Below are 72,089 nucleotides of genomic sequence, written 5' to 3' on the forward strand. Positions count from 1 at the left end.
GAAAATCAAAGATAAGAGGCATATCAACACCAAATGTACAAAATCACAATAGACCTAAAGCAAGCCACACTGTAATGAAAATGCCTACCATACAGAATAAGGATGAAATTTTAAAGGCCACAAGAAAAAAGAATCAAATTACATATAGGGGTAAACCAAATTGGATCTCAGCATATTTCTCAATACAGATGCTCAAAGTAGGAGATCCTGGAACAACATACACCAAGCTCTGAAAGAAAATGGATAACAACCAAAAATCTTATATCCAGCAAAATTAAGCTTTAGATTTGATGATGAAATAAAAACTTTTCATGATAACAAAGAGAAGAAGAGTAAAGACTTAAATTATTAACATATGTGATGAAAAATGAAATATCTTAAGACACGATTGAAACACAGAAGATAATTAGAAATTATTTTGAAAATTTTTACTCTAATAAACTAGAAAATTTTGAATACATCAACAAATTTCTAGGGTCATATGATTTACCTGAACTGAATCATGAGAATGTACATAATTTAAACAGATAAATTTCAACCAAAGAAATAGAAGAGGCCATCAAAAGCCTATCAACTCAGAACAGCCCAGGACCAGATGGACTCACAGCTGAGTCCTACAAGATCTTCAAATAAGAACTAATACCAATACCCTTTAAATTATTCCATAAAATAAAAAAGAGGGAACATTTCCAAATTTATGTTATGAGGCCAATATCACCTTGATACCTAACCCAGATAAAGACACATCAAGGAAAGAAAACTTCAGACCAATATCTCTAATAAACACAGATGCAAAAAATCTCAACAAAATTCCGGCAAATCAAATACAAAAACAAATTAAAAGATTCTGCACCAAAATTAAGTGGGGGTGCATCTCAGGGAAGCAAGGTTAATTCAACATACAGAAATCAATAAATGTAATTCATCACACCAATAGACTTAATGATAAGAATCATATGATCATCTCAATAGTTACAGAAAAGCATTTGACAAAATACAGCACCCCTTAATGTTCAAAACGCCAGAAAACCTAGGGATAATAAGAACATAGCTCAACACTGTAAAAGCTATATATGCTAAGCCCAAAGCCAACATCATTATAAATGAAGAATAATTGAAAGCATTTGCCCTAAAAACTGAAACAAGACAGGGATGGTTTCTTTCACAACTTCTATTTAACGTAGTCCTTGAAAAATCTAGCCAGAGCAAATAGACAGATGAAAGAAATTAAAGGGATAAGAATAGAAAAAGAAGAACTCAACTATCACTGTTTGCTAATAATATGAATCTAATATTTAATAGGATTAAAAAATTCCACCAGAAACCTTCTAGATCTAAAAATGAATTTAGCAAAGTAAAAGGATATTAAATCAATACCCAAAAATCAAATGGATTTCTGTACATCAGTGATGAATCTTCTGAAAGGAAAATTAGAAAAACTACCTAATATACAATAGCTTAAAAAAAATAGTTGGAAATCAACCTAACAAAAGAGTTGAAAGACCTATACAATGAAAACTACAAAACTCTAATGAAAAAAAGTAAAGAAGACCTTAAAAGATGAAAATATCTCCATTGTTCTTGGATAAGCAGAATTAATAATGTCACAACGACCATACTACCAAAAACATTATACAGATTTAATTTAATTCTAATCAATATCCCAGTGACATTCCTCATAGAAAAGTCAGTCATTAAGTTCATTTGGAAAAATAAGAGATCCTGAATAGAAAAAAAAAAAAAAACAATCTATAGCAAGAAGAGTGAAGCAGATGGTATCACAATACCAGAACTTAAACTATACTACAGAGCTATAGTAAGAAAAAGAGCATGGTATTTGCATTAAAATAAACATGTAGACCAATGGTACAAAATACAGGACACAGAGAAAAACCTGCATAAATACAGCTAACTCATACTAGACAAAGGCACCAAAAACATACATTGGAGAAGATAGCCTCTTTAACAACTGGTGATGGGAAAACTGGAAATCCATATGCAGCAAAATGAAATATTCTCCTATCTGTCACGCTGCATAAAACTCAACTTAAAGTGGATTAAGGACCTAGGAATTAGACCACAGAGGCTGCACCTAATAGAAGAAAAAGCAGGTCCAAATCTTCATGATGTCAGCTTAAGACCTAATTTCCATAATAATACTCCTAAAGCACAAGAAATAAAATCAAGACTCAATAAATGGGAAAGATTCAAACTAAAAAGCTTCTTCTCAGCAAAAGAAACAGTCAATTAGATGAAGAGAGAGTCCACAGAAGGGGAGCTAATTTTTCCTACATACACCTCAGATAGAGCATTAATCCCCAGGATATATAAAGAACTCAAAAAATACCATCAAAATAAATAACCCAGTCTCTAAATGGGCAAAGGAACTGAAAAAACACTTTATAGAAGAATAAATATGGTCAGTCAACATCTCTAGCAATTAGAAATATACACATCAAAACTATTCTAAGATTTTATCTCATTCCAGTCAGAATGGCAATTATCAAGAATTCAAGAAACCATGAATGCTGGCAAGGATGTGGAGTGAAAAAGCTACACCGATTCATTACTGTTGGGATTGCAAAATGGTGCAACCACTTTAGAAAGTAGTATGGAGATTCCTCAGAAAACTTGAAATAGAACCATCATTTGACCCAACTATCCCACTCTTTGATCTACACCTAAAGGACTTAAAGTCAGCATGCTACAGTGACACAGCCACATCAATGTTTATAGCAGCTCAACTCACAAGAGTTAAACCATGGAAACAACCAAGATGTCTTTCAATAAATGAATGAATTTAAAAAGTGTGGGATATATATATATATATCCCATACTTTTATATTTTTTATAGTATATATATATATATATATATAATGTAACATATATTATATATAATGTAATATTATTCAGTATGAAAGAAGAATGAAATTAGGTCATTTTCAGGTAAATTGTCAGAGTTGGAGAATATCATGCTAAGCTACATAAGCCAATTCCAAAATCCAAAGGCCAAATATTTTCTCTAATAAGTTGATGCTGATCCATAATGAAGAGACGGGCAAGGGAAAAATGCAGGAAATTTGGATTGAACAGAGGGGAGGGAGAGAAGGGGAGGGTGTGTATGTGGAGGGGATGGTGGAATGAGACAGACATTATTACCCTATGTACAGGTTTGATTGTACTAACAGTGTGACTCTACATCATGTACAACCAGAGAAACGAAAAGTTGTGCTTTATTTGTATAAAATATAAAAATATAAAATAAAATAAATTAAAATTTTAAAAAATAAAGAAGAAATATATAAATATAATTTTATATATATATATATATATATATATATATATATTACAGGAAATAGTTTAATGTGTAAAAGGAATAATTTATAGAAGTCATACAATTCAATTTTGCCTTTTTATTTTTATTGAAGTAAAATTCAATCTAATAACTTTAAATGAAATATAATAGGTATAATAAGTCACTATTTTAAAGACTTTATCTTCATCTAAAGGCCTATCTTTGCATTTCTTTGTCTTTAATATATGAAATGAGTGAAATAAAAAAAATGCCCGAAATATTGTTTTTGTAATAACAGTGATTATTTCTGGTTGAGAGGACTTGAGGGAGGTTTCTTTTCTTCTCTAAACTGCTTGAATTTTTAATAATGAACACAGATTATACTTATAATAAAAGGCATGAAAATTATAGATATTAAAACAAAATTTTGAAAAATGTTCTACTCATAAATGTGAAATTTATGTAAATTGGTAGAAACGATATCAATGGTAATGTCAAAATGAATTAAACTATCTTTGTCCTTAATTCAGCAATCCCACTTGTAGAAATTTAGGCTATAGATTTTAACAGCAGTGTATTCAAAAAAATTCAAAATTACATTCACAAATCTCATGGTTCATAAAAGAAAACTATTGGAAAAACTGTTCATGTCATTTAATCAGAGAACAAATGTATTGCATATGGTTATTTCCGACTCTGGTATACTTTCCAGCCACTAAAATAATGAGGTAGATCAGTGTGTTTTGACATGGAAGACTATGATAGAATAGGAAAGGAGTAAAAAGAAGAGAATGTATTGAATATTTAAAATGTGCTAGAAATTGTTTTACTACTTTTCAGGCAAGAACTCGGATACATCTTCATAGCACTATGGTATATTTGGTTGATTTGTAACCATCAGTTTACACATGAACATATGGAGTCACTGAGCATGTCTGTAATCCATTTGACAGAGGATACTAGAGCACCCTGATTCCATTGCTTTTCCTTATGACCACTTTGATGTATCACCTTTAATATTAGGGATAACGTGCATGGCAAAATTACATGTTTGTGTGTACGCAAGGAGTGTGTACATATGGAGACACAGAAGGAGTATGAGAAGTCAAGTGCAAGACTTTTGTACATATAAAGCTATTGTGCCATGTTGTCCTAAGAACTTTAATTTTTTCGTATGATAATTTATAATTACTTTATTTTCATGTTTTTTGCAAAGTTTAAATGATAATAAATCAATCAACAGATATTTAAATTATTCTTTCATGGAGTGTAATATCTACCTATAGTGAAACTGCTTGGGTTAGTGTTACTGAAGCTTCTGGCAGGCTGACACCTGAGAAGGCATGTGTCAAATTTGGCAGTTTGTGCCTCGCTAATCCTTTAACAACACTGAGCAAGCAACAAAGCATGATTCTGTTAGATTTCATTCCCAGTTTTCCAATCTTAGCCCTGGGCATGTTCTGTCTCACTTAGATAAGACCCCAGTGCATAATACTGAACTATCTTAACCTTTGCTAGTGTGAAATGAACCTCAGAAGAAAAGTGTAAGTGTATTTATCATCCTGAAAAAGAAGACCCAACATTTCCAGAAATACTTCTGGATATTTTAAAAATTATTGGGAGCAATGTATCCTGAATACTATAAAGCCTTTGAAATTATGACTTTTAATCCACCCTAATGTATTGACCAAAATCAAAAGTTCTCCAAAAAATATTGTGTTTATTGATAATATATTTTAAGCTCTTTAGTCATAGATTATTCTAATTATATAAGCTTTTATTTATGTTACTAGTTTAAAATCTCTTTAGAGTAATTACTTATTCTAATACTAAGGCAGCGAATGAAGAAAATGAGTGTGAGGCATCAAATAGTGCCCAAAGAAGGAAATGCTCAACAGGTACATACTCTCAGATTATGTCAAAGGGGGACAGAATCAGATCAAAGGGTTCATATGGCCATATTTGGAACAATTTGAGGAATAAATAAGTAGCATAGTACTGGATTATAACCCAAAGTATAAACTAAATGTCCACTCATCTATGCTGATAGAAATTCTAACTAAATGAACCGACTGAAGTGGCTCACACCTGAAATCCCAGTGGCTGAGGCAGGAGGATTGCAGTTCAAAATTGGGCTGTGGATATGGCTCAGTATATGAGTAACCCTGTGTTCAATCCCTCATACCCACCACCTCCAAAAAATAAATACTAACTAAATGGGTAATTGAGAGAGCAAATATAAATCTCTTCTAAAGGAGAAATCAAAACAATTTATGTAGGTACTCTGTTCTCATGGAGATAGAACATAACTGCAAGCCCTTAAATGTAGACTGGGCATAGGGACTGCTTCCAATTAGTACAGTATTACAAAAGAGAACAGTTAACTAGAGTTTAAACCTGATAAACTCTATCACAGCCAGGTGATCAAGGTCAACACCAACAGTGGTAAGCCATCTTCAGTACATGTGCCCTTTAGGTGACATGGTGAGAATAGAAGTTTACATTCGTGTTTTTTTTCAAAAAACAAAATAAAACAAAACCTAATGATTCTGTTCTTATCATAAAGAAAACATCAGAAAAATTCTGCTTAAGCTACATTCCAAATTATATAACCAGTTTTGTTCCAAATTGTCCAAGTCATAAAAAATTATGAAAAACTATTAAAACTAAGGAGATTCTAAGAAGGTGTGACAATGAAATGTAAAGTGGTATTGTGGATAAAACCCTGGAAGAGTAAAAGGGATTAAAAAAACCGAAAGATACTGAAATAAAATAAGGACTTCAGTTAATGACAATGTAGTATTGATGTTGAATACAATGCATCATATTAAGGCAAGGTGTTATTGATAGGAGAAAATGGGTGTGTGGTACATGTGACCTCTACCGAGTTGCTTCTTTAAGGTAAGTATAAATAAATCCTAAGCTATAATTAGGGAAACATGCTATTCTAGTATATAATAGGGTGACTTAAGACAATGATAATGTGCTATATATTTCAGAAAAGCCAGAAAAAAAGGATTTTGAATGTTTCTACCAGAGAGATTATAAATGTTTGAAGAGATCAATGTATTTACCCTGATTTGAACACTGACCCAAGTATGCATGTATTGAAAACATCTAATGGTACCTGATAATAGTTCTAATTTTAATGTACCATTTAAAGAATTAAAAAATATTAAAAATTCTATACTGAAAATGTATTAAGTAATAAAAAGTTTTAAAGTATTGGTAGTTTTTAAAAGGAGATTTTATTATCCCATTTTTCTTTCCTCATTTCATGATAACCTTCAGTCAAGCAACCAACTGGCAAGCAGCCCGGCAAGAGATTCTGCTAAAAAAAAAAAAAAAAAAAAAAAAAAATTACAGCTCAAGGAGCCAGAAAAAGAAAGCCGCCTCTGGTTGTATGAGTGTAGTTTTTCTTTCTAGCTCTTTGGATACAGTCTTGCAGATGATCATTTGAACAGCAAGGGATACTGTCATTCTCTGGTGCATTCTAAATCATAGCATGCAATGACACAACAGATTGTGTGACTCTCATTCTGAACGCCCAAACAGCTTTTGAATTGATGACTCCTGATCATCTCATAGTGATGATCTCTGTGTACAAAATATTGGCAAATTGATATGGGAAGGTAATAAGTCACTGCCACCTTCTTAATTTGACTTTAATTACTTATAATCTACTTTCTAAAATCTTTAAACAGTGTTTTCCTACTTTTAGTCAATCAATACTTAATAAAATTATTTAGCCAAGGTAAAAAATACAAGAGCAGCAGCTTTAAGAGAATGAACTAAAAGAAGGAACACTGTCATACTGTTGCTGACCTTATGGACTTTGGTGATGGCTTGGAAGCCAGCCCCAACTCTGTTCTCAATATTTCAGTTGACTCTGGGCAACCTACATAACATTCCTAAGTCTCAGTTTCCTCATCCTTAAATAGGACAAAATAATAACATCAATTATGTGTTTGTTGTGCAGATCAAAAGAAACTGTTAACACATCTCAATGAAGTCAGTTCCTATTACAAAATAAAGATAGTAGCTAGATTTATTGGTGCATGTTTATACAAAGATAGGGATGCACAAATCTTTCATGTATGAATGCACACACACACACACACACACACACACACACACAAATGTGTGATTGAGAGAAGAGAATGAAAAGAAGGTAGAGTAAGGCAAGATGCTTTTTCATTCATTCAATGCTCCTGCTAGACATTAGAAAATCCTCAGTCTTGTGAGTGGCCAAAACAATAAAAAGATTTATATATAATGCAATGCTATAAGTATCATAATAGAGTTATAGACACTTACAGGAGAACCAAGGGAAGGATGAAAGCTAGACTGGAGTAATTAGAAAAGGCAGGTTGGTGCTGCTGGGTGAAATTTGCTGGAATCATGAGGAGAGACAGAAAGAGAACAAAAATTTTAAAGACAAGAAAGAGCATAGATGCTCAGGGAACTGTATATAACTTGGTGTGTTGAGAAAGTAGGAATACTGATGGCAGTATACATCAGAGGAGGTGTAAAAGGTAGACTTAGGCCAGAAGGTATAGAGCATTGTATAAAAATAAATTGCACTGCACTCATTAGGCTTTGGGGTTTAAATTAACAAAAGCAAAGCACTTAGACATTTTAAAGAAGTAACCGATTAGATATATTTTGATTAGATATATTTTGATTAGATATATTTTGGAAGGCTTACTCCCAGATATAATTCTTGAAATGAAAACTACAATGTGAAAAAAAAAAGTAGATTCAGAGGAGTAAGGAACGCATCTTCTAGTCTTGTTTTTGAAAGCTTCATCAAAATCACAATGAGGCTTTCTATTTTACATTCCAGTGTTTGTGGCTAATGTCAGATGGCTGTCATAAAGAAACAAATCAGTGATTTCGAAGTCAGATCTTTGCATACTAACTAGTTGCATGAACTTAATCAATTTTTCTTTTTCATTTCTCAGTCTCCATGGAACTATGGAAGAATACAATTTACAAAACATTATCAAGTATCAATGTTCTTTATCTATCATTATAAAACACAAAATTATCACTTTTATTGGAAAATTTTCCTTCATCTAACATTTTCTTGGTTATCAGTGTATTAGTATTGTTATTCATTTATCATTTTTTGATGTTGAATAGTATAAAATCCCTTCTGTGAGTTAAAATATCTACATGATAAAAAAATGATAGCATGAAATTAATCAATGAATCCAGTTTCAGTTTAAATAACTAGAAACATTTAAATAATGAATTGAGAATAATCAGAGGACTCAAAATGTCACCCATAGGTTACATTCATTTTAAAGTCCTTTTTCAAAAGTGGAGGAAAGAAATACTTCCTTTTATGTCACATTGAATTATAAAATATAGAACTCTAAGTGAATATATTTCCACTAGTTTTCATCTATTACCATAGACATGATTTTTTCTTTCCTTTAAATATCTAAATCTTAAAAAAACTCATCCCAGGTGTGATGGAACATGTCTATGAGCCCTGCAACTCTGGAGGCTGAGGCAGGAGGTTGCAAGTCCTAGGCCAGCCTCAGCAATTTAACAAGTCCTGAAAATTACTTAGTGAGATTTTGTTTCAAAATAAAAACAAAAAACAAAAAGGAACTGGGATTGGGGATGCAGCTCAGTAAAGGATCCCTGAGTTTAATGCCTAGTACCAAAAAAAAAAAAAAAAAAAAAAACCATCCAAAGTTTATGACTTGTTTCTTTCTATCAAGTATTGAAATAATGTATGTCCACTTAAGGATAATGATTATAAGCTGAATTAAAATTCATCTGTTTAAGTTGTCAGCATTTTTTTTATTCTCTTGTAGCCCAGTTCTACATGGCCCCACTGTAATAAATGGACAATATTTATATAGTTTAACTCCAAAAGAAATATTTTTGACATCAATGAATGATCTTTATTTTACTAATGTGTTAATAAAAAGTTTAGCACATGGTTTTTTAAAAATTTTTGTTCTTTTTATATGTACATGACAGTAAAATGTATTTTGACATATCATATATACATAGATTATAACTTATTCTAATTAGGATTCCATTCTGGTGGTTGTACATGATGTGCAGTTACACTGGTTATATATTCATAGATACACACAGGAAAATTATATCTGATTTATTATACTATGTTTTCTATTCTCGTAACTCCTCCCTTCCTTTCATTCTTCTTTGTCTAATCCAGTGAACTTCTATTCTTCCCTCCTCCACCCTTATTATGTGTTAGCATTCACATATCAGAGAGAACATTTGGCCTTTGGGTTTTTGGGATTGGCTTATTTCACTTGGCATAGCACATGAAATTTTAATACATGAAATTCTGCATTGCATTATTCAAAACCAAAAGTATGCATAGTGAATTTGCTTATTATTTGAATCCCCTCACTCCCACAGAGAAAGACAAAATCCATAGGCTTGTTATTTTGTACTCAAATGTATGTGGATAAAATAAGATGGTTGGCATGAAAAAAGGGATTCCCTAATTTTGGAGCTAAACCTTTGTCTTGGTGTATCTATCTTACTTCTTTACAAACAATGTCTATCAAAGCATTACATTTCTTAGATCCCAATCTTTTCCCTGAGTAAAATAGGAATTGAAGGGAGTTTTTTCCCAATCATATAAGATTTATTGTAAGGACTAAATGAAATAACATGTATAAAATATTTAGAAAGTAAAAAAAAAATCACTCTTTAGATGCAGATACTTATTTTTTTCTGAGTTATTTATTTCTAAATGATATATTATGATTTTGTATTATGGCATATTAATATTGGAGTAGAATTGGTAGCAAATATTAAATATTTGAAATATTTGAAAAGGTAGGAAATGTCCTGGTCATGCAAGAATATAGTCTTTAATTTTACTCGTTTATATTTACATCAATTACACATTTAAATTCTATAGAACACATAGTAGGTAGCAATACACTGGTAAGTTTATTTTTATGATGCCAATACATGTCAAAGTTATCAGAAGAATATGAATTTGAGATTATAAAAAGTACAATAGCAACATACTTTACATATATACTCATATATATTCAATTTTAAAGAGTCTTCCATTAAAAATTGTGTGATATTGGTTTAGTTCAAACAGTATTTTATACTTGTGACTTGCCTTTTAGTTTTTATTTTTTAGAATGTATATGTGGGAAGCATTTAATGACAACCTAAAAATGAATTGAAGATATATAATGAGTCTATATATACATAGATCATGACCACTTTACATCTTCACTTACAAACTTATATTTAATCACATACTAAAATTACAGTAATTATATAATGACAGCCTTATGATGATTTGAGAAATACAGCATTATTCTTAAAGGAAAAATAATTGATATGGCTAAGGTATTCCTTTGAAAGATTCCCCAAATTAACGTTGGTATAACTGACATTAAATTATAGGCTATATACATGTAGTGCTACATTGATGATCAGAAGTATTATGCAGAATTTGATTTACTGAATTTGACTGAATGCTTATGATTAAATGATTTTAATAGAAATAAAGTATTTATCTGTATGCAGTTGCAATGACCAGATTGCATATATTGGTCAATTTATGTTGGTGTTGGTAATAAATGTGAAATCTATCATTTTAAATGTAAAATCAATCTAAAGTAGTATATAGGCAATTTTACTATTCAATAATTGAGATTCTGGAAAATCAGCTTGCTATTTGGATAGCAATAGATACAACAGCATGGAGTTTATGTTTTAATTACTTCAATATCTCACTGACATTAAAATGTGCCTGTTGGCAAAGGATAGGGTTATACAATGCTTATGTACTCAGTAATACACCAATTCCACAGCCAGTGTTTGGATTGTGTCTAGTATACAGGAATGAATGCTTTGGCCCTTTTCATGAAGGAACAAAGATATTTTTACTTACTTTTCCAATTGACTCATAGCCTGCTAGGATCTTGTCAAAACTGAAATATATATTTCTTGATAAAGAGAACATGCTCTTTAGAGATTTTATTATTTAAATGATAAGGTTGATATTGGGGGACATGTACCTGTTGTTCAGTTTCTTGGAGAAAACATTGATGATTACAGATGATCAGTAAAGTTCTCTCATACCTCAGACTCACCAAAGCCTCTTGCTTATATCTATGAGCACTTACTGTAATATGTTTTATTTGACAAAAATTAACTCAGTTTTGCATATCTTGGGTTAAGAATCTCTGTTGAGCATGACTATTTTTGCTGTTAGTTGGTGATTTCTCATAGTTTTTCAAGTCCCCTAAGAATTTTCTCTCTTTTAAAAAAATAATTATGTTTTACATATTTAACATATTTTCATATTTTCACTAATTTTGAATTTCAATTTGAAGGTTATGAGTGCACCAGTTCCATTTTCAAGTCAAATGCAGAGTTGCATATTTCCTTTAAAACTTTTTCAGATGAGTCATGCTGACTGATTCCTTAATATCACTGAAGACCAGGAGAAGCATTGATCTCCTTACTTCTCTGCATGATGATTTTATTTCTAGGTCGTCACATGTGCCTACCCAGAACTTTCCTATCTCATTCTCAGTCCTCTTTTTTTTTTCTCCTCCTTCTCTTCCTCCTCCCCCTTCTTCTTCTTTATTTCCTGTTTGTTATGTTTCACTATGTATAGCTAGATCTAACCATTCTGATATATTTGCCTCTATATTTAATCCATCAAAGCAAGCTACTATTAATAAACAATTAGAAATGTGCTGTTTCTTTAGGCAAATCTCTAACCTTTCCCAGAACTGAGACAGCATGTCAATCTCTCTCATTTTCATTATTGATTGCTACCAGATTTAGAGAATGCAGTTTTCTACATTTATACATTTGTGATTTGTGGATTGCTCTTTCCTTTTTTTCAACAATGTTTCTTTATTATTTTTACTTGTTTTGATGATTTTTAATATTTTCAGTGATTATAAGAGCGTGGAGGAGAGTCAAATGGTCTTTATTCTCACATCTTTAAAGAAAAGCATTCATCTATCTTTTGAAGGATCGTGCATTTATTTTGGCTTAGAAATTTCTCTTTCAGGAATTTAATTATATGGGAATGGTTGCAAAAGTATGCAAAGATTTTTCACCAAAGATGTTTATAAGAATATTGTTTGTACTAGTGATTAATAGAAAACCAGTGTCATTGGCCATATGTCATTAATTGGTTAATGACTATAGAATAAACATAAGATGAAATACTTTCCCACCTTATAAATCATATTGGAGAAAGTATACATAATGAAATGCTATGATATCATAAAATATTTCCTTGGTAGAATCTCATCTCATTTATACAAATTTTGATAATATGAATATAAATTTAGGATATTAATTTATAGGTAACATACAGATGTGAGCAGTGGAAACATGAGGTTAAGGGAATACTTCTGTAAACTGAGATTACTATGTTGACATGCTTTCTCTGAAAAAACAATCTAATCTACCTATAGCCCTGTGTGACGTAATTCAATAGGATTTGTTACATTTCTCAACAAACAACACAGTATCTACTGGAGAAATGCAGGCCCAAAATGCTGATAAAGAAAACTCAAGTTACCTTGGAGGAGAGGGTGATTTCTGTGACACTTAAACTGACCAGATTCCAGAACTCAGAGAGATAGTCTAATTCCCCTTAATCATGAAATATATAAAAACAAGCCCTAATTATAACTGGTTGGCATGGGCTACAGTGACTTAGCATAGTCTTGAATCTTTATCATGCACAGTAGGGACTTGAAAGTCTGCTATCATCTAGCTGTCAGTCAAAAGTCAAGAGGTGGTTGTAGACAGGATTCTCAGGAAATTTTCCTGCCCCACAAATAAATAAATAAATAAACTTAATTAGAAGGCAGCAGGGACATGTTCTCCTTCTCTCTGAGAAGGCCTACTTTATCCCTTGAGACTGTCACCTTTTTTCCTTTGCGTATCCCTTCTAATAAACTCATGTCTGATACTCTAATCAACAGTCTAAAATCTTTCTGAAGTGATTGCGGGAACCCCTTAGAGAGGACCACTGTACCTTCCTCAGCTCTGTGGCAGCCCCCTTGTCTTAGAATATTAATTATCAGACACTATTTTCAGTGATCAGATACAGGATGTAAATAATAATTTAAATGAGAATAAAAATCTTATAACTATCCATCCCATGTATTTCTTACATTTTTTAGAGGGTTGATAAAATAATCTAAATAAGATTTCTATAAACAGACTCTGTATATATAAGGAACAAAATTAAGTTATTCTCGTAATAATAAATTCTTCAGCAAGGACCTTCAGAAATTCATATTTTTCAGCCATACATAAAGCAGTGTGATCTGTTCAACTGAATGATTTGTGAAGACTCTTCATAACCTTCAGGGTGAAGTTCAGACATTCCCTCATTTCTCTCTCTCTCTTTTCCTTTCCACATCCCATTTGGCTAAAATACCAACATAGCAGGGTGACCTCTTTAGTAACACACATATAAGAGGAATGTCCTAGGAATTAAAGAAATACAGGCTAAAACATCTTTGGTTAGAACCTGGTTTAAATATCCAGTCCCTATACTTCAACTGCTCAATGAGGAAAACATCCTTTTAATTTTCTTTATGTCCTGTCATCTCTGGTTTCCATTAAGCAGGCAAACATCTGTGTTACCATATATAGCAGGTAGAAATAGAACACCCTCTAGTTGAGACACCAAAAGGTCAATCTGACAAAGACCAAAGTTAAATTCTAAGAAAGGAGGCTAATGTGTTAAAAAGAAAACAGAAGTATTTGTTCTTTCTCTTCATATGTTCATTTGTTCAATATTTTATTTACACCAATACAGAATCATGAACATGTATTTTGGCATGCTTCAAATTTTGGTCTTCAGAAACTCATCCAAGTTGTCTCTTTTGCCCGTTTTTAACACTTGCCTGTTATTAACTAATTATTTAATTATGTCCTAATATTTTGGTACCACAAAATGTTTCAGTCTTTCCTGTTTCTTGCCCCAACTCCAAATTCAACCATTTTTTCCTTGGAACCCTTATTATTAAAATGAAATTTTATCTGTGATTTATTCTAGGAGTTGTATAGCTATATGTTTACATTTAAGTATAAGATCCATTTTGAATTCCTTTTAGTATAAAGTAAGACACATTTTGAAGTTAATTTTGTACTTGTTTTTTGTTCATTTGTTTGGTTTGGACTAGTTGTCTTTGGCAAACATAATAACATTTCCTTTTGTTTGTAATTTGCTGTTTAAAAAGAAAAAAGAAACAGAACAAACATTGGATTTTGTCAGATGCTTTTTTGCATCAATTGAAATGATTGCATGATCACTCAATCTGTTAAAATGGTGAATGAAACTGACTGATTTTTACATGTTGAAAAAGACTTGTCTCCAGGTAATGAAACCCACTTGGTTGTAGTGTATTATTCAGTATTTTGCTGGATTTGCTTGTTAATATTTTGTTGAAGATTTTTTTGTTGTTCTTAAAAATGTATGAATGTTCACTTACATAATTGCTTAGTTCCATTTGCATTCTTTCTTCTTTCTTGAACATCATTTTAATGGTGTATCTATTCCAAATATTTGATTCAGGTTCTTAGATTTGTGAACATGGAGTTGTTCATTATATTCCCTTATCATATTCTTGAGTGTTTGGATTCAAGAGAGCTGTCCCTTCTTTCAAAACTGATATTGTGAAATATTTATGTGAGGGTGGGCAAGTATTTGGTATCACTGGTTCTATAAGGAAAGTCTGTAAGAGGGTGTCAATTTCATACAAATACAGCCTCAGGAACTTCACACTCTCATGCTAATCCATATTTAATGCTTAGTTTCTTGTGAATCATCTCTGACTGAATGCTCTAATCAATTTACATGGTATTTAGTGGCATTTGTCCTAGGTCATCATAGGGTCTTATCTCATTACTCCCTTTGGGTACCTATCTCACCACAAATTTTAATTAATTAATTAATTAGTCAATTTATTTATTTATATTTTTGGGTATAGGGATTAAACTTAGGGCCTTCTAACCACTGAGCCACATCCTCAACCATTTTTATCTTGAGACAGGATCTCACTAAGTTGGGTAAGGCCTCTCTAAGATGCTGTGACTGATCTCAACCTTGTGAACTGCCTTAGTCTTCCAAGTCACTGGGATTACATGATTGTGACAGTGTGCCAGGCACAGGTTTCAGTCTAGTAGTTATTTGTCCTGCAATTTAAGTTCTCTCACAAATTCAGAAAAGTCTGTATTTTTCAGCCAATGCCTTGCAAAAAAAAAAAAAGCAAAACTTTTTTTTTTTTAACTCTACAAATCTTATAAGGCGTTAGAAATCTTTAACATATAAGAAATAATCAGGTGATTTAAAAATTAATATAAAAGAAGAAAATTAAACATTGGTGATTTAAAAATTAATATAAAATAAGAAAATTAAACACAGTTGGAGAAAAGGGATACCATGAAAGCTCAGAGAGTAAAAGGAGAGGTTACGGTGGTTAGATTGCAGAACTTTTGGAAGGTGTTCTGAATGCAGTCAAGTTTAGGGCTCAGCCTTCCAAGTTGAACACACTGCCAGCAGATGCTGCTGTCTGAAGAGATCAGAGGAGTGCCCATGTGGAGTTTGGGTTTGTACCTCTTGGTGGGAGCCTTGACTGGCTACTACCATAGCAGGGCTATAGTGAGGCTGGCTATGATAACAGGAAGAAAGTAAACAGGAGATAAGAAACAACACCAGATATTTTAATTACACATTCATGTCAATATAAAACTGCTGCTAGGGTGATGTTGAAAGACTAGTGAGAAAATTATGAATACTGTGACCACTCAAACTTTTCCAGATTTCCTGGTTCTTTCTCTCTAGTGCTGGATGATATAAATTGCAAGCAAACCAAAGGAGAATTCCACCCCAGCTCCATCGGAGTTGTACATAATGTGGAGAGAAGAGAAAATAGCTTAGTAATCACAATAAGCACAAAAAAAGTATTTGTGTTACTTTAAAAATAGGTTTACTCTAGGCCAAAGAAATACACACACACACACGCACACACACACACACACACATACACACATATACATGTATAGGTAATTTGTATGTATATATATGTGTGTATAAATATAAATTTCATATTATATAAAATATACAATTTAAAATACACACCTTAATAGTAATAACTATTAAGAGGAAAAAGGATTAATAGATGAAGAGACAAAGAGCACTATTACTAGTTCTATTTTAAATTCTGCTTTTCTTTTCTTATTGTTTAGTTTTGTTTGTTTGCTTGCTTCACCTTGACAGTGGAGATGAGTTAGCTAGAATCCACAAATCTAAAATTTTAAGGCTATTAGAATGACCTACCTACTTCACCAGATGCATCCTCTGAGGGTAGGAGTCTCCGTGGCAATAATAACAACAGCTTTGAAAAGCATATCATTAGAAATGTAATAACATATTCTGAGTACATCATGTCACATTCTGGGTATATTATCCTTCTGCTGTGTGATTTGATTCTCATTACCACAAAAATACAGAACAAAGAGAACTAAATTTTAAGAGTTTTATTTGTTTCAGGACTAATGGGTTATCGTTACTAATTTTTATATCAATATTACAAATAGAGAAAAAGATAGGAAATTTAGATATCTACTAGTCTTCAATTTTTCTATATACAGTCAAATTTGAATTATTGTTTCCAGAACTATTTTATCATACTTTTTTTTCTCCTATAATAAATTATTTAAATGTTACTATATGAAAAGTTATAAGCTTTTCCAGATTATAGAGTTTGGAATTCTTTTTATAGTGGTACAAAATATTTAAAAATTGTACACATTAGCATAAGAAATACAAAGTATTTGAGGTGTATATTGTAGTGCTTTAGTAGCTGTCTTTGCTCAGGACTTTAATATTCTTGAAGGTCATTCAGGTGTATTTAATCTATAAACCTGCAACCATCAGAAATGGGCATTACATGTGCACACTTTCTTTAAGCTGCACCCAGGAATGGAAGAATAATCAGATTGCTAAAAATGGACAAAAAAGGGAATTCAATGCCGCAGTCCTGCTGTAGCAAACTAACCTGGGGGTGAGGAACAACTTGTGTAGATCGATACAGGAGGAGTAGGAGCCCTTAATTGTAGGACAGGAGCAGTATATACACATTCCACACAGCTTATCTTAATTTACATAAACTAGATACAGCAGTCAACCAATAAGGAATCTCCACACTTAATGGCTTGCTGGTGTTACTTCACAAACCACTCCCTCTGGCATTTTGCCAGGCGCCATCCTGACTTGTTTACAGACTCTAACAATTCAAATGAATTTTTTTTTTGACCAAAAGTTGTTCCAAATATCACAGCTGCAAATCCAATGGTATCTATAGTCATGCATCCACTTATTATACCTTTAAATTACTGTGTAAATTCCTGTTTTATGTACAAGTTAACCTGCAGACTAGATATGTATACACTGTCATTTATAATTCAAAGACAAAAATCATCCAAAAGCAAAACACTAGAAAACCTATTTTGGGGAGTTGAAGTGGAAATGCCTATTTCAATTTTCTTTTTTTAAAATATATCTTTGTTTATTAATCTATTTTTATGTGATGCTGAGGATCAAACCCAGTGCCTTGCACGTGTGAGACAAGCACTCTATCAATGAGCTATAGCCTCAGCCCTGAATTTTCATTATATATGAGCTTGACTAAGGTTTATAGCCTAACTTCCATTACACAAATTTAATTATCTTGATTTTTACATTCCATTGGAAAAAATTGTAAGACAATATTTTATTATTTTATAAAATATTAAAAATTTTCAGCAAACAATACAATATATTATATTTGGAATGAAGAAAGTTAAATAATCATTTATCTTGTGATATGTATATATCAGTTTACATGATTTATAAATTATAGTATAAGGGATATAAAAATTATTTGAATGTATGTAATAGTAGAATTTCTTTCTTATGAATATTCTTCACTGATATGTTCCACCAAGAGATTACCTTTTCAAAAACACAAAACATACAGACATGCATTTTTAAGTTCTAAGTCAAAACCTAGGCATGGTGCAAATGTTTGAGAGCTACTCAAGAGACTAAAATAGGAGGAGCTCTTAATCCCAGGAGTTTGAGACTAACCTAGGCACCCTAGTGACAGGCTGTCTCAAGAAAACAAATATATATATATATATATATATATATATATATATATATATATACACACTTTTATATGAAGTAAGTAAATATAAACTAGATAATGCAAATGATAAATTCACAGATGTAAGAAGTACCAAAATAATTTGCAACATAAAAAATTTGCATTAAAATATGGATTTTTAAATACAGATATAAATGCTCAATACCATTTTCAAAAGTATAGGGAAAAAACAGAATTAATAGTTTTAAAACTGCTTTCTACCTTATGCAATTTATCTGATAACATTATTCTATATTGTTGAGAGTACATGATAAGCACTTCACACATGCTTCTAGAAGCAAACTTTTCAAAATTGGATATTTTAACATAAGAAAAATAATAGTACTCTAATACATTACAGACTGCATTTTGAAATAGTGAAACAGTTGATATGAGAAAAAATGTGTAATTTTATTGTTCACCTAAAAGTGTCAAACGCGCATGTGAAATATTCTCAGTGAAAGCTATTTTAACAAAGAAGTTTATGCTAATACTGTTGCATGCTGTACAAGGGATAGGAGAAACAATATCTGCTGAACATTTACAATCATTTCAATGAAGTGAGGTTCTGTTAATATATCATCTTCCATATATTTCAAAATTAAAGTTGCAAAAACGCATTTAGAGTTATAGAATAGAATTAGTGTCCAGTATCTCAGAAAATCACTCAAAAAGTACCACATTCATCTCATTGTGTGATAATTACTGCCACGTCATACTCAGCAGTTGTTTCATAATCATGTTTAGCATGAATTGCATTATGATTAAATAAATAAACAAAACAGATAATGGATTTTTCTGATGTTCACATAAATGGGCATTGCATTGAATATAGATTTTTGGTAATTATTAAAAGTAATAAATAATAATAATAAAGAATATTACATTTTGAAACTTTTTCTCTTGTGTTTTTAATATCATCTTTAAATCCAGTCCATTGCTTGGGACCCAAATTCCTCATGTATTCTAGTTTTCCTTCTAAATCAGCATATTTCTTTCCTCTGCCCCAGGTATCCACAATCTAAAGGATTCTGTAGCCATGAAATATATACCACGAAGTCAAGTAACAACTAAATTTTCCACACAGGGACACATCCACCTGACTCCTATGCTATAATTGAAACCTAACATTTTGCTTTTATTTCCAGTGACATTTATTTGATATAACAAAAATAAAAAATTTTATATTTTGGCTTAACTACCCACATACATGGGTGATTTCATGTCCTCTACATTATATCTCTAAAATTATGTACCTTGGCAACTCTGCCCATATTAAAGGACATATTGCCTTGGGTTGTTCCAGTTAGTTCCTTTTCACTACCAATATGGAAACCTATCCTCCATCCTGTTAGAGACCCTTTCTTCCCCCCTCACTTTCCCTGCAGCCATTACAAGGAAAAAAAAAATGTTCCATTTAAGGTTTTAAAAACTGTTTTTGAAGAAAAACAACCTGACTCAAGTCTTTGTTGCCTTTGGAAGTTGTTCAGCTGCAGGAGAACAGAACTATTGTTACTGGGAGACCAATGACTTTGCTAAAGTGATTTGGACAGATTGAATAGCTGGAAGGGCATGGATTTCAAAATAGAATGGACAGGCAAGACAGCACACTAGAAATCTGATGCTGAATGATTATAGAATGAAGGCTGCACTACATGGACAGTCAGCTCAGACATTTGACTCTCAGTCATGTCAAATATGTACTTACTAGAGATCTTAGGAATAGGGGTAAGATTGGATGATGAACTTGGCATAATAACTAATTTAATTATTACAATATTAGCTCAATTTACAAATAAAAAATACTTAATTTCTGATTAACAGTAAGTTTAAAGAAAAACTGCCTTTAAACAAGGACTATAATATTTGTACTTTTCACTATTCAGAGCATATTTCTTATGGATAAAAATTTATCAAGTAATTCACATATAAATAGTACATGAAATTTTCCACACAGGGATACTTTAATTATTTTTCAGAAAAACCTACAGATGATAACTGTAGAAAAATGTAGTATTAATGGGCATATATTGAATTTTATTACCTTGGAATTATAATTGCTTTCAGTTGTGAGGATTTTAAATTATTTTTCTGTTCCTTCACTAACACAACTAAAATGGCACTTACACATTTAAAGAATCAGAAGATATAATTTTATCAACTGAAAAAAAAATTAGATAAGAAGGAAACCATTTCCTAATTCATCACATTTGCCTGAACTAATTTAAGGAGTTATAAATTTAAATTCTATATTTACTATTTGTGAAAAAAAATTGTAAATTGTGAAAAAATTTTAAATCATGTATGTATTTTTAAGAAATAATAGAAGTTGTTAAATATTTTTAACTTTTATCTTTATTTAATGTTCACAAAAAGTAATAGTGTGGCAGATGTGGTGGAGCATACCCATAATCCCAGCGGTTTGTGAGGCTGAAGCAGGAGAATTGCAAGTTCAAAGCTATTGTCAGCTACTTAGTGAGGCCATAAGCAAATCAGCAAAACTCTGCCTCAAATTAAAAAAAAAAAATTAAAAAGTGCTGGGGCTGGGGATGTGGTTCACTGGTTAAGCACCCCTGGTTTCAATCTTTAGTGTGTGTGTGTGTGTGTGTGTGTGTGTGTGTATATATATACACATACACTAAAGATTGTGTGTGTATATGTATATATATACACACACACTAAATTATAGGTGAAAATTTAACTTGATCTTTAAGAGGATAAAGATACTTTTCTAAATCTGCAGTTAGCAGGAATGAAAATACATGCCCCTGTAGTAGACAGGATAACCCCTCCCAATATGCTCACACACTCCTTGGCACTAGTGACAAAGTGATGTTTCAGATGTTATTAAGAATCTTGAAATAACTAAATTATCCTGAATTATTGTGGTGAGCCAAATCACAGGTGTTCTTAAGAGAGATGGGAGGGTCAGAATCAATGTGATGATAGAAGCGGAAGTCAGAAAAATGAAATCAAGATCTTAAAAAATGGGCAGCCTCTAAAAGCAGGAAAAGAAGAGTGTTCAAGTCTCCTATGGAAACTCAAAAAGAAACCTGATCCTGCTAAATATTTTAAGCTTATCACTTCAAAAACTGTAAGATACTAAAATTGTGCGGTCTCAAGTCACAAAATTTGCATTATTTGGACGCAACAGCAACATATCCAAATACAATAGAAGCTAGTATGGAAAAGAATACAGCTACCAGACTCAAAAAGGCACTGGCCTCCAGGGAGAGCTGATTGTCAACTTAGTCAAATCATGGTGGAGGAGTTACACAGCTTATGGTGAGAACATGGCGGAAATACTTTTATGAGATCAGAAAGAATGGAAGAAGAGTTCAAAAAAGAAGTTCTACAAACCTATAAAGCAATAATAGTTCTCGGGAGTGTAAGGATGAGATGGAGTCCTGGGCTTTTGATACCTTACAAAATGAAGAAGAGAGGACACATGAGATTCATATTGGTGGCCATGGGAAGCCTGGTGGTGGTGAATTTGGAAAGGAAGAATGGTCTTCAAAAGAATAGTGTGTTTGTCCATGAGGTCTTAGAGGTAAAGGGAGAGTGGTCTTAAACAGAGTATCTAGAACTCTCAATCTCTCGTCATTCTACTAAGTTATGTAAAATCATGGGAGATTTTCTTTTCTTTTCTTTTCTTTTCTTTTCTTTTCTTTTTTTGACAGTATAAAAGCAAATCAGTAAGACCCTGCCTCAAATTAAAAAGTAAAATAAAATAAAAATTGAAAGAGTTGATGATAAAATAAATAACATGCAAACACTAGAATCTCAGAAGCGTAAGTAAATCAGCTTTAGCTTATGAATTTAAAAGAGTGTATTTAGTGGCTTTGTGAGTTTGGGAAGGAAAGAATTTTCTTGAGACATGGCATGCCATATAGAAGCTTCCATAATAAAAATATCTGGGTGTGATGGCACATACCTGTAATTCCAACAGCTTGGGAGGCTGAGGCAGGAGGATTGAGAGTTCAAAGCCAGTCTCAGCAAAAATGAGGCACCAAACAACTCAGAGAGATCCTGTCTTTAAATAAAATGCAAACTAGGGCTGGGGATGTGGCTCAGTGGGGGAGTGCCCCTGAGTTCAATCCCTGGGACCCTCCACCACCACCACCACCACCACCCGCAAAAAAAAAAAAAAAAAAAAAAGTGATAGAGGCCTCAAATTTTTACTGAATGTCTCTGAATTTAGTGGAGAAAAGGATTATATGAGGTGTTGTGCATAAGGAGGTTATGATAATTATCTATTTCAATGATGAACTATGAGTTTTTTCTCTTTGTGTTGAAAGTCAGCATTTTAGGTGGAGTAGAGATATTTCACATTGACCTTTGAGAAATTAAAATTCTCATATGTACGTCTGCAGGGCAAAATATTAAGGGTCACTCAATTATAAGATAGAAATCCAAGGAGCCTTAAATATAAATATACATTCAATGCATGCGATTAAAATGCAGTTTTAACAATAGGATGAAAAGGAAGAAAACATGTCTGATGAGTCCTCATTTTCTTTCCTCTTGAAAAATGAATGCTTTATTTTACTGCAAGCTTTCAGTACAATATGTTAGTCCATGAATTTTGTAGAAGATGAATCCATAGGAAATTATCAGAGCAGCAATATAAGTCCCAAAGCCTAAATTCAACAGCAGTTGTACATGTATTAGTTCAGCAAGCAGTACTGGATTTTCACAAACATGCTGACTTATGATGACCAAAATGAGAAATGAATAACTAGCAATGGAGCCTGAATAGCAATAAGTGGAAGTCGGCAGATGGTGTGTGAATATCACACTGGCACTGGAAAATAGCAGAACAGACAGCCATGCTTACTATGATGACAGATTGACTGACTAGAAAAAGCTTGAATGCACTTGTGGTGTTTTCCCTAGTGTTTTAATTGGAGACATAAAAGTTCATACTAAGCACCATATCAGTTAGAAATGAGACGCCAACTTCAACTTAGTATAGGTTTTTATGTATGTGTTCAATTTTTTTTTGATGGTTGAGTGATCTATATACTGACTAATTAGCCTATAAAATGAACTATGTTTCCTTTGTTAAAAGATTCTAATGTTTTTAATGAATGTCCTTTGAAATACAACTAAGTGACCTTGAAAGAGCATGAATATTACACTACTTACTTTACATGATATACTGCTTAGGATAAAATGTGATGTTTAATTATTTTTGAAGAAAATATAGCCACTAAGATGATTTGGGCAAAAGCATTATTTGTCTTTTCCATACTTCAAAAGTTTGCATTAAATCATACAAAAAAAATGCTATCTTTTTTTCTGGAATGATGTTCCAATTGGTCTATAAATTTGTGGACAAGTCAAATGTGCATTAAGAAATACAGACTCCCAGGGCAAGCAAACATCATGGTGCTTGGTTTAAAGGATCATTGACAAAACAAAATATATTAGAAACACGAGAAAATAGCCATTCAAGAAACATATTAATAAGATGATTTGAAGACATGATTTATATATGTGGAAACAATACATTTCTTAAATGTTTCAAATATTTATCTTCAAATAATTATGCAATAGATTCTCAACATCATAAAATCATCGTGTCCCTTCTGGTTTATACATATAACCTGTAAAAAACTTGGGAAAAACAGACCTTTAAATATAATTAGACTGAGTATGACAGGATATCAATCTTACATAAAATGTGTAGCCAAGACAGTGTGATCTTGCCTACATAGAACCAGTAACCACCTCTGCTCCTCAGAATCCAGGTCCAATCACAACTCACAGAAGTAATTCCTTGCAAAATATTGAGTTCCCTCTCCTATATGTATGTTTAGTAGGATATTTAAAACACTTTGAAAAAAAAAAACATGATCAATGTCTGAATCAGTTTTTTAAAAATTTACCTTATAAATCAAATTATCTAGTATTTTTATTCTTTTGATGAATTTATATAATGCTTTAAATTTTAGCAATATGTATGTTGAATTTACTGTCAAACTGGGCAGAAATTTGATTTTTGGAAAGTTTAGAGATTATTTGGTAGAATTTTCATTTTTCAAAATGAAAATAATGAAAATCTATTCCATGATCCCAAGTGATATATGTTAAATTGACTAGTTCATTTGGCTAGAGTGTTATTTAATGCTTTTCTGATCTCCATTAGTTTCAATGTGTGTACCTAGACTTGGATTAATTTACAAAATCAATTTGGATATATATAAAGTCTGTTTGGTATTTGATGATAACTCCTTTTTCAGTGTTTAGACATCCTTTTATCAGCAAACTGTAGCTAGCACCCAATAACCTTGTATAGGCTTTGTAAAGACTTGCCTTTTTTTAATACTTATTTAGTTAGTCAAAGTCCCAAAGAGCAGACTAAAAAAATAAAAAAATAAAAACTTTCATAGAGCAAGAATAAGAACCAATCTAGTATGTGATGATCACTATTTACTTGTTCAGAGATGAAAGTTGTAAGCAAATATGACTATTATGTTATTACCCTTATCTCATAGTTTAAAAAGGAGTGTTTTGCAAACAGTAGCTCATAGAATCCAGCTGTCAAATTGTCTGTATATCAGTCGCAGCTTCTACAACTTATTAGTCTGTGTCACTCTTATTGACTGATATAATAACTGAGTCAACAACACATGTATTTTATGTAATTTCAAAGTAATATCAGGTGTCACTTATCTTCAATGTACTTGAGACATTTTTTTTATAAAGAATCAATACAACATGATAGCCAAGTTGTGGTTAGATGAGTTACAATAAAGACGTTCTAAGAAGGTCAAGAAAAAGAATGTCTCATTTGATTATCTGAATTTTAAAGTACCACTGACACAAGGAACTCTCCTCTGAACTGAAATCAGGTCGTTAAATTTTGAGAGACATAGAGAGATGTTTTTCGAGGAAGTAAATTAGCCTCAGAACAGAGTATTTAATCAATTCTCAAATGGGAACTAGCATCTATCTTCCTTAGTTAGGAAATAAAGTTAATAAAGAGAAGAAAATAGGAAAGAAAAAGAGAGTGAAGTAGTAATGCTATATCAAGTAGTTTAGTAAAATATATCTTATAATAACTTTAATAAGTTATATCTTCTCTGAAAAAAATAAAGCTTACTATTGAATATAAAATCTACTGGAAACACCTTTATTTGAATACACACACACAAATAAGGAGAGAGAGAGGGAGAGAGAGAAAAACACAACATATAATTCTTATATGGAGCACTATGGTTTGGATCTTGAATGTCTCTTGAGGTCACATGTCTTTATGACTTATTACCAGGTTGTGGTGATATTGGGATATGCCCCAGCATATTGGGAAACAGGTAGATCATTGAAGGCATGACCTTAAAGAGGATATTAGGACCCTGCCCCTTCTCTTCCTCTCTCTGTACTTCCTGAACAGCATGAGGTGAGCAGCTTCCTCAACCGTGTGCTCCCACAGTGACATACCATCTCAATACAGGTCCAAAAGCAATGAGCTAAATGACTTTAAAATGAGCAATGACTCTAAAATTGTGAGTCAAAATACACCTTTGCTCCTTTATTTTAAAATTTTTTTATTTGTTCTAATTAGTTACAAGTGACAGTAGAATGCCTTTTGACACGTTGAACACAAATGGAGCATAACATCTCATTCCTCTGGCTATACATGGTTCGGAGTCACTCCAGTAGTTTAATCATATAGAGTGATGATGTCTGTCTCATTGTACCATCCTTCCCATCCCCACACATTCACTCCCCTCTCCACAATCCAAAGTTCCATTATTCTTCCCGACCCCCCTCAACTATGGATCAGCATCTGCTTATCAGAGAAAACATTTAACCTTTGTTTTCTTGGGATTGGCTTATTTCACTTAGCATGATATTCTCTAGTTCCACTAATTTACCTGAAAATGCCCATAATTTTATTCTGTATTAAGACTGAGTAATATTTCATTGTGTATATGTACCACAACTCGGGAAAGCAGTATGAAGATTCCTCAGAAAACTTGGAATGGAGCCACCATTTGACCCAGCTATCCCACTCCTCAGTTTATGCCCAAAGGACTTAAAATCAGCTTCTACAATGACACAGCCACATCAGTGTTTATAGCAGCTCAATTCACAGTAGCTAAACTATGGAACCATCTTAGAGCCCTTCAACAGATGAATGGATAATACATATATCTTTTCTCTTTTTTAGTTGATTTATTTCAGATATTTGTTATATTAATGGAATCTGACCAACACATAGGCATACAACTGAAGAGCTAGTTTCTTCTCTAGGATCAGGATGATAATCCTATGGATGAATACACTCATACATACATTGCTGGTAAGCAAAAAGCAATGAGATAGAAATACTTCAAAAAGCAATGAGATAGATACTTCACTAAAATGTGTTAAAAATCAGTAAAATAAAGATGTATACTTGAAGATGAATAGTAGAAAGGAAACAATGCATAGTGTGGATAATAACATACATATAATAATAGTAAAACTTCTGTGTATTGCACCATTTGACCCACTTGCTCCACTCCTCAGTTTATACCCAAAGGACTTAAAAAATCAGCATACTGCAGTGACACAACCAAATCAATGTTTATAGCAGCTCAATTCACAATAGCTAAGCTATGGAACCAAACTAGATACCCTTCAACAGATGAATGGATAAAGAAAATGAGTTATATATGCACAATGGAATATTACTAAGCTATAAAGAAGAATGAAATTATGGCATTTGCTGGTAAATGGATTGAACTGGAGATTATCATGTTAATTGAAATAAGCCAATCCCCCCTACCAAAAAGGTGAAATTTCTCTCTAATATGTGAATGCTAACATACAGGAAGGGTTGCAGGAGGAAGAATAGAAGTTCATTAGATTAGACAAAGGGGAATGAAGGGGAGGGACCGGAAATGGGAAGAGAAAGTAGAATAAATCATACATAACTTTCCTGTGTTCATATATGAATGCATGACCAGTGTAACTCTACATCATATAAAACCACAATAATGGGAAGTTATACACCACGTAGGTATAATATGTCAAAATATATTCTACTGTCTTGTGTTGCCAAAAAGAACAAATAAAAATTACAAAAACATGGAGTGACTGTGAGAGACGTAAAAATATTTTTAATTTTCTGATTATGAATTATAATAAATTAAATATTGTTTATGGGAGACAGAAAAGGAACTTTTCAAGAACGTTTTGGAATGTGGAGCATATGGAATTGTTGTCAGCATGTTATTAATTTTATAAAATGTAATTCTTTCGATTAGAGACCAAGAATAGCAAAATAGGTGCTAAATTAATTCACATTCTAAAACTGAGCACTAGATCACAGTAGAATTCCCTAAGAAAATATAAGGAACAATCTAACATTTATTAATAAATTATCTTGAGAAATATTTCTAGCCACTTCACAATACGGTTGAAGTTACTTTAGGGAGAGAGAACAGGTCCTTAGAGAACTGCTGTATATTATACATATTTCTCTGCAGTCTTAAAATATTAAAAAAGCACCCCAACACACACACACCCTAAACAAGTGTGTATAGATGGGGGCAGAAGCATGCATACACAGGCACACACACACAAAAAAAAAAAAAAAATTAGAGAGCTTCTCACGTGCCTCCTGGAATGATTTCTAGAACATGAAGAAACATGAGGCTCTGGCAACTACTGAGCAAAGACATGAGTACAGTAGGGATGTCTAAAGCCTTTCCAGTTTGGGTAGGAAAACAATTCAATTTATTATAAAGGACTGCAGTCAGGAACAGTTAATGGATGATATACTTAGAGTGAAGAATGTGCAAAGCACTGCAGTTTCTACGAGAGGGATCTGGAAGCATTGCTCTCCCACAAATTGGAAGCTCTCTGTACACCAGGTTTTAGGTTGGAGATTTTATTACATGGGCATGATTAAATCATTGAGAACTGATGAAGGATTCAATCCCCAACGACTCTTTCTACCTCTGGGTCAGTGGATGTTGATGAAAGTTCCCATTTTCTAATCAGGTTTGGTTTTCCTGGTGACCAACCCTATGGTAAAATTATCAGGGTCCCATCAAGAGTCATGTCACTAGAGAAAAAGATATTCTTATCATTCTTATGACTCAGGAAATTGCTAGGGTTTTGTGAGCCCTGAAGCAAGAACCAGGGATAAAGACCAAACTTTTCTTATCATAACACAAGTAGTAAAATAATTATCAATTATACCTTTAATTTAAAATCTTCTCACAGACAAAACTTTATATCCAGATAGATTTTTAATGTTTTCCTGTTAAGTATGCAAGAGGTAACTTCAATAGTACCTAAATTTTAAGAAGTAACAAAATAAGAAATGTATTCTGATAATTTTTAAGGATTTAATATATCTGCACTCAAATAGAAAAAAATTAAACTAATTTATTGTCACCTGTGAACAATGAGAAAATCTTAAAATAATTTTAGCAAACCAAATGTGGTAAGCAAAGACAGAAAAGTATCATGATGAAAAATGTTTTCATCATGTTTCCTCATTAGAGATTTGATTTATATAAATTTCCATATCAACACATTAAATTTTAAAAAAGTCCGAACCCTTTCAATGTATGTAATAGTAGCTTTTGGTATCATTTATGTACATTGGCTACACATATCTTCATAAACTAACATTAGACTTATTTAACTTAACAAAGAGTATCAAAATGTCAGCACCATATGATCCAGCAATCTTGTTCTAAGCATATAGCTAATGGAGATAAAATCACAATATTTAAAAGACACATGAACTCCTGTGTTATTGTGATACTATTCACTATAGCCAGGTATGGAATCAACTGAGATGTTCACTGATGGATGAATAAACAGAATACGTTATATAAACACAGTAGAATACTATTCAGCCATAAATAGACAGGATTTTATAAGTTGTAGCAACATTATAGACATAGAGATCATAGTGTGAAATGGAATAGATCATGTATAAAAAGACATATGCCACATAGTTTCATTCATGTGGAATCTCAAAAAAGCTGAGTTCATGGACATAGAAGTCAGCATAGGGGTTAAGACTGGCTAATGGGAGAACAGGGAGAGCCTAACACAGAAAAAGTCACAGCCAGACATTAGTTCTGATATCCTATTACACTCAGATGTGATGACAGTTCACAGTATTTAATATTGTTAATAGCCAGAAGAGAAGATTTTGAATGTTCTCAACACAAAGAAATAATAAATATTTGAGATGACTGATAATCTAAGTATCCTGCATAAGTGAGATGAAATATCACATTGTGTCCCATAACCATATGCAGTTATTATCTGCCAATGGTTAAAAAAAAAATCCCTGTGACAAACAAAATACACAATGGTGAGAAGTCAAAACTTTAATTCTAATATAAATATAAATATAAAACAGTAATTATCACCATCTCATTTAACATTAAACAAAAGTAATAGATAATAAGGATTAAAGAAAAAAATCATATGAATTGAATTGAAGACAATAGTGTCATTTTCTCATATATTGGTCTGTATAGAAACTTGTAAAATATTTACAGAATGTAGATAAGACCTAATGAGTTATTTTACCAAGAAATACAAAATCAGTGTTAAATATGGTTTAATGCATATCCTTACACACACAAAATCATTAAATTTTACTTAAAAATTCCATTTATATAAAGTGACAAACATACCATGCACATGAAAATAAGAAAGGAAAATATACATGACTTTTAAAAAATTATTCTTTCTATTGTGAAACATTAAGTAAGAACATGCATGTGCCAGGCACAATGGTGCATGCCTGTAATCCCAGCAGCTCAGGAGGCTGAGGCAGGAGGATTGCCAGTTCAAAGCCAGACTCAGCAATTTAGCGAGGCACTAAGCAACTCAGTGAGACCCTGTCTCTAAATAAAACACAAAATAGGGATGGAGATGTGGCTCAGTGGTTGAATGCCCCTGAGTTCAATCCCTGGTCCCCGCTCCTGGTAGGGCATTTGTAATCCCAGCTATTCTGGAGACTGAGGCAGGAGGATCACAATTTTAAGCCAACCTAGGCAACTCAGAGAGGCCCTGTCTCAAAAAAAAAAAAAAAAAAAAAAAAAGCAAAGTATTGTTCATATAGCTAAGTGGTAGAGCACTTGAGCCTATACAAAACTCTTGGTTCAATACTGTGAACTGAAACCCCATACCCAAAAGAAAAAAAAAAAATGAGAAGGTATACTTATAGTCATAGGTAGAAAAGTTCAATGATGAAAAAAATCTCAGTTTTTAATATGTCACTGTGGAGACTTTCCTATGAATTTGTTAATTTGTTCTAAAAATCATATGAAGAATTAAAGGAACAAGAAGAAACAACATTTTCTGACACCATACGTTTCATAAGGCTCATTTGAAAATTATGCCAGTTAGTAGAGTATGCCAGAGGATGGGCTGAGACAATTAACAAGTAGAATTTTTTAAAAAGATACAAGAAGCAGACCTATATTAAAAAAAATGATTATTTAATACATGGGCCAATACAATTTAGTGATGAAAAGTATGGAGTTTACAATAAATTATTTAGGGGCCTATTAAATTTAATATATTCATTACCAATTCCACTCAGAATTATATTTCCTATTTTAATATGCATTCCCTATTCAGAAATACTAGAAATACACCAGAAAACATGAAAAAATAAGTCAGCACTCTTGACATAGCAAAATACAATGTAACAACAAAGATGTTCATCAAGAAGGCAATGGATTAATCCACTGATAGAGATTCAATGGGTTATAACTATAGACAGGTGGTGATGGGGCGGAGGGTCACTGGGGATGTATCATTGGGGTTTATGTTTTTGGCTCTCTGCTCCCTTGTTGTCATGTCCTGAGTTGTTTTCCTCTGCCACCCTCTTTTGCCATAGTGTCCTGCCTTATCTGGGGTCAGAGTCATGAAATTGGCTGTATATGGACTGAGACCTTTGAAACCGCAGCACCAAATTAACTTTTCCTCTTCTAAATTGTTTATATCAGGTCTTTTGGTCACCAAAGAAAAAAACAAAACAAAGAAAACAACTCACTAAAACTAACAGTAAGCTCTACATGATGATGAAAATGATTGAATATGATACTTTTTGAAAGCGTTGTTGAAAGAACTTGTAGCATGATCACTGTAGATGTGATCAAGTTGCACACATTGTATACCAATGCCAGCATGCCAGCTCAGCTCATGGACTGGCCTGAGTACCTCATAGGCAGTTTAAAAATGCTTTACCTATAAGCAGCAAAGGTGACTGCATTCAGAGGAAACACTAATAACTAGAGAAGAGCTATTCCACTGGAAAAATGTTCATTCTTTTAAATGAGGAAGGAAAAACATGGAACCATCAAGTTGGTTGATGAAAACAATTGATGAATAAATCTCTGTAATCCAAGTAGATGGAAAAGTCATGACCCAGTATGTGCATTTCTATTCAGTTTAAAGAAAAATGCTATCTTTTTGATTTTGGACTGCATAATGAAGCTCTAAAGTTACCCAAGAACTCCCTCAGTATTATTTCCTTTAGCAATTGTGAACCAATTTTCTTATTGTTGTTAAGAAGCTGCATTGAAAATTATTTAAGCCTTTCATGTTTAAGGAAGAGATTCCCGTGATTTTTGAATATTTCATTTACGCTTTCTAAAATTTAATTTACTGAACTTTATTATTCCTATCTAAAGTTTTTGATAGAATTGGTGCATTGACAAATTTTACCAAAGTCCTTTTATAAAAGTTTCATTTCTAGTACTTGGCCAGATTAGACATAAGAGCAAAGTAGTTGTCTTTAATTTAAGTTTCTAATTTATTTTAAATAAAATTAAATTTAATTAATGAAAATTAATTTTAGCAAAAAATATCTAGAAAAGAAAAAAAGATGTAAGAAGTGTCAGGGCGTATATGTATGAATTTATTTATGTAACATTTAAGATGGGAAAAAATAAATATATATGCTTATGTGTGCAGATTTATCATATCAGATCATACACATATTGATACGTCATTGTCATATATTGTCATATATTGTATCATATCAGGCTATGTACAGAAAGAGATGAATGTAGTGAAAATAACCTGTTTCCATGTGCTAATACTGTCTGTAAAAATGTTGAAATACTTTTAAGTAGCTGTTATCCTACATACAACAAGTGTCCCTCTCTTGAACCATGCCAATTTCCCAAAATGCTCTGTTCTGTATCCTAGGGCCCTATGGATGTATTTCTTTTTCACTAACACCTCCCATCCAAGGCAGATTTGCAATGAAGCTTATGCTTCATGGTCCTTTATTTCACAAAAGCCTCTTAGGTTCCAGTTTTGCATTTAGAATGAAAGACCCACTACCCCATTAAATTATACCTTCTTTCATCCTCATACAATCAGAATGCACTCAGACCTGGCCGCAGAGGGGCTCTGAGGACTCTACTCCAGGTGCAAATATTCAAGCTTTATGTATGTGGTAACTTTCTTTTTTCTTTTTTTTTTTTTCCTAATCATTCAGTGCTAGATTTTCAACAATTTGACAGTCATCTCTGGGTTAACAAAGGACAAGTGCAACAGACTAAAAGCACCAAATTCAAGATAATGATTACATCTGGGAAAAAGGGATATTCAAAGGTTCAGGTGTATTTTACATCTTTATACAAATCCTTAACACATAATTATTTTCCTATAACCCTTTAAATTATGCACATTCCTTCTGTACAATCTTTTGTATGTATATTTCATGATTAAATGGTGTATATATAAATTTTAGAAAGTGGATTTCAAACCCTCTAAAAATAATTAATCAGTCTGGTTAATACACTTCCAAAGATATTTGGATAGGACCATGAAAGTTTAATCTTCTTTTGCTAAATGAAGAACCAAGTGCTACACTTTTTACAGATGGGGACATCCTTTGATTTCAATAAGTTATTCGTATTTCCCCTGAATGTAGTCACCTTTGCTGCTTATAGGTAAAGCATTTTTAAATTGCATAGCTTAATTTTATTTCTTCTACAGGGAACTTACATAATAAAGAATAAACAAAGTTACTTATTAAAAATACAAATCTAAACTAATCCCAAGGCCAAATATATAAGAATCTCTGGGTTGGTTAAACAGAAATGAATATTTAATAAGAATCCATGTGATTCTGATGGGTACTTATATTTTAGAGCCAGTTTGTTATTTTTGTGGAAGCCTTTTTTTTTCCCCTTTCCTGATAAAATATTATAACACTTCCACTTTGATTGTTAGCCCTGGCACATTTACAATTTAATCTGGAGAGGACTGAAAGTGAAATATTTTTGTAACTTTATTAAAAACTAAGTGATTATATAAAGACTCAAAATGATTAAAAGTATGATATTGGCAAAAAAATATATGCAGCTCTATCTTTAGGGTTTTGAGATTTTTAGAAAAAATTAGTACTAAAATAAACTGTATCTTATCCTAATTTTAAAACTTTTAGACCATATTGTGATACATATTTACACAACAGCATCAAAACTGATATTACACTTGTATTATTTTAACAAAATCTTCCAAATGATAATAATGCATAATAACAATACTACATAAAGTAATTGCCTTCAAAAACATTCATTATTGCCTTTTTCACATTGAATGCATCAGAAACTATAGTCATTATCTCAATTTTCATTACAGAAATATATTCAGTTTTTATCTTAGTATTATTTTGATTACACAAAATCTCATTAAAATTAGTAATAAACTGAAAAGGTGTAAATATTCTAGATGTATGTATGTGGTAACTTTATGGGAATGTATTTTAAAAACGTAGCTCTTTGATCAAGTTCTGGTTTGTGAACTAGTATTTTTGTTTCAGTTTGGCTTGAGTGACTTGATATTTTATATAAGATTAGATTATTGGGTTATAAGAAATTACAGTAATTGATAAAAATGTAGGACAGATATTCATTTTAAAGGCTATCAATCATGATATCTTTTTTAATTATGTGAATGTTATTTTATCATATGATATAAAATGTTGACTTATTTTACTATTTCCAAAATATTAAGCCATCAGCTTATATAATCGGCACACATAGGAGATTTAAGAATCATTTTGTACTGCTCCACTATCTCCTAAGAACTCCAAAAATTTCTGAGCAAGTGGATATCCACTAAAAAAATTAAGAGTCACAGGAAATTCATAAAGCTTTAGGGAAATTGTTTTTCATTTTAAACTGTCCCTAGTGATGGCATCAGAATAAGATGTGTCAATCATATGTCAGAACAGGGAAGAACAGTCTATTCTGGAAGAGTTAGAAAGGATCACATCACTTTCTAATTTCCATTGATAGCTGTCAATAAACACTATGTGCAGAAGCTCACAAATCAAATGGAGACTATAAAGAGCACTTTTGTTAAACACACTCTGCTTTTTGGAACAACTCAAGTTAAAAAAAAAAAAAAAAATCACCTGCCACCCCTTAAATCTTGTATTTTCTCTCTTCAAGGCACACATTTTTTTTTTTTTCTGAAAAGAGGGAAAAGATGTATTAAGCACCTTTCATGTTCTCAGATTTTGATCTAATTGCACAGAAAAGGGAATGAAAAAAAAACATTTTGTATAGATGGAAGGTGTGATAGATGGAATGGTTAATTAATCTGGTTGTTTAAAATTATACCCAAGTGTAATAATGAATCCTTTATCAAATAGTTCTGCTCAGAAATCAGTAATACGGCTTCACTAAATGGGAACCAATGAAATTTTAGAGAAACAGATATTCACATATATTTATATATTAATAAACATATATATAGAAAATATATTTATATACATTTATATAAATGATTATTCATACACATATATTTTTATACATAAATATATATTTATACATAGAATTTAATTTAAATATATGCACCTACATCTAATTTTATTTTAAATTCACATTAATTAATAATATCCCATGGCCGGGCTGGTAGCATATATCTATTGTCCCAGCAGCTTAGGAGGCTAAGGCAGGAGGATCATGAGTTCAAAGCCAGTCTCAGCAATTTTGCTAGGCACTAAGCAACTCAGTGAGACCCTTTCTCTAAATAAAATACAAAATAGGGTTGCGGATGTGGCTCAGTGGTTGAGTAACCCTGAGTTCAACCACTCAGGATAATAATAATAATATCCCATAGAATAAGATAAATCTGATAGAAACAAAATATTATAGAATTGATACTTAGTATAAATAAAATGATGATTTTGTGTCAATATGAAGGAGTAAATTTATACATTTGTATTTAAAACACCTTAGTATTGGTAGTTAAATATTATTTCCATTACTTTTAAAGTAATGAAAATGAATGGCTCACACAACAAACTTGTGTATTTTACCAGAGGTGCTACAAAATTACTTAATGTCTAAATCTAGCCTGTGTTCTCTGAAATCAAGCGGATATGGAACAATTTTTTGTGAAATGAATAAACTGAGAAGCATTTTCTGAATATACTCAGTCTTTAGACAATACTTTAGATAAAGTTCTCAAAGATCAATTAGATTGACTGTTTACAAGTTTATCTTCAAAAAATCAATTAACTTCAAAATGAGCTAGGTAATCCATGCCTGTTAACCTACCTAGAAAACCACTAATTTAATCAGACATCAAACATGTGGTTTAATACATGAATGCTATGATAGATTAGTGAACCAACTTGGCATTAAAGCTGCCAGCTCCACAATCATGTTGTAACTTATATGCATATATATTTATACAGCTTGCAAAATATTCATATATATATTCCCAGTTTCAAAATAAGGTCTTTATACTTAAACAATTATGGCTTGATATATGTCAAATTCATAAATATCAACAAAATCCAGACTGGAAATTCAGACTTTTTCCTTCATTCATTTGTGTATGCAGTATTGATTTATATATATTTTTAACTGAAAAACAAAAAATTGCAAAGATATTTTATGTAGAATATGATGTTTTCACATTTTTATACATTGTAGAATGGCACAATTGAATTAATATATGCATTATTTCACAACACATTTTATGGTAAAAACACTTAAAATCTATTCTTAGCGATATACAGCCACAGTCTCCATATTGTACATATTGAATTTATTCCTTCTGACATTTTGTATCCTTTGAACAATACATCTGTAAACCTTCCCACCCCTACACATAATCCATGTCTCTAGTACCACCATTCTACTCTACTTTTAGTAATTCAACTTCTTTGCATCCCACCCATCAGTGATGTCATGAATTATTTGTTTTTCTGTGTGTGGTTTATTTTACTTAATCTAGTATTTTCTAGGTTCAACCATGCTGTTGTGGACAGTGCCGCAGCCCGGCTAGCTGGGCAAAATAACCGGGGGGGGGGGGGGGGGTGACAAACAACTTGTGTATATTAATACAGCAGGAGTGGGAGCCGTTTATTGTAGGACAGGAGGGGTATATATACATTACACACAGCTTATCTTAATTAACATAAACTAGATACAGCAGTCAACCAATAAGGAATCTCCACACTTAATGGCTCGCTGGTGTTACTTCACAAACCACTCCCTCTGGCAAAATGCCAGGCACCATCTTGACTTGTTTACAGACCCTAACAGGTCAGAAGGATTTCTTTTATTTCACTATTTAATGCTACGTAATATTTCATTGTGTATTTATAGGACATTTTTATGCTATCATCCATTGATGGATATTTAGGTTGCTTTTCTATCTTGGCTATTGTGAATAATACTGATATGAAATATTTCCTTTGGATATATACCCAGTAGTGGAGGTGCTGGATTACATAGTAATTTTGTTTTTAATTTTCTGATGAACTTCTACATTTCTTCTTTTTGAGGAAATTCCATCCTATTAATATTTTTGAGAAGGTTTCATTTTGTTTTTCATAATGACTATATAAACTTACATCTCCATCAACATGTGAAAGAGGTTTTTTTCCTTCACATATTTGGCAAACCTTTTGTTATTTTGATAATAAATATTCTAACAAGCATTAGGTAATATCTTAATGTTTTAATTTGCTTTTTGAACAATAATTATATTGAGCACTTAATATACTTGTTGGAAATTTGGATGCCTCCCTTGGTCTGCTCAGCTTCTTTCCACATGTTTTAATCAATTAAATTGTTTTCTTGCTATTGGGTTGTTTGATTTCCTTTTATATTTTGTGTATTAGCTTATTATCAGATATGTAGTTGTCAAATACATTTTTCTCATTCCTTAGGTTTTCTCTTAAACCTATGGAGACCTTCTTATTTTGTTCAGCTATTTTTTAGTTACATGTAATCTCATTTATTTTTACATTTACTGCCTGTGCTTTGGAATCATTCAAAAATTCACTGTCAGATTGAGGTGACAGAGCTTTCTACTTATTTTTATTTCTACTAATCTTGTAGAGTCACATTCTGTAATTAAGACTTTTCAAAAAAATAAATAAAAAAGACTTTATTTTGAGTTAACGTTTATATATAGTATGAAATAAGTGTATCATTTCACTGTTCTGCAAGTGGGTTTACACTTTTCCTAAAACCATTTATTGAAGAGAATATCCTTCTGCTGTAAAGTACTCTTGGTGCCCTTGTTGAAAATAAGTGAATCTGTGTGGTTCCATATCTGGGCTGTCTCCTCTGTTTCACTGTGTGTCTGTTATGTCAATGCTATTTTGATTATTATAGCTTTGTTATACTTTTGAAGTCAACTTATAAAACAACTCTAGATTTTTTTTCTCAAGAAAAAAAATCATGTTTTTTTTGTATGTGTATGATTTTCTATGAAGTGTACAATTTTTTTTCTCAAGTTTCTGTCTTAAATTTTAATATCCCTTTTACCATACTGCAATGGATTATATATAATTTTAGATATTGATAATAAAGGGACACATGAATATACATGCAAACACCTTTCAATAGAATTAAACTAACATATTATGTTGTGCTAAATTTTCTGTCTTTGAAATGAATATATTAAAAATTTTAAGGAAATGACAATACTACTATTTCTATATTTTTCCTTTAAAGCATAAAGAAATCTCATTACACAGTCCATATATTTGAAATTAGGTGAGTTGAAAGAATTCTGGCTTCTAGTACAATGTGTTTTCTTCCACAAGTCAATTAGACAATAATATCAAAAGAGCATTGGAAAATTTTCAAAATCCTTTTTTAAAAGGAAGAAAGATTCTGGTGATTGTGGTAGGTAATTTCAAAAATTTTAAAAACACTCACATGGAAGAATAGAAATTTGTTCTTTTATCAAATTTCAGTGTTGAGATATGTAGACTTCATGAGATGCCATGTTTTTTGCCTGAACATAACTCATCTGCAGTTTGGGACATGAAAAGATGCAGGGTGTATTAGTAGACACCCATGCCCATAGGGAAGTAGAGTCTTCATCTCTCTGGTTACAATTGATGCCCATAACAGATGCTGTTCTTTTCCTTTGGAGAGGTCCAAGATTTGATAACACAATTAAAACTCAATAGGATGATTTTCTACGTGGCTAATCTATCTTCAGATTGTGTCTATGTCTTATCATCTTTTCCCCACCCACCACCCCAGTTCAAGCCATCCTCATCTCTTCTTGGATTGTTGAGAAAGGCTCTTCATTATCCTTCCTGATTCCAAGGACACTTGTATAAAATTTCTTAATACAGTAAATGATATATCACCCCTTTGCTAACAAATCTTGCTGTTCATTCCTTTAAGTCATGTTATATTCTTCATATACTCAAATTCTCTAATTGTTTACCATCTTAGTCTAAGTAGAATAAACCTGTCGTTATTCAATGATCATTGTATTATTATTATTTTAATTATATTTTTACCTATACCTCCTGTTCTGATTCTCTATCCATTCACTTACTCTATTTTAACTTTAGTATTTTCAAGCCACTGAATTGCTACCTCTTCAGAAAGACCTCCTTTGCTACTCAATTTAAAAGTGCAATCAAAACACAGTCTTACTTTGAAACATGGCCCTTCCTGTTCTGTTCTGCTTAATTTTTCTTCATAACTTATCAATAACTGTAAATCACCATCTCTTTAAGACTTAGATTATCCTAGTATTTGCTAGGTGTTCAAATGAACATTTGTTGAATGAAAAACAATGATCAAAAACTACTCTCATCCTACTTTTAATAATTAATGGTGATGGGAACCAAGTATTTATACATTATTTTATATGAATATCAGTAAGAGAAGGTCAGACAGAGACCCAACCTTAGCTGGAAGATGATTAAGAATCAAAACAACAATATAAAAATTATCCATAACATAAGAAATGTAACTCAAAGTACCATTTATTAAATACCTACTCTGTGACAGGCATGTGGTAGTTATTTAACATTTTTAATTCTCGGTATGCCCTTAAATAGGTATTAAAATCATGTTCATTACTGAAAGAAATAGGGTTAGAGAAATAAATAAACCTAATCAAGTTTCCGTTAAAATAGAGAATAATTTCATTCCCAATTCTTTATCATTTCCATTGCTTTGTGGAAACTAATAATCAATTTACAGTAATCATGCAATACCTTCATAAATTTAGCAAAAATAATTATTATTTTAATTTCCTATGGATATCCCACTGATGCACAATAATTTTATTCAGGCTTTAAAGATTCAAAATGTAACACAGGATTTTGATTTAATACTGTGATCTCCAATCTGTTCATAAAATTGCAAATTTATTCATTTATCCATATACCTATCTACCCATCTATCAATTCATTTATTCATCACTCATTCATTTACTTTTTTAGATATTTTCTAATGATTGTGTAATTTCCTCATGGTTCATTTGCAATTAACAGAGACAGAGTTCACACCATCAGAGGAGTTAAATATGTATAAACAATTTATATAGATGCATATGTGATTATTAAAAATAAAATTTTAACTCAATGGGTACAGATAGCAGGGGATTTAATCTAGTGTAGAGATAAACATACACACCATCAAACACAGTAGCAACTCTTAAGAATGTGCTCTTCTAGCTTGGCGTGGTGGCACACGCCTTTAATCCCAACAACTTGGGAGGCTGAGGCAGGAGGTTCTAGAGCTCAAAGCCAGCCTCAGAAACTTAACAAGCCCTAAGAAACTCAGTGAGACCCTGTCTCTAAATAAATGCAAAATATGGCTGAGGATGTGGCTCGGTTTTAGAGTAACCCTGAGTTCAATCTCTAGTACCCTTCCACCAAAAAAATAGAAAGTGATCTTTCTGATTGGAACCTTGATGTTGCAAATGAAGAATTTAAGAATTTATTCTTACCCAAAGAAACAGTAGGCATGAAAGTACAGAATCAAGAAAGCCAAGAGCATATTTGTGGGAATGAATTATGCTTTTCTAAGGTGACTGTATTTTTTCCTGAGAGAAACTAAAAGCCATTGACATACATTAAATAGGAGTCCAAAGTAGTTGGAAGTGTATTATTGGAAAATTATTTTATGGTACTATAGAAAATAGATTAAAGAAGATCTGTTCATATCTGGTATTTCATCCCCTGAGAATTAACAGAAACTATTCACACCAAGGTTATAAATCGCTGATGTGTTGTTAAATATAGTTTGTTTCTTAACACTTAACTTGCTTGACTTTCATATGACTATATATAAAGTATATACACAAACATATATACATGTATATATACACACATTTATATACACACACACGTGCATTTACATGCATGTACCTCTCTATATATGTATACTTAGAAAAAGATGGGTAGTAACCAGCAAGAAGTAATAAAATCCATGTGAAATAGCAGAATAAAAAATAGACAGTATACACAATATCCTAAGTGAAGCATATTGGGATCAATCTAGAACCTATCTCGCATAGCAGGACTTAATCTATAGTGCAAGTAAATGAAGTTTAAGTTTTAAACAAAGAAGTTTTTCAGAAAACTAAAAAGTAACACAGATGTCACTCTTCCTCTGACAAATTAAACCAATTCTTAGAGCATGCTTTTAAATGTTTAAATGTCTCCCAATGACAGGAAAGTAAGAAATCAAATATCATATTTGGTAGTGTAAGTATATCCTTGTATTATGGATTATTTGTCCTTTCTACCAATTCCAAACTTCACACTTCATTTCACATTACCCCACAAACTCAGAATATCATTCTGATTAATGTTCACTCGTTTCCCTCTGTCTGAGGTACTTTTTCTTTTTCTATACATTCTTTCCTAAGCCCATCTGTTTAGTAACAAACCGACCTGCTTCAACTGCTCTTTTGTCTTCTAAAATTTTTCTTAGCAGTTTCTCTAACTGCTGATAAAAACTCCCCATTGGAATTGTGAACTCATTTCAGTGAGAATTCTAATATGTTTGACCTCTTTTCCTTTATATATATTTCCATATGAAAGCCCAACACTCATAAATAATGTTAGAACTAATAATATAACTGAGAATATTAAACAAAAGATTTATCCTCTCAAATCACTAGAGATGCATGGAACTCAGAAGAATACTGAATTGATTTATAGCTGAGGGCAGACAATACCTGAAAGACATAACTAATGGACATATATTAGGTATTGTTTTTACATGGTTCATCTAAAGGATAAGGATAACATTTGTATTTCTCTTAAAGACAGCAACTTTAAGTATTTTATATTGGGAGACTTGAGGCAGAAACATCACAAGATTGAGATCCATCTCAGCAATTTAGGGAGACCTTGTATCAGAAAAAAATTTTAAAAGGACTGGGAGTATAGCTTGATGGTAGCTTTTTGGTACTGGGTTCAATCGCCAGTACCAAAAAACAAACATTTACAGAATAATTTCTAAGAATCAATATTTATAATACTTATCATTGGCATAAATATGTTATGCATAAGAAAGTATTGAATTATAATATTTCCACCTTTGATTTGTTTGACGTTTGATTTTTTCCATTAAAACAACAAAAATTCTGTCAAGAGATTTAAGACTGTTTTTCCTCACCATTATTTATAAAAATTTTAAAATAGCAATTCTTCTTTCCTAAACACACAGACATCAGAAGTTACTATCAAAAGAAAAAATGTGATATGTTTTATTTCAAAATAATAAAATCACTAGGACCATCTAATGAAAATTAACAACACTGTAGAAGACTGAGGCTTCCTAAGAACAACTTTTAGGTTGGTGATGTAGTCCCAATTCCATTTAAAAGTGACTGTTATACTTAAAGGTTGCTTCATGTACATTATATAGTAGAAGTCACATGTGTACTGAAATTTTCTCTTCTACAACTATCTGGAAAAAGATAGTTTCTTCTGCAGGACAGATACAATTGCATTCTCAGATTGAGCAGATATAAAACATATTTATTAATTCACAATAAATATAATACATAGAGAACTTCCTTTTTAAATCTATAGGCAATTTGCAAAAAGGAGGCTTTGGTGAAAGATCTGTTTCAAACAGGTGTTATTATTTCACTGTCCTATGCTCAAATAGATTTTTGTGCTTCTACAATAGCTTTTACAATCTTTTTTTTTTTTTTTGGTATTAGTATTATGTGTGCATTTTTCTGTCTTTTAAAGTATATTTTAAGAAAGAGACATAAGGAACATATTCATTCTCATCTTTGCCAATCCTATGACACCTCCCAGGTTGTTTTATACATAAATGCATGTTTACTGAAGTAAATAATTAAAATATATTTTTTTCTCTTTTTTTGCAAATTTACTGTATGAGTTTAATAAATTAATTTTATTGTATTTTGTAAAATTACAAAATGTCTGATATCTTCTTTATTTAGCAATTTAGTCGTAGTACAATGCATTGATTTTCAAAGGTAAACTTGATATAATCACTATAGAAATTATGTTTCCATAGATACTTAACACTACAAAATATATTAAAATACATATTTATATATAAAATTTATATATATAAATTATAGTTTGTCTTAAGACTTCTTTAGTGAACTATCCAGCTCTCATCTATTTAGGAATTTTTTTCCATTAAAAGAATCATTTCACGTTTCAAAGGTAAAAGCTGCCATTTAGAGAAACATGCATTTAGCTTACAGCAAAATTCTGAAGCTCTCCTGGTGGGAAGTGCTTAGATATAAACTGTGAAATGAGAAGAAAACTACATTCATTTTCTTTAGCCTATAACATGAGAGTTCAAAAGAAAAAAAAAAAGAAGAAGAACACTTCTCATACAGAATAAACTGTGAAATGCACTGGAAGTTGTTAGAGGTTTTGCCAGGGGATTTATAGAGGCAAGTACACAGAACCTCAAAAATATTAGTGGTTAATTCAAAGGTGACCTAAATCAGCAGCAGTGACTGAATGGTATTAACATTACATCAGCAAGGCAAAGCGGGGAAAAAAAAAAAGCAGTCATCCTTCATTTTTATATGAAGAATGACTTCTCCTTATAATTAAGATGTTTAAAGGTTCATCATCATTCCATCATAATAGTAGTTATTGCTTTAGAAATAATTTAAAAGAATATTTGTTTGTTACATTTTTTGTTTAGAGAACTATGACTATCATGAAGTTATCAGTTCAAATGACAACCTGAGCTCATTTTTTCAGGTAGGAAAACCAGACATTGCTTTTCATTTGAATTTTAATACTATTTTTCCTAGTTTGATGGAGAAAGACATTGGGATCCTGATGGAGATTGCCTTGAATGTGTATATTGCTTTTGGTAACATTGCCATTTTGACAATATTAATTCTGATTATTAAGAAACATGGGACATCTTCCATGTCCTATTGTCTTCTTCAATTTCTTTCTTCAGTGTTCTATAACTTTTTATTGTAGAGTTTTTTTTATCTCTTTGGTTAGATTTATTCCTAGGCACTTTTTTTTTTTTTTTTTTTTTTACAGGCTACTGTGAATGGAGATGTTTTCATGATTTATTTTTCATGGCACTGGGATAATTGGAAATTCATATGTACAAAAATGAAACTAGATCTTTGTTTCCCACCCTTGCAAAAATTTCAACTCAAAATAGATCAAAGACTTAGGAATTACACCAGAAACTTTGTAACTACAAAAACAAACAAACAAACAAAACAGGATTGACACTCCATCATTTAAGAACAGGCATTCAGGTCTTCCTGAATAATATCCCTAAATTTCAGAAAATAAAACCAAGAATTAATAAATGGGATGAGGATGGCATCAAATTGAAACAAGGAAAAACAAAACAAAACAAAAACTTCTGCACAGCAAATCAAACAACAGTGTGAAAGAAAGCCTACAGAATAGGAGAAAATCTTTGCCCACTAATTTTCCAAATAAACTAAATAGATATTTCTCAAAAGAGGAAATACAAATGGTTCAACATCTTCAGCAATCAGAGAAATGCACGTCAAAAGTACACCGAGATTTCACTGATTCCAGTTGGAATGGCAATTAATAAGAACACAAATTATAATAAATGATGATGAGGCTGTATGTATGTTGGGGGAACACTTTTAACCTGTTGGTGGGATTGTAAATTAGTACATCTATCATGAAGATTATTACAGAGATTTTTCAAAAGACTAGGAATGAATCTACCTTATGACCCTACTGTACCACTCCTTGTTATTTATTCAAAGAATTAAAGTCAGGATATTAATGCATGCCTAGGTTTATAATATCCCAATTCAGATAGCCCAAGTTATGAATCCAAGATACATGTTCATCAGCAGATGTGTAGATAAAGAAAATGTGGTATATGTATATAATGGAGTATTATTTTTCCTTAAAGAAGAACAAAATTATGTCAATTTTTCAAGAAAAACTTATAATATCTTTTACCTAAGGGCAATTTATTTCAATAGATAAATTCACAAATTAAAATCAAGGATATACATATATAAAACAACATTGTTCAGGTTTAACATTTTTATATGATTTGGAATTCATTAAATATGATAATAAAAATCATATTTTAAAGGTAGTATATAAACTTGTACTTTTCACATTACCACTTTCAATGGAATATATCTACCATAAGAGGAAGTATAAAACTCAATTGCTATTAAGTACATCCTCAATTTAGAAAATGATGTACTACTAAATGGAGTCAAAGTCTAGATTATAAGTAATCCATCATATGGCAAACAATATATGAAATTGTACATTCTAGAAAATCCCTAAGAATATTTTCATTTAAATCAAACATTTTCACCTGACCTGAAATGCAAAATGTGTCCAGTGGAGAAACATCATAATCTACATTCAGGGAAAGAATGGGGCAGACGGCTAAATAATAGAAATTTTAATGCATATTCTATATTGGGTAAATTAAGCAAAAGAAGACCTGAAAAACTAGTTTAATTGTGAAAAGCTTATGCAATAGTTTCACATGATACTGATGATGGAAAATATAAACAGTAGTACACTTTCCAATCATTGCTGGCACTCTTGAGCAGGAGAGTGGAAATCTTCATGTTCTGGTGCATAATACTGACACAAACACTGGTACCATCCTCATCCTCACTTTATCGTCAGCAAACCTAGTGGTCAAGCATGTTTTTATAACCATATATATACTAACTCATTTCACAAATAAGAAATTTGATATGTATTGAAAAGAAAATGACTAAGGACATTCTGAGTAACTTGCCCAAAGTGACACACCTGATTAGTATCAATTGGATTTTAATCTATGATGTCTAATTTTCTTATAACTCAAAAAACATTGCATTATTAATATAAACATAATTTTTGGAATAACTTATTTATAGGATTATCATAAATGGTGAAAGCATTAAACAGACAATCAGATAACTATAATATTGAATATAATGCTGTAGTCCTCCCTTATCCAGTACGTTTTTATAAATGATTTTAGTTACCCATGGTCAGGGACAGTCCAACAATATTAAATAGAAAATTCAGAAATAAATAATTTATAAGTTATAATTTACACATAAATCTAAGCAGTTTAATGGATTCATAAGCTATTCTCCTTTTTCCCACCAAGGGAAGTAAATCATCCCTTTGTTCAATGTATCTATGATGTATATGCTACTATGCTACTTACATTTTAGATAGTTGGCAGGCATCCTGGTTATCTGGTATCATCACAGAGCTTGTGCATATGTAACCCTTACATAATAGACTTTCAGTACATCACAAAGCTAAAGTTATTCATCTAACTTCATCTCAGCACAGAAGCACTGTATCATCTCACATCATTGCAAGAAGAATGAATAAGATATTTTCAGAGAGAATATATTTACATAATTTTATTATATTATATTATATTTCATAATTGTTTGATTTTATTATTAGTTTTTGTAATTAATCTCTTACTATGCCTAACACATATACATACACACACACACACACACACACACACACACATATATATATATATATATATATATATATATATATATATATATATGAAATGTGTAGTTAAAAATAGTATTATATACCATCTACAATTTCAGGTATCCACTGGGATCTTGAAATATATCCCCCAAAGTTAAAGGGAAACCATCATAGTTGAACTGTGTTGAAGATATTATTTTAGAATAGAGGTGCCCTGTACGTGGAGAAACAATTAGGTTTTAACTTAGAATTAGTTTGAAAAAAATTCTTTCCACTTATATTTTTTAAGAACTTGGCTCTAACATTTATTGTAGGACTGATTTTGTGAGATACGTCCCATAAGCTTTTGTTTCTCTGGGAGTGGCTTTATGTTTCCTGTATTTATGAAGATAGTTTTGTTTGGTAGAGTTTTCTGGGTTGACATTTTTTTTTTCTTTCAGTACTGTGAAAGTGTCACACCATTCTGATATTGAAGAAATTTGGGATATACGTATGTATTTTATTATTTTCTTCTTCCTCTCTTCTTCTTTCTTCCTTCACACATTTTGTTCCATCATCCCAGCTGTGGGAGACTTACAAAAACTCAAATTCAGCAACAAATATAGCACTTGTGGTAACTTTGAAATAACATTGAGTTGAAATTTTATTATGTTTGCAGAATTGAGAACTTGAAACTTAACCGGTTAAGAATCTTCTTCTCATTTTTTACCTGTGAGACTTTGATTATAATATGTCTTAGAATAGATTTGGTTGAGTTAATTCTGACTGACCTTTGACCTGCCTAACCTGGATATTCATATCTTTATCTAAATTGGGAAATTTTCTCTCTGAATATACTTTCATACTCTTTTGGCATTCTCAAGTTGCTCTTGAAACCTTGTGACCTGAATATTTGCTCTTTCAGTGCTGTCCCAGTTTTTCTATGAGCATTCTTCATTCTTCTTTATTATTTTCTCTATTCAAACTGTGCATTTCATATAGGTTGTCTTTGGCTTTGTTAGTTCTTTCTTTCATTTGCTGTGTTATGTTCTTGATAACTTTTATCACATTTTAAATTTTTTTCTCAGTGTATGTTTCAATTCAAGGTCTTATTTTTTTAAATTGTTTCCATTCTTTTATTCAATTTATCTGATAGAGTACTGAATTTTTCCTCAGTGTTTTCTTGAAATTCTTTAAGTTTCCTTGAAATATCTCTCTTAAACTTTTCATCAGAGTGCACACGTATATTAGTTACTACATGGTCAGTTTCTGGTACCTTATTATGACCATTAGATAAGATACTGGTTCCCAAAAATGTTCTTGATGTTTGTTGCTATGCAACATCATACAGACATTGAAAGATTATGCATTTGTTCCAATTTTTGCAATCTGACTTTGTACCTATCTTTCTGGAAATTCTAACTGGGCTGCCTATATTCTCCAATACTATAATCACTTCTGATATTTCATCACTGAATGGTGCCTAAATCTAAATCCTATGAGTTTTTTGTTGGTATATTGTCACTCTTAAAGCACTATGGATTGTGCCAAGATTTTCCTAAATTCTGCTAGTATACTTTATTTTTTTTAATTTAATTTTTTTTAGTTATTGATAGAACTTTATTTTTATTTATATATATATATATATGTGGTGCTGAGAATAGAAGCCAGTGCCTCACACATGCAAGGCAAGCACTCTACCACTGAGCCACCACCCCAGACCCCTTGCTGGTGTATTCTTAAGGTTGAACTGGAGTACTCAAAACAGTAATCACCCCAACTGTAGGCAGAATGACCACTGAAGGATCAGCCCCAGGCTTCTATGCATATTTTTTCATATCTTGACACTTGTTTTTTATGCCAAAACCAATGCATTACTAAGATAGGATCAGGGCCCACACTGCTATGAGCTGCCTATTGCTGAAGTAGACTTGTGGCTCAAGGCCATTGTGTCTAGTCAGAAGAGATTCTGACTAGGATATAAGTGCAATGGACTGGGAATGTTTCTATCTTCCTTTTATCTGGGCTATTCTAGAGATTCTGACCATGGCCATTGGATTGTGAATAGGGACTGTTAGCACCTGACAAGTGTTGGCTTTCACCACTTAGCTCCAAGTAAAGTCCTGTTCTTCCAATCTTGTCCTACCCTCAACCAATGGAGTTTTGCTCCACACTATACCACTTGAATTTGGGCTAAGAATGGTAGAGACAGTCTCTTGTCTACCATGACTGACCCTAACCTGAATTGCAGCCGAGTCTCACAGTTACAGAGACCTGCACAGTCCTCGTGGAGTGCTATAGTCCTGCTCTAAGGCTGACAATGATATAAACAACATCTCCAGTCTGTCTACCAGGATACAGGACTAGGTATTGTGCCTTGAAAAATCTGGATGCTTCATCTGTGAGCCTGGGCTAAGCATAGGGACCACTAGTTTCTGCTGGGTCTCACTGTAGGGAACCTAGCACCATGCTCTTAGGCCTGTGATAGCATTCATGTTCTGCTCTCCAGGAAAGTAGAATCCTGCCACCTCCTCTACTGCTAAATAATAGGGGGTCTAGGGGGTAGTCTCTTGGCCTCCTGTAAAGTGTGGTTCCAGAGCTTGATCTGAAGGTGCTGGACTGGGGACAGGGCTGTTTGGCTCTTCCTGGCACTGAATGTCACAGTAGTGGATCTCAAACTAGCCTTTAGGTCAGACATGAACTTTTTTCCCTCTTCTCCCGAGCAGGAACTCTTTCCCATACTATTTTGAGATGTGTGTTTTGGTTGCAGGGCGGGTATACAGGGGCAAGTCTTTCTTCTCTGCTTTCTTTAGTTTTTCTTAACATTATTTGAAAACAAGGCACTCCAGATCCCTCACTTGGTTTCCTAACTTCCTGTGAAGTAGTTTGGTGCATGAATAAATGTTAAAATCAGTGTGCCCGTGGAGAGATGAGTATTGGATGATCGTATCCAATCAACATCATGTTCTGACTTCTCTCTATTGATTTTTTTTTAAGTACTGGAGACTGAACTCAGGAGCACTTGGCCACCTAACCAAATCCCCAGCCCTATTTTGTATTTCATTTAGAGACAGGTTCTCAATGGGTTGCTTAGCGCCTTTCCATTGCTGAGGCTGGGTTTGAACTCAGGATTCTCCTGTATCAGGCTCCGAGCCACTGGGATTACAGGCATACACCACTGTGCCTGGCTTCTCTCTATTGATTTTTATAATGTTTTCCTAAAATGAAAATAAAAATATAAGTAAGACATCCAGCACAGTTTGCTGTAGATTATATTCCTTCAGCAAATGTGTCATTCTCTCATTTCCTATTGCAATTGGATATTACTTTATAAAGAATGGGTAAACAGTTATTTAAAAAAATATGTATTTTTTAAATCCCAAATGACAAGAACAAGCAAATATAAATTATTTTTAAGCTAGTTAATAACATAGGGTAAAATTAGTAATGATAGGCAATAAATTAGTTATTATTTAAAAGCTTATACTTTTAGTACACATGAATTGTTATCTATTTTAATTTACTTATGTATTTACACATTAAGTAGATACTCTATGCAGCTCCCATGGGCAAAACTGTTGATAAACAATTATGATCCTTACTATCAAGGACCATGCAGCATGAGGGACAAAATTAAAGGCAAACAGATATGAATTTACATGATGAATGTTATAAAATATATATGAGTAAAGGAATATGCAATCACTCTGTGCATTGTACAGAAATGTCTCCCTGTAGGAGAAATCTGAGTTAGAACTCGTGGATCAAAGTAAAGACTAAAGAAGTGAGGGCAGCCCAAGACAACTGCCTGACAGAATTTTGCCATAGAACGGCAATATTTTTCAAAATATTATTATGCACATATAGTCTTGATGATAGCAGGAACGGAAAGAGTAATTTTCCTTCATTCTTTAACAAATGGTTACCCCTTGTGGAGAAGGAATAATAAGTGATACTAGTGTCTGAAGAAACAGACGTTGTCATGGGGATAGACATGGATTCTCAACAGTAGTTCATTTCCACTACCAGAATTATAGTGAGCAGAAATAGGCCAATTCAAATCTCAGGGCATCTTCTCTTCTCTCTGTATTAATTTTTCTAGATGAATTGTTTTTATTTTGACCAGAGGGATGATTGTATCACTCATACAACTTTCCAAAAACAATGTGGAAAATTAGTACTTTGGAAATTTTCAGCTATTTATTTTCAATAGAAATAACAAATATTAAATAGTCACTCGGTAACACAAAATGAGGTCTTAGTAATCAAAGAGAACAGATAACATTCACGTTTTGAGAAAGAAAACTTAAAATATCACATCTTGAGAATACATATTTTAGAAATTCATCATCCATATAGACCAGCACTAAGGCATACAAACCACAACTAAAGTAACTTTTCTTGAGACACAGTGTACAAACTAAGCGGTAAGACTTTTTATGGTATTTAAGGTGGTCTTTCTGAAGTCCCACATTATGTTCTACATATAATGCGATGTCGTGTGGAGTGATCTGACATCAAAAAACCCCCAACCTTCAGTCAGTGAGCCTTTTCCTCACTTTCATGCCTAAGAAAAATTGAGCTCATGTTGGGTTTTCAGAGACAACAAAGAAATCGTAGTGCTTTATTCACTATAGTTTGTTCTAATTCCAAGAGATTAAAAGCTTAGTTTTGAAGAACTAATCTCAATTCTGCTAACACTCTAGGGCCTCACTACCCACTCCTGAATATAATAATAATATCATTGCATTTGTTTTCTTAGTTTTCACTGCATATTTACCTTTTATGATTGCCTGAACTACTTTGAACCCATGATCATTTTAAGTAATAAAATGTTTTATGAAACCTTAAATAAACCACATTATTATGATCAGTCAAGCCTCTTTAAGTCACATAATTATTTAATATAATATTTTCCATACATTTAAGAATTTTTTGTCATTTTGCTAAACTGATAAGAAAAAGTTAGAAATTTCATAGTTGATAAGTTATTAGTGTAAATGGCTTAAATTCTAATGTCAAATGTCTCCTCTCTGTCTATGTCTGCATCTCTCCTGTTCTCTCCTCCTGTCTCTTATTTTCAGCAGTTTTACTTACATACCTGTCTATAGAAAATTATTCTTTACTTTATGGAAACAGATTGTGAACATAATAAAAATTAATAATGATACAATAATGTACATGACAATAAGATAGAGTTCCCCATTCTGTGTAAAATTATAAGAGCAATTAATAATTTTGAGATGGAAGTATGTTTATTTGTTTTGTTTGTTTTACTTCAAGTTTGGAAAAGAGAAATAATAAGTGTCAGTTTTCCTTTGGGGAGGCTTATCAATGTCATTCATTTGCTGATGCCTCACGGAAATATTTCACTTGTTAAGAATGAGTAATATACCTGAATAGACACTTCTAAGAAGGTGATGTACTATCAATTAACAAATACATGAAAAAATCTTCATCATTACTAGCAATTATAGAAATGCAAATTAAAACCACTCTAAGATTTCATCTCACTCCAGTCAGAATGGCAGCTATTATGCATACAAACAACAATAAGTGTTGGCAAGGACATGGGGAAAAAGGTACATTCATACACTATTGGTGGGACTGCAAATTGGTGCAGCCAATATGGAAAGCAGTATGGAGATTCCTTGGAAAATTGGGGATGGAACCACCATTTGATCCAGCTGTCCCTCTCCTCGGTCCATACCCAGAGAACTTAAAAACAGCATACAACAGGGACACAGCTACATCAATGTTTATAGCAGCACAATTTACAATAGTTAAACTGTGGAAACAACCTAGATTCCCTTCAATAGATGAATGGATTAAAAAATGTGGCATATATATACACAATGGAATATTACTCAGCAATAAAAGAAATACAATCATGGCATTTGCAGGTAAATGGATGGAGTTAGAGAAGATAATGCTAAGTAAAGTTAGCCAATCCCCCCCACAAAAAAAATGCCGAATGTTTTATTTGATATAAGGAGGCTGATTCATAGTGGGATAGGGAGCGAGAGCATGGGAGGAATAGATAAACTCTAGGTAGGGCAAAGGGGTTGGAGGGGAAGGGAGGGGACATGGAGTAATTAATGATGATGGAATGGGATGATCATTACTATCCAAAGTACAGGTATGAAGACACGAATTGGTGTGAATATACTTTGTATACAGCCAGAGATATGAATAATTGTGCTCTATATACACAATAAGAATTGTAATGCATACTGCTGTCATATATAAATAAAAAAAATACATTAAAAAAATAATTGCTCTTTAACTCTGTTGCAGCTTATATACTTAATGTTCTCCTTCAGAGCATATTTTTATGTTGAAGTCTGAAATAAATCATCATACATTGGTAAAAAAAAAAAAGAATGAGTGGTATGTTTGATTATGTACTAATAAACTTCAGTATTTATACTTAATTAATTATTAAAAAACTTGCCATATATGAAAATTTGTGGGCATGTTCTTACTATTTTTAAAAGTTTTAGATTTTAAAGAACATCAGCAAACAATCCACAAATACTTTGTATCCCAATGAGAAGGTAATTAAGTATTTATAATGAGGGAATTTTAGAGTAGAAAAAATTAAATGGCATCCAAGTGTTCAAATATATTTAATATAGATATTTTGAACATATATGGTAAGCCAGGCATTGTCACAAAACTTTTGTATTGAAAATGTGTGCCCATATTTGGGTACATTTTTATCATTTGTCAATGGTATAGTATATGAATGCCTTGCTGTATTCTAAAACTAAAACATGTCTTCACAAAGGAATGAACTATAAATAAATATAGAATCATTTTTTAGGAAGAAGTGAAGTATAAAAATAAAATAATAATAATAACAACAACAACAAGTTTAAAATGTAGAGTTGTTTTAATTTTACCAAATGATACAATGGTGAGAGAACTTTGACAAATAATAAAGAATAAACCATCTAATAAAACTGGGACTGTTGTAAATAAAAATTTTTCACATTATTTTATTAAAAGATATGATGCATTACCAAAATGTTACTGAAACATAATACCATGACCTATGCAAGGTAGCTCACCTTCTTTTATGTTATTATACTATATCCCAGATTTAGAAAGAAAATGTGATATAGGTGTATAATATAATGAAACAAGTTGTCTAATGAATTTTTACAAACCTATGTGTACTAATGAGCCTTTTTAATTCAAATGTATATTTATGTATTTTCCTTGATTGGTTGTTTTTTTTTCTCATGTTAAATGAAATCAACCACAAATTAAATTGGGGAATTGATGTGAAAGTAATTAAAATAATGTGTAGATGCAACTCATTTTGGAAGAAAATTAATGACAAAATAACTTCCATTTTAAAAAAGTAACAATGATCAAATATTTAACACCAAATATCAGAAGAGAGTGAATATGCCCATGTCTTATGAAATATCACTCAAATAAGCAAGTCATTGAAGAAGAACTCCATTGGTATGAGAAAGATCCTGTTGTTATTAAATCCAACTGCACAAGAAGTGCAATTAGAAAAAAAAAACTATCACTGAATTTGAAGTTTTATATTATATAGATATATATAAATTACACATATATTGACTGAGAATAATAAATTAGGATTCTGTTTGGATATTCCAGATTCTCATTTGAATTCATTTAGAATCCTCTTTGAAAAACTTCCCATTTGTATTCAATCAAGTCTTAAATAGATAGCCCTGTGGTCTAAGGTTTCATTTTAACACTTAAGTGTACTAATGCATTAATTTAGACATTTGACCTGTCTAAATTCATTTGCATAATAACATCCATAATTTGATCAATAAAAATAAATGATTAGAAAAGAGCAAGACCTTAAATACTTTCTTGGTCTAACAAAGCTTAATTATACCTAAACCTCTTGTATCTTTCTATTTGACTCAACTGTAGAGTCATTCAATGTGTACTTGAAGAGGTGGGGTGAGCATAAGTAAGTGATATGATTCAAACTCAAATGAATTTCTTGCTGGGTCGTGGAAAATTTCACCATAAATTCCCAAGAAATTTGACATGAGACCATTTTTGTGTGTGTGAAATATGGTCACTTGAAGCTACATATACTTTTATGATTTTACGGTGACTATTATTATCAGTAATAAAATTGGAATATGCAATTTGTCTTTACATATTGTCTTTCATTAATATATTTTGTTATAGTTTAAATGAATAACTAAGAATAAGAAATTTCCATTTCGGTAAAGATAAACAGACAAATATATATCTCAATGTATACCTGTACTGGCACAGCTGTATTCGACAACATCTAGAGATGATCAGATACTTGCAATCAAGTAGAAGTAATATGACATAAATTTTGTATTCTTGACTAAAATACCATGACTGGCATGTTTCCGGAAGTAAAATTTTCTGAAATTGTCCATGACTTTTGCTAAATACCTCATCCAAATTTCAAATGTAATATGAGTATTTAACCCATATGTTAAAAAAAAGACAGAAATTTCTGTTTTATAATTTGTGTATTTATATGCATGTTTTCCTTACCCAGAATAGTAGAAACACTGCACAAAAGTAACTTGAGCCTTTTCATTTTACTCTTTGATGGTTAAAGCATAACGCCAATGCTTTATAACAGTCTTAGAGAAGAATTCTGAAGGACTAGAAGAGCAATGGGTTGTCTTCCCTGTCCTTCTATGCCATCATATTCAGTATACATGGTTGGATTATACAGTGAAGTAACGTGAGAAAGAAAGGGTATGATAGTTTTCCTTGTCCTTTGTGTTCCTTAGCATGTCTTTGTTTACTTTCTGCATTCAAAACCAATTACACTTCTAATAAACATGACCTATCAGGCTTCTTGAGACACTTAGTTCCCCTGATTATTCACTAACGTAATCCACATTTATCTATACTTGCATTGAGTCTGGGTGGACTCTCAATACCTCAGGAGTCCACTGGAATTCAGGTTCCTAGTCATCATGAGTATTATGTGCAGACAAGGTGATGAGGAGCAATGGGAGACATACACGGTCTGTTTCTCCTCTGTCTGCACACATACTCAATTGTCCTACTATATTTTATATTACAAAAAAAGTCTGGAGCAGCATGGAAATGACTCAAGAAAACTAGGAAAGAAAGCACCATATGAACCCCCCTGTCCCACTCTTCAGTAGATGTTCAAAAGATTTAAAATCAGCATACTACAGTGACACAGCCTCATCAATGTTTATAGCAACACAATTCACAATAGCTAAGCTATGGAGCCAACCTAGGTGCCCTTCAACAGAAGAATGGGTAAAGAAAATGTGGTTTATATACACAATGGAGTATAACTCTGCCATAAAGAAGAATAACATTATTTTACTTGCTGGCAAATGGATGGAATTGGAGACTATCCAGCTAAGTGAAATAAGCCAGTCCCCCAAACCCAAAGGTTTCATGTTTATTAAAATATCAGAAGCTATTCCAAATGGGTAGGAGAAGAAAGAAAGATAGAAAGGGGAAAAAAACAGAGAGAAAATTTTATCAAAATTTAGGAAAGATCAGTAGAGTAGATGAAGAGGATGGGGGTGGGGGCAGGAAAAGCAAAGAATGGTGGAATAAATCTGAGTTTTGTATGGACATACATGAATATAGCATAGTGAATCCTAACATCAAGTATATCTAAAAAACACTAATAAATTAAAAATACTATAAATAAACTGCAGAAAAATCAGTAGAGTAGAGGGAGGAAAACAGGGGGAGGGAGGAGTGGGGAGGGGTACATCCTGGGGATTGAGTTGGAGCATATTGTATTCCATGCTTTTGTGATTAGGTCAAAGTGTATCCTAATGTTATACAGACAATAAGAATTAATAAAAATATATAATAGAAGAAAATGTTCAAGGATAAAATGGTTAAGGATTAAGAGGAAAATAAAACATTATATCAAGTAAATAATCCTTCTGAACATGGGGTTCTGAGTGAATGCACACATCATGTTCCAAGAAGATGGGCCTGAGTTCATATGATAAACCTTTCTTATATGAAGACCTAGTTTCAGTTGAAACAACATAATGAATATAAAATTTAAGAAAAATGTTCCACATAGAGAATATAGAAGAAGCCTAAGGGAAGGGAGGTGGGACGGGAGTAGGAAAGACAGTAGAATAAATCAGATGCAACTTTCTTTTTTTTCCCAATTTTTTAGTTTTATTAATTTTTTTTAAATACACGACAGCAGAATGCATTACAATACACATATAGAGTACAATTTTTCATATCTTTGTATATAGAGTATGTTCACACCAAATCATGCCTTTATACATGTACTTTTTTGTTTTGTTTTGCATTACAATTCTTATTACACATATATACCACAATTTTTCATATCTCTGTTTATATATAAAGTATGTTGACACCCAATTTGAGTCTTCATATATGTACTTTGTGTTTTTTTTTAAATTAATTTTTATTGTTGGTTGTTCAAAACATTACATAGTTCTTGATATATCATATTTCACACTTTGATTCAAGTGGGATATGAACTCCCATTTTTACCCCATATACAGATTGCAGAATCACATCAGTTCAGATGCAACTTTCTTATGTCCATGTTTGATGTATCACCAGTGAAATGCCACATCATGGACAACCAGAAGAATGCGATCCTAATTAAAATATATATACTTCATGTATGTAGAGCATGTCAAAATACACTCTATGGTCATGTGTATCTAAAAAGAACATATGAAAGAACAAAAGCGAGAAAGAGGGAGGGAGGGAGATAGGGAGGGAGGGAGGGAGGGAGGGAGGAAGGAAGGAAGGAAGGAAGGAAGGGAGAGAAAGAAAGAAGGAAGGAAAGGAAGGAAGAAAGGAAGAAAGAAAGTAAGTCTAGTTTTCCTAGAAAAAAATTTTGAAAGGTCCAAATCATAATGTTTAGGAGCAAGAAGACTTATGAGAAAGATAAAGTTGTAAGAACCAGATAGAATAAATAAAAGGTCTTAATTTTATTTGAGATGAAAGGATGAAAGAATACAAAGAGGTTATCTAATACTTCCAAGCCAAACCTCAATACCAAGTTCATGAATATTCAGGGAGTATTAGGAAAGAAAACAATGAGTGGAAACTCCACAGTCTGAAGAGATGTCTCATTCTACAGTGGGGGATTCTGGGCTTATATTCTAGAATTTGGGGAAGTGTGTAGATCCTGCTGGCAGGAAACTGGGTCTAAAACTCTGGAGTCAAGAACCGAGATTAATTTAATTCCCAGGGGAAATTTCTTTAAAAATAACAAACAAATCAACAAACAAACAAAAAATCAAATGTTAGTTTATCTGAGGAAAGATCAGAGACCACCAACTTTCTCTAAATGTGAGCAAAATAGATCCTTGGTATTCTGCTTTCTGAATACATTATATCTACTATTTCAAAGTCTTTTAAAAAGGAAGAATAACTAGATTTTTTTCAGCATTGAAGAACAAATCTAAAATTCCAAGTCTGGAAATAATCTGAGTATTTGCTAAGTTATCACCAGTGTTCATAACAATTTTGGCAAAAGAAAAAAGGAAATTAAAATCCTGAAATCTATTCATGTGCAACTAATTAGAACAAATAATGAAAAAAAGATCCTCAAATCTCCAGGAGTTGTCTGAAAACAAATATCAACTTTTATTCTTATACATTCAGAAACTATCAATTATGTCCAAAGTTCATAAATAGAGCTAGTTTCACTTGCTGCTATTATATTATTGGTATAAATTTAACAATTTTGCTAAGTTAACATTTTTTTACCACAAGTTAAAACTTTTTTTCAGAGCATGTGATGAAGAGTTTAATAAATGCTCAGTATTAGTCAATTTTTCCCTCCTGTCTCCAGACTAATAGATAGATCTACATGTATATGTCAATATGGTAAAAGATAATGTTCATTTTATTATGATCGCATTTGGTTGTTTTGAGTACAGTGAATGCACATTTATCTATTCAGTATAGATTTATAATTCTGTGACTATAATAAGTCATAGCAAGTTAAGGCAAATTGCATTTTATCTCTAGACATTCTAATTTAATTTTTATGATTTATGTCCAGTGTTATTTTAGAAAAATACTGCTTCCCTTTTGCTTATATATATATTGTTTTGTTCATGTTTTATAAAAACCTATGCATTACAGAAAAGACATTGGAAAACAGGATTGTGTGAGGATGAGAACAGTCTGAAATAAATTGCTCAGATTTCAAAATATATAACTTGCAGAGAAAATGCAATATTCGGTTGCTAAAAGAAAAAGAAAAAAAAAGAAAAAGTCATGGGAAATAGCAAGATATACATGAGAAACCAAAAATTAGAAAGCATATGAGTCATATAAATCAACTATGTCATTTCTATTAAAGGAGTTCTATGTATGTCTAAAGCAAATTAAAGGGAAAAAATACAAAAGAAAAAAAGAAAGAAAAGACTAGAAAATAACCAAGAATTGAGAATGCAAATTAAATCAATGACATGTGATGTTAAGGGGGAAATGTATAAAGGGAATTGCAGATGTGAATCAGAAATAAAAGAGCAAAAAATGAAGTATAAACTTTTGGAGAGTTGGCAAAATTTGAGGGAACATTTATTTATACTTTTTCTCAGTCCCAGAAAGAAAAACAAGAAAAATTCAATATGAAGAAGAAAAGTTACCTAAGAATACATTTGTTGAAGCTTGTGTTAAGGAAAATAACAATGACTAGATTAAAGACAAATTAAAAATGAGAAGAAGCTGCTCTCAATTTTATAGTTATGAACACTCAGTTCCAAAGAGAGCATGGAAGACTACCATTATTATGAGTAACTATATGAGTTAGAATTCTGCAAGAAAAACAAATTTTTTTCTACATTTACTAGAAGCAACAGACCTTATTTTTTTCTTTCCCAAAACAGTCTAGGTGGGTTGTATACTTTGCTTCCAAAGTTGAATGAGATTCCATGACTCAACCCTAGATTTAGACTTTGCCATAGTTCGTGTCAACAATGGTTTCCCAATGATGGTGAGAGAGCTGCCATTAAGCTCTCACTCAGACATGTCCAACAGCAAGAAGAATTGGGTAAATAGTTTGCTTTTTAAGCTTTTTTTTTTTTTTTTTTTTTGGATGGAAATGAGATGGAGCTCTATTAGCAGTTAAGAACTCTTCTGATTCATCCCTGAGGTTTGATTAGCAAGTAGGAATGAAGGCACAGTGAAGTAAAAATGGATGCTAAGTAATAATCAACCATTTATTTTCCAGTGGTGAATACTGATTAAATGTTTTCTGCTTACTAGGACCACTGTCCACTGTGCGTATCCATAAACTTGCAGTGTAGTTCACAAAGTTATTATCCAAGTTTCACAAAATAAGAAAATAAAGTTGCAATAAAATCAGGCAATTTACCTAAGACAGCATGGTTAGCAAAACCATACTGGATTTGATATCTCTTTACTCTCAAAGTCCACAGATATAATACCCAAGTACAAAACATAAATCAAATATTGCAACAAAATACAAATTAGCATTTTATATAAAGCATTCTTCTATTAAAAATGAGCATTTGAAGATTTATTAAAGGGGTATAGTTATGAATTATAAGATAAAACCAAAAGTTTTACTCATTTTATAGATATCTGCTAGCATTTATTGTATTTCCTCAAGGACCCACTTTGTAATGGGAAATTAGATATCAAGATCTAAGCAATCAGCATATTGTATATGTGTGTATGTGTGCATGTTTATCTATGTTTTTAAAGATAGAGAGTAATATTACCTTATCCAAGTAAAGAAAAAAAATAGTAGGTGTTAGCATAAAAACATTAAAGAATCATTGATTGAGTAGAGCTAGCTAAGACAGATGTAAAAGAGAAATCATAGTTTTATGTTCACCCTGGGGAAATATAAAGAATTTAAGTATTACCCTTTTGAGTGAGAAAGAGAATACAGAGAATTCATTAGAATAAGTTTTTGTTTGTTGTTGGTGGTGGTCGTCATTTTTGTTTTATTTCCTCAATTTCATTAAGATGTAAACTTGGTCCAACCTAAACACCTGGAATCATATTCTGTGCTTTAGGGAAGGAAGTAGGGTAAGACTTTTAATGTACTTGTTATTTTCCACCTAATTAATCCAAACTACTTCACATTAACACAAGGTAAATATCCTGTGTCTTTTCCTGAGGAGTCAAGAAGAGGGAAGATTGTCATCAATGAAACTTCAAAGAAAGAAGCTCTGTTTCTGGGATATAGATTTTTTTACTAAGTAGGTATTATATCAATGAGTTAAAATCACCTTGGAACATTGGCCGCTGGGTTATTTATTTCTCCACAGCAAGCTAAGACCTGTTGGCTCAAAAACCTTCTGGTGCCAAACTCAAATTTTACATATCCAATTGTTTTAAACATGGCCAAAACCAAATGAATTTTAGCTAGCTGGTGCCTGTCTGCTTTGCATACCCTGTAAGACTGTGCCCAACATCTGTTAACCACAGATAATATACAAAACACAGGACTATAAAGCTCCAAACTCCTGCTTGGGAACTCTGAGAGACTTCTCACCAAGCTCATGAGCAACAGCATTTAGTTGTAAAGCCCTCCTTACCAATCTTCATCCAGGACTTCCTTTGTTCTCCTTCACTTCTGGATGGCAGCTCCATGCAGACAAAACCTCAGGACAGATGCTTGCTACAAGAGACTTTCTTTGCACACAGACTTGTCAAGCAGTCTACCATATCAGCCTGTGTGTGCCCCTGAAACTTCTTGGCCATGCCTTTTCCCCTGATCACTCTCCAAGCGCTCAAAATCCTTAGGTAGGGCCATGACGGATAGACTATCCATTATTGCAGCACCTATCCCTTCATAGAAGCAAGTGCATTCACAGAACTCCTCGGGAGAAGTAGAAAACCTTGTGAAGAGTAAAAATGGTTTAGAATAGCTTGACTCCAGGGAATGAGATGGAGGGACTAATTATAGGCACTTTGGGACTGATTACTTGAAAATGAAAAGACAACAAAAAAGAATTTACTGCAAGCATAAACCACACTGGATTTTTTATTTTCTCGGTTTTTATAAGGCATTGTTTAGCATACTTGGTGGCAAATAAATGATGGAGGTTTGTGAGGATGTTTGGCATTCGTGTGATTGATTAATAGCAAGAGAAGAGACTTTGAAAGTGTAGTTAAAATCTGTAATGAGATCTCAGCTATAGAAAAAGCATGTGGAGATAGAATGATAGATTGGAGCACATTGGAAAAAAGACACTTGAGTATGGTAGTCCCATAGAACTTTCTATAAAAAAGGAAATGTGTTTAATGTGGTTTAGACTAGCTTCAATTTTCTTCTTTTTTTTTTTTTCTTTTGTACCAGGAATTGAACCCAGGAGTGCTTAACCACTGAGCCACACCCACAGCCTTTTTTTGCTAAGTTCATTCGGAGACAAGGTCTCACTGAGGGCCTCAGTTGCTGAAGCTGACTTTGAACTTGCAATCCCCCTGCTTCAGCCTCCTCAGCCACTGGGATGACGAGCGTCAGTCACCACTCACAGCCGGGCTTCCAACTTTTGAACATTTGAAACACACAGTTTCAGTGGAACTGAATTTAATTGTGTTTAATTTTAATTTAATTTAAAATTAAAATGACATCATGTAACTAGTTGCTACAATCTTGAATAATTCGGTTCTAGTAGAGTGAAGAAATAAGTAAACCTAGCATTTGTGAACATGTGAGTTCAAAGTGTTAAAATCAGAGTGCATTTATAGGACATGTGTTCTATAGGATAATTTAGATTCTTGATAACGTGAGGGATATGGAGATTTTTCAACAAAGTTAAACTGACATTACTTAAATTAATTTAATAAGCTTATGAAGGTATAACATAAAAGACTATTCACAATCATACCAGGAATAATTATTAGGCCAAGTTTTGTAATTGACAAGTTACTCAGAAGTGAGTTTTCTAGTACACTTTGAAAGGCAGTTAGTCAATTCGGATGTAGGGGAGAAGTGATAGGATTAGTTAACATTGCTTATTACTCAACATAGAAATATATTTATAGTTGTAGGGCATATTAAACTTTTAGGAAGCAGTGAGTTCTGGCAAGGAATTTATTCTAGGGTTTAATGTAAAAGTTAAAACTCAGAGACCAGTAAGCGCAAAGAAAGTAAAAAGTGAAGAGTGAGCCATGGAGGAAATCAAAGTTTCCATGGAGGGAACTGAAAGTTAGGATGCTACATAATTTCATAGTCTTGCTTATCATGCCTCCTAAACTCTGCTTATTTTTCCCATAGAGTTTCTGCTTAGTAACGTTGGTTTTACCAAGCTGGTAATTCCAGACTTTTTCTAACAGACCTAGTCTGTTGTTGATCAATTATAGAATGGATCTGAAAATAACTATATTAAATTCCACTTTTGTTGGCTCCTTCAAACTGTTTTGGAAACTATATTCATGATGAAGGCAAAATCAGTAAAAAATGGTGACCAGATTTTCAGGGGATAATCATTACATGTTGATCTGTCTACATTTCTGTAGTATCCTGTGTGTACATTCACTATACAAAAGTAAAGCCAGGTAATCTGATCTGCAAATTCCAAAATGGACTGCATTCCTGCAATCCAACTTAAACATCCATACTCCTAACAAAAACCACTTTTATTTCATGCATTTTAATGAATAAGAGAAGATTTCATGCACTCACATTATGCTTTGCTTTCTTTTCTATGTAGGTCACATAAATGCAATTTCTTTATTCCCAAAAGTTATTTCTATGATGACTTCATAAAGTTGTTATTTTTTAAATCAGTTAATTTCTTGCTTCAACATATGGTACTTGTATTTCCTCTGAGGAAAAGAAAAAAAAAAGTATCTTATTCAGGCTAATCTGTGATATAACTTGCAAATTTTCTAAACTTGCTGACTACTGATATTATAGTTTTCTAAACTAACTATGATACCCTATTTGGAAGTTATGATTTTTCTGTTATCTCTGGGGTTTAAACAGTTTTATTTAGTCAGTTCATCATAATAACATTGTGTTATCAAAGATGTCCATTTTCATCTTTATAAAGTCAAACTTTCTAAAATAGGCAGCACATTTCAGTGAAATTAAAAACTGAATCTATATTTATATCCATATGCATGTATCTGGGTATGTCTATATCTCTCTATCCATGGACTGCAAGAGTTATTATATGAAGCCTAAGAAGTTATATGCTCTCTGCATGGTTCCTAATGATTTCAGTGTTTCAGAGATGCATTTTTTTTATTGGCAATATTATCCAAGAATCCAGGAAGAATAATATCCTATAAATACACCAAAGAGTCTTAAATTGTGAATAATTAGCATACTAATGAATAGAAAACAGTTTAGTTCAGGATAGTAATTATAATGTTTCTATAAGGTAGAAAAAAAAGAATCAAATACTTGAAAATGAAGCATTTTAAAGTAAAACAAATAAATCTCATCAACTTAATTGCCTTCTCAAGCCCTAAATAAAACTGGTGATGAGAAATCCAAGGTACTAGTACTAGATTATTTTTAACCAAGACATAAAAGGGAATTTGATGTCAGAACAAGTATAAATAACTGGACTCCTGAATACCAGCCTATTGTATCTATACACGTGTGTGTGTGTGTGTGTGTGTGTGTGTCTACACTCACATTTGTGAGTGTGTGCATTTTATATCACTGAATGAAGACAGACCATTGGTAGTTGAGCTTCCATCCAAGTCAAAAATTAAATTAGGTTGGCATCTAGGGAAGACTATATCAACCAGCCCAGAAAGGGGTGAGGACCAAGTTCAGTCATTCATATTCCTTCAAAATTAAAACAATGAATATCTCAGAAGCAGCATAAAAATTAACAGACATAGAGAAAATTTTCAAACACCAGTAAGCAAACTTTTCTTGAATCGTGATTTGTTGACAATCTTAGACTAATTCATAAATATCTAATAATGATAAAATACATAATAATAAATATCACAAACTTTCATATTCTATCACTTCCTCAGGTTGTGAGTCTTCAGAGGTCTCATGGTTTTGTCTTCTCTTCTACTTTGATATGATGATGTCTCAAGTTAGCATCATTTGAAAACTTGTATGCTCCTTTAGCATCTCTGCTATGTAATTAATGGATATTTTTGACAGGAGATAGGCCAAAACCATTTGGTTTACCAAATCTCAACTCATTGCCATTTATTATGCCCAACTTTTAATAATTTAGCTAATTTTTAAAGGTATATCATGTTTAGATTATGTAAGCAAACTATTTTTATAGAAAATTTCAAGGTGTTCTATTAACATATTCCACATACTTTATAAGTCATATGTTTCTTTTCATTTAAGTATTTTTTTCTGAAAATTAAAGAAACTGAAGCTATTGTTATAAGTGAATATTTGGTAGACCTTGAGAAAATGAGGGGCAAACATGGACCTAATAATATCAAAAAGGCATAATTGCACAGAAATATAAAACAGAGAATTATAAATGTGCTGCCAAGGGCTGTATTTAGGTAGTTTTTGGAGTAAATGTCTCTTCCCCTAGTAGTTAGCTCATATCAATATTTCTAACCATTCTTTCTTCCTCCTTTAATAACTAATTATCCTTGAAAACAATATTTAAAAATGCAAATCTGGACCCAGTTTTGCCTGGTTCAAATCTCAGCTTTGCCATTTATCTGTTGGGTAAACTTGGGCAAAATTATTTGTACCTCAGTTTCTTTTTCTGCTAAATAACATTATATGAGGACACTTCCTAGAGAGGCTTCTGGCATGTTGAACACTCCCTTTTAAATGCTTAGTATCACTGTTATTGTCATTTCTTTCAATTTTGTTTAGATTTGTCTGATATGGGTTATTTTTCATCATATTTTCCAGTGGAAACAAACATCTCATCCAGGTCTCTCTGATCATCAGCAACTGAAGGCACAGTCTAATGATTTCACTCATTGTCCCCTAAATTGATGGCATATTTGTCATGTGGCCAATAAAATGTTCAGTAAAATAGGTACTTTAAAACATGAGTGCATTTTTAGCTAGGAGATTGCTCCCCATTTTTCAGGTTGATTCTTAAATTTGTGACCTATCAAATGGCTAAAAGTTTTTTCCAAATTGTTAAACAATTACTTCAGAATTATTATGTTTTATGAATGAGTACAATTTCTCTTTTCTTTTCAAGGAAGTACTTTTTCTTGGGTTTCTTAATAAAACCTTATCCAAATTCATAGGTAAAATATGCACTGAGATTTCCATTAGCTTTTACAAAAGGAATCGAACATTAAGAATAAAATTCATTCTGATTGTTTCTTGCATCTCACAAATACTTGCTGTAGCCTCCTACTTAAGTTAGAAGTGGAGGTATAGTTCTATAAAATGTTCTTATAGATGACGCTTTATGGATAGGAAAGTCAAAGGGAGACGTTTATTTGAAGGGAGATGATTGCTTTTAAATGCATATATATAAATATATAGATGGATATATAAATATACCACATACTTTATAAGTTATATATGTATAAACATATATAAATATATTTATGTATATATTTATATATTGTCCACTAATAAAATTCAACCAATTTGAAAATTGCCACATCTTTATAATAGTGAATCCAGTTAGTTGTGGGACCATAGACAAAACTATTTGTGTTTCTATATAATTAGGGCTTTCTGAGCATTCTTACCCATACAGAAAATTAAATGGTGCTTCTTTCTAAAGTCCCATAATGGCATTCCCTATTAGAAAATGAGGTAAAAGTCATAAATAATGAATTATACCAGTGGACAATCAGCAACAAAACTAGATACTAGGGTTTGTTGAGATTTACTGGTTTCTAAACAGTTTTTCACTTAAGCAAGAATGATTGATATTGAATTCCATGGACATCTGAACAAGTACTTGATTTGAATATAAGTGCAGGAAACCCTTTGTAAATTGCTTGAAATAAAATTGTTGGAAAATCTGAAATGTATATAGTGAATTAAATAGTAAAATGAAATAATTGGTCACTTCTGCAGAGCATAAATCTAATATAAATAGTCTAGGCTGAAATAATTATACAGTTACTTTCTATAGAAAGTGAGATTAAAGGCTAAAAAAGAATAACATTTTCTGCACTATTTTGCTAATTCAAATGTAAATAATAAAATTAAAGTATATAAGCAAGTAAGCACTAAGAAAACTCTAAACAAAACCAATTTTAAAGCTTCTTAAAATATATTCACAGAGACAGAAGTAAACTACTAACTTTTTAAAAGATTGAAATTTATAAATGTTATAGATAACTAAATTAGTTTTTAGAGGTATATTGGTATAAATATCATAGATTTATGATTTGAGGAGTCATGTTCATAATATTGAATTTTATAGACATTTGAATATAAACTTAAGAAGTCCTTTTTTAAGTTGCTGGAAATAGAGATGTTGGAAAAGCTGAAATGTATACTGCAAGAATGGTAAACTAAACAAAACAATGCATAGTATTTGCAAACAGAAAAATTACATAGTATTTGCAAACAGAAAAATTACATAGTGTTAGGGCTCTCAGGTCTCTTTCTAGAAATCATTTCTATAGCAATTCCTAACTGATACTCATAAGTGAAGCTCTTGAGGGCAATATCAATCATCCTTTTGGTTCATGACATTTTCAGTTGCAAAATAATTCAGACATATTTCTATTATAGCTGAAAATACTTACCTGATCTTCTTCAAAGGCATTTATGGAAAGGGGAAATTTAAGAAAGACTTTTTTATTAATAGCTGGGAGACGAATCCCTTAGGCAGAAGTGGGGTGCTTATACTCCCAAACCCTTAGTGTCCAGCCTTCCCCTGTTGAGTTTTTAGTCTTCTGTGCTGTGCCTAGTGGCACCTGAGCTGGAGGGGGCACTACCACTGTCTAGGTTTTTATAAATGTCTTACTCAAGTTCAGACCTCCAGCTTATGGATCAACTATTTCTCTGTTTTGTCTTCATAAGCAACTATTAGGCTTTGGGGTGAGAGGGAGGTCTGTAATGTGAACAACTTCTTGTTGTCTTTTTTTTTTCTCCCATTGTTGTAAATAACTTTTAATGGCCAAACCCCAGATTTGTACTTTTTTTTCTTTTTTCTAATTGCTAAAACCATTCTCTTCCACCTGATTTTACTGTAACATTTGGAAAAGGAATAAATGTCATCCCTTTAAAAAAATAGCTGGGGGAATGTCATCTTGTTTTAATAATTTTCTCAGTAAAACAGTGATAGGCAAATTAATTGGAAATATGTAAAATTTTAATATTCCAAACTAAAATTTTTCTATAAGGTATTGCTCTTTTATTGCATTTTCAATTTATAAGCAATGATTCCATAAAATTATTTTTATTTGTTGAAATTTTTACTGACAACTTGATAAGTTTAAGCAGTTTGATTCTCTGAAACAAATAATTAACTAAATTGACTTTAGTATGTAGACATTTCTATAAAGGCTTACATAAAAATTAATATTTTTAATCTTATTTATTAGTGGCATTACTGGCTTCAAAAATGACTTAAACATTCTCAGGCAAATAAAAATTTCAGTGTCAATTTCTTTATATACAATATTACTGAATTTCAAATTATTTTCTCATAACTTTACAGTGATTTCTGATGTGAACATGAATAGTTTCAATATTACCTTTTCTCTCATGTGCACATTACTAATTCTATTAAATTTAAGAGAAAAAAGGCTCCATTTCAGTACCTGGTGACTTAACTCTAGGATTTGATTGGACTCTTCATGTGGAAAAACTGAACCTCAGTGTGCAACTTAAGTTTTGTGCAGTTCAAGTAAATGAAAAAGCCCCAGGGCTGACACTAATCTTTTGAAGTTATAGATTTCTTATTTGGCAGCATAAACTGGTTGGTTTACTTGGCTCTGGCTGTAGAATGAGCTACTACCTAAATCTTAGCAAGAGACTTACTCATGAAAATATTTTATTGTAGAAACAAAAGTAATTGCTCAATTCTGAATTTCATATTGAAACTAATAAAAATAAATACAATGATCACTATTTATACTTTTGCCTTATAGGTAGCTTTATTGAAATTTTAAATCATGGAATTTTAAATAATTTTTTTTTCAATTGCTTGTATCTTTGAAAAATGCATAAGAACTGATTTATGCACATATTTTCAGCACCTTGGACAGTACTTGTGCATAGAAAGGGGGCCATTTGTTGACTACAGGAGCTGTACTTAGCAGTCACTTAAACCCTATTAGGCAGATTGACTAGAGTAGCTATCTTTCATGTATTTATAAGATTATGTGTCTAATTATTAATTATGTCTTTGTTATCATTGTAAGTGAGGCCACAGAAATGGTCTAGTAATTTAGTTAGGTCAGAATATAAATCTAGAAACTGAGATTTGGAAGTATACTTGGAATAATATCTTATGACTTAAAACAACAACAACAAAAATCTTAGAACACGAATATTTTCAGCATCCACATTTAATACACAGGATAATCTACTGATACAATTGCTGTGTGATAAGCTGACTGTGACTAGACTGAGTTTTCTGCCTAAGTGGATATACTCACATTCTCTTATAAACTAACAAGTAATGCAAACATTCTAACATATAAGACCTACATATCCTTAAACTGTCCCTGTTTTTCTTTCAGAGAAAAGAACCAAGCTGGGCCAAAGAGTCAAGAATCTGAGGCTTTAGATCTTTATTTCATTATCAAGCGAAGGAAACATCATTCGTGGACTTTTACTACTAGAGATATACAGACCCTTATATATCATTTTTTATTATATGATAAGGCCTGAAAATGGTCTATTCACATTCTAAAATACTAGCTTAACTGGACAGTCCTTGAGACATCTGCCACTTAGCCTGAATCAAATCATCTGAGTCCCTTTCTTTTTGCTCTGTGCTGTATCTATCCAACTGCTAATATGTAGAAAGAGGTGGGTGAGTTTCACCTGGAAAATTGATCTTTCACTTAAGGTCTTTTTGTGGCAAGATTAAATTCCAAGGCTCAGCAGCTCTTTATGACTCTCAAGAAATTCACTAGAGTGCTACTCTATCAAGATATGAGAGGTGATGCTTAGTAGCTTAAAATTTTGAATCATCCTCCATTCTAGTCCTCGTGAAACCTCTCAGATAATCATTTTTTTAAGGAAGAGAAACAGAATATATAATAAATATTTTTTCTAGCTTTCATCAAAAAGAAAAATTGGTTTATTCAGATTTATTATAAGATGTACCCCACAAAATATATTTTTTCTGAACTAAAATAAATGTAGACTTTGCTTTAAGCAGCTCTGGGTTGATTACCTGTAGATTCGTGGCACTCTATTTTGAAACATCCCTTTTTACTTGTAACACGTCCACTCCTTAGAGACACAAATGAGTAACATTGTCACTTAACATCACCTTTCCCCCCTGGGGTGCTCTGAAGTTCCTTTTGCTGACCTCTGATTTCATATGTTGCCCATGGTTGAAGACACATTCCTCTACTGTCCTGACAGCTAGTTTCACCTTCCAAGGAAACTTTTAATATTATATTAAAAAAAAAAACAAACTTTCTGTTAGGGTTACTGGATCTTAAAATAAGGAAGACAGAAAAGGGAGGGTCTTCAAAGAGATTTATGAGTTTTCCTTTATGTTTGCTGGATTAAAAATAAGGTAAAGCAACCAAGCAGAGATGCCAAGTAAGAGTTTATAGATAGGGAACTGGGAATAAGAAAGAAGTCCGTTAGAGACATAGATTTGCAAGTCATTGCATTGAGATAGTAACCATGATGATTTTCAAAACATAACATATTTGTAATCATTACAAGCTAAATTCCTGCAACAGAAGGATAAATTCTATTATGTTGAAGAGACAATATAATCAGCGACAAATCCTCTGAAATGGAAATGAGGACAACCACCCCATTCACAATGTCCTCAAAAAAAATAAAATACTTGGGAATCAACCTAACAAAAGAGATGAAAGATTTATACAATGAAAACTACAGAACCCTAAAGAGAGAAATAGAAGAAGATCTTAGAATATGGAAAGAAATACCCTGTTCATGGATAGGCAGAACTAACATCATCAAAATGGCGATATTACCAAAAGTACTCTATAGGTTTAATGCAATGCCAATCAAAATCCCAACGGCATTTTTGTAGATAAAGCAATCATGAAATCCATCTGGAAAAATAAAAGACCCAGAATAGCAAAAGCAATTCTAAGCAGGAAGAGTGAAACAGGTGGTATAGCAATACCAGACTTTAAACTATAGTACAGAGCAATAGTAACAAAAACAGCATGGTACTGGTACCAAAACAGGTGGGTGGACCAATGGTACAGAATAGAGGACACAGAGACCAATCCACAAAATTACAACTACCTTATATTAGACAAAGGTGCTAAAAGCATGCAATGGAGAAAGGATAGCATCTTCAACAAATGGTGCTGGGAAAACTGGAAATTCATATGCAACAAAATGAAACTGAATCCCTTTCTCTCGCCATGCACAAAAGTTAACTCAAAATGGATCAAGGAGCTTGATATCAAAACAGAGACTCTGCGTCTGATAGAAGAAAAAGTTGGCTCTAATCTACATATTGTGGGGTCGGGCTCCAAATTCCTTAATAGGACACCTATAGCACAAGAGTTAATAACTAGAATCAACAAATGGGACTTACTCAAACTAAAAAGTTTTTTCTAAGCAAGAGAAACAATAAGAGAGGTAAATAGGGAGCCTACATCCTGGGAACAAATTTTTACTCCTCACACTTCAGATAGAGCCCTAATATCCAGAGTATGCAAAGAACTAAAAAAAATAATAATAAGAAAACAAATAACCCAATCAACAAATGGGCCAAGGACCTGAACAGACACTTCTCAGAGGAGGATATACAATTAATCAACAAATACATGAAAAAATGCTCACCATCTCTAGCAGTCAGAGAAATGCAAATTAAAACCACTCTAAGATACCATCTCACTCCAGTAAGAATGGCAGCCATTATGAAGTCAAACAACAACAAGTGCTGGCGAGGATGTGGGGAAAAGGGTACACTTGTACATTGCTGGTGGGATTGCAAATTGGTGCAGCCAATCTGGAAAGCAGTATGGAGATTCCTTGAAAAGCTGGGAATGGAACCACCATTCTACCCAGCTATTCCCCTTCTCGGACTATTCCCCAAAGACCTAAAAAGAGCATACTGTAGGGATACAGCTACATCAATGTTCATAGCAGCACAATTCCCAATAGCTAGACTGTGGAACCAACCTAAATGCCCTACAATAGATGAATGGATAAAAAAAAAAAAATGTAGCATTTATACACAATGGAATATTACTCAGCACTAAAAAAAAACCAAAATCATGGCATTTGCAGGGAAATGGATGGCATTAGAGCAGATTAGGC

This window comes from Callospermophilus lateralis, chromosome 17, assembly GCF_048772815.1.
Source record: "Callospermophilus lateralis isolate mCalLat2 chromosome 17, mCalLat2.hap1, whole genome shotgun sequence".
NCBI classification, from domain to species: Eukaryota; Metazoa; Chordata; class Mammalia; order Rodentia; family Sciuridae; genus Callospermophilus; species Callospermophilus lateralis.